The sequence below is a fragment of the Mytilus trossulus genome, chromosome 14, assembly GCF_036588685.1.
Source record: "Mytilus trossulus isolate FHL-02 chromosome 14, PNRI_Mtr1.1.1.hap1, whole genome shotgun sequence".
Classification (NCBI taxonomy): Eukaryota; Metazoa; Mollusca; class Bivalvia; order Mytilida; family Mytilidae; genus Mytilus; species Mytilus trossulus.
Genome location: NC_086386.1, coordinates 65,742,368 through 65,814,456, shown reverse-complemented (window position 1 = coordinate 65,814,456; position 72,089 = coordinate 65,742,368).

Sequence of the window (72,089 nt, the reverse complement as noted above, 5' to 3'; positions counted from 1 at the left end):
TTACAGGTATATCCTATATATCCTAAGAAAGGTAATAGAAGGAGTAACAAACCCTATATAGTTAATATGTGGCACAGATGCGATTTAATGGGTTACAAGTGACCGAAAACGGCCGAACCTAAGAAAAAATACACCACAAATTACGTTACGATCGAGTTTTGAACCCCCGTATCCCCTAATTACAGGTATATCCTATATATCCTTAGAAAGGTAATAGAAGGGGTAACAAAACCTATATAGTGAATATGTGGCACAGATGCGATTTAAGGGGTAACAAGTGACCGAAAAGCGAAATTGGCCGAACCTAAGAAAAAATACACCACAAATTACGTTACGATCGAGTTTTGACCCCTCGTATCACCTAATTACAGGTATATTCTATATATCCTAAGAAAGGTAATAGAAGGAGTAACAAACCCTATATAGTTTATATGTGGCACAGATGCGATTTAAGGGGTTACAAGTGACCGAAAACGGCCGAACCTAAGAAAAAATACACCACAAATTACGTTACGATCGAGTTTTAAACCCTCGTATCCCCTAATTAAAGGTATATCCTATATATCCTAAGACAGGTTATAGAAGGGGAAACAAAACGTATATAGTGAATATGTGGCACAGATTCGATTTAAGGGGTTACAAGTGACCGAAAACCGAAAACGCCCGAACCTAAGAAAAAATACACCACAGATTGCGTAACGATCGAGTTTTGACCCCTCGTATACCCTTATCAAAGGTATATCCTATATATCATAAGACAGGTTATATAAGGGGGAACAAAACCTATATAGTGAATATGTGGCACAGATGCAATTTAAGGGGTAACAAGTGACCGAAAAGCGAAATCGGCCGAACCTAAGAAAAAAAACAACACAAATTACGTTACGATCGAGTTTTGACCCCTCGTATCCCTTAATTACAGGTATATCCTATATATCCTAAGAAAGGTAATAGAAGGAGTAACAAACCCTATATAGTTAATATGTGGCACAGATGCGATTTAAGGGTTTACAAGTGACCGAAAACGGCCGAACCTAAGAAAAAATACACCACAAATTACGTTACGATCGAGTTTTGAACCCCCGTATCCCCTAATTACAGGTATATCCTATATATCCTAAGAAAGGTAATAGAAGGGGGAACAAAACCTATATAGTGAATATGTGGCACAGATGCGATTTAAGGGGTAACAAGTGACCGAAAAGCGAAATCGGCCGAACCTAAGAAAAAATACACCACAAATTACGTTACGATCGAGTTTTGACCCCTCGTATCCCCTAATTACAGGTATATCCTATATATCCTAAGAAAGGTAATAGAAGGAGTAACAAACCCTATATAGTAAATATGTGGCACAGATGCGATTTAAGGGGTTACAAGTGACCGAAAACGGCCGAACCTAAGAAAAAATACACCACAAATTACGTTACGATCGAGTTTTAAACCCCCGTATCCCCTAATTAAAGGTATATCCTATATAGCCTAAGACAGGTTATAGAAGGGGGAACAAAACGTATATAGTGAATATGTGGCACAGATTCGATTTAAGGGGTTACAAGTGACCGAAAACCGAAAACGCCCGAACCTAAGAAAAAATACACCACAGATTGCGTAACGATCGAGTTTTGAGCCCTCGTATTCCCTAATCACAGGTATATCCTATATATCATAAGACAGGTATAGAAGGGAACCTATATAGTGAATATGTGGCACAGATGCAATTTAAGGGGTAACAAGTGACCGAAAAGCGAAATCGGCCGAACCTAAGAAAAAATACACCACAAATTACGTTACGATCGAGTTTTGACCCCTCGTATCCCCTAATTACAGGTATATCCTATATATCCTAAGAAAGGTAATAGAAGGAGTAACAAACCCTATATAGTTAATATGTGGCACAGATGCGATTTAAGGGGTTACAAGTGACCGAAAACGGCCGAACCTAAGAAAAAATACACCACAAATTACGTTACGATCGAGTTTTGAACCCCCGTATTTCCTAATTACAGGTATATCCTATATATCCTAAGAAAGGTAATAGAAGGGGGAACAAAACGTATATAGTGAATATGTGGCACAGATTCGATTTAAGGGGTAACAAGTGACCGAAAAGCGAAATCGGCCGAACCTAAGAAAAAATACACCACAAATTACGTTACGATCGAGTTTTGACCCCTCGTATCCCCTAATTACAGGTATATCCTATATATCCTAAGAAAGGTAATAGAAGGAGTAACAAACCCTATATAGTTAATATGTGGCACAGATGCGATTTAAGGGGTTACAAGTGACCGAAAACGGCCGAACCTAAGAAAAAATACACCACAAATTACGTTACGATCGAGTTTTGAACCCCCGTATCCCCTAATTACAGGTATATCCTATCTATCCTAAGAAAGGTAATAGAAGGGGGAACAAAACCTATATAGTGAATATGTGGCACAGATGCGATTTAAGGGGTAACAAGTGACCGAAAAGCGAAATCGGCCGAACCTAAGAAAAAATACACCACAAATTACGTTACGATCGAGTTTTGACCCCTCGTATCACCTAATTACAGGTATATTCTATATATCCTAAGAAAGGTAATAGAAGGAGTAACAAACCCTATATAGTTAATATGTGGCACAGATGCGATTTAAGGGGTTACAAGTGACCGAAAACGGCCGAACCTAAGAAAAAATACACCACAAATTACGTTACAATCGAGTTTTAAACCCTCGTATCCCCTAATTAAAGGTATATCCTATATATCCGAAGACAGGTTATAGAAGAGGAAACAAAACGTATACAGTGAATATGTGGCACAGATTCGATTTAAGGGGTTACAAGTGACCGAAAACCGAAAACGCCCGAACCTAAGAAAAAATACACCACAGATTGCGTAACGATCGAGTTTTGACCCCTCGTATTCCCTAATCACAGGTATATCCTATATATCATAAGACAGTTTATAGAAGGGGGAACAAAACCTATATAGTGAATATGTGGCACAGATGCAATTTAAGGGGTAACAAGTGACCGAAAAGCGAAATCGGCCGAACCAAAGAAAAAATACACCACAAATTACGTTACGATCGAGTTTTGACCCCTCGTATCCCCTAATTACAGGTATATCCTATATATCCTAAGAAAGGTAATAGAAGGAGTAACAAACTCTATATAGTGAATATGTGGCACAGATGCGATTTAAGGGGTTACAAGTGACCGAAAACGGCCGAACCTAAGAAAAAATACACCACAAATTACATTACGATCGAGTTTTGAACCCCCGTATCTCCTAATTACAGGTATATCCTATATATCCTAAGAAAGGTAATAGAAGGGGGAACAAAACCTATATAGTGAATATGTGGCACAGATGCGATTTAAGGGGTAACAAGTGACCGAAAAGCGAAATCGGCCGAACCTAAGAAAAAATACACCACAAATTACGTTACGATCGAGTTTTGACCCCTCGTATCACCTAATTACAGGTATATTCTATATATCCTAAGAAAGGTAATAGAAGGAGTAACAAACCCTATATAGTTAATATGTGGCACAGATGCGATTTAAGGGGTTACAAGTGACCGAAAACGGCCGAACCTAAGAAAAAATACACCACAAATTACGTTACAATCGAGTTTTAAACCCTCGTATCCCCTAATTAAAGGTATATCCTATATATCCTAAGACAGGTTATAGAAGGGGAAACAAAACGTATACAGTGAATATGTGGCACAGATTCGATTTAAGGGGTTACAAGTGACCGAAAACCGAAAACGCCCGAACCTAAGAAAAAATACACCACAGATTGCGTAACGATCGAGTTTTGACCCCTCGTATTCCCTAATCACAGGTATATCCTATATATCATAAGACAGGTATAGAAGGGAACCTATATAGTGAATATGTGGCACAGATGCAATTTAAGGGGTAACAAGTGACCGAAAAGCGAAATCGGCCGAACCTAAGAAAAAATACACCACAAATTACGTTACGATCGAGTTTTGACCCCTCGTATCCCCTAATTACAGGTATATCCTATATATCCTAAGAAAGGTAATAGAAGGAGTAACAAACCCTATATAGTTAATATGTGGCACAGATGCGATTTAAGGGGTTACAAGTGACCGAAAACGGCCGAACCTAAGAAAAAATACACCACAAATTACGTTACGATCGAGTTTTGAACCCCGTATCCCCTAATTACAGGTATATCCTATATATCCTAAGAAAGGTAATAGAAGGGGGAACAAAACGTATATAGTGAATATGTGGCACAGATTCGATTTAAGGGGTAACAAGTGACCGAAAAGCGAAATCGGCCGAACCTAAGAAAAAATACACCACAAATTACGTTACGATCGAGTTTTGACCCCTCGTATCCCCTAATTACAGGTATATCCTATATATCCTAAGAAAGGTAATAGAAGGAGTAACAAACCCTATATAGTTAATATGTGGCACAGATGCGATTTAAGGGGTTACAAGTGACCGAAAACGGCCGAACCTAAGAAAAAATACACCACAAATTACGTTACGATCGAGTTTTGAACCCCCGTATCCCCTAATTACAGGTATATCCTATATATCCTAAGAAAGGTAATAGAACGGGGAACAAAACCTATATAGTGAATATGTGGCACAGATGCGATTTAAGGGGTAACAAGTGACCGAAAAGCGAAATCGGCCGAACCTAAGAAAAAATACACCACAAATTACGTTACGATCGAGTTTTGACCCCTCGTATCACCTAATTACAGGTATATTCTATATATCCTAAGAAAGGTAATAGAAGGAGTAACAAACCCTATATAGTTAATATGTGGCACAGATGCGATTTAAGGGGTTACAAGAGACCGAAAACGGCCGAACCTAAGAAAAAATACACCACAAATTACGTTACAATCGAGTTTTAAACCCTCGTATCCCCTAATTAAAGGTATATCCTATATATCCGAAGACAGGTTATAGAAGAGGAAACAAAACGTATACAGTGAATATGTGGCACAGATTCGATTTAAGGGGTTACAAGTGACCGAAAACCGAAAACGCCCGAACCTAAGAAAAAATACACCACAGATTGCGTAACGATCGAGTTTTGACCCCTCGTATTCCCTAATCACAGGTATATCCTATATATCATAAGACAGTTTATAGAAGGGGGAACAAAACCTATATAGTGAATATGTGGCACAGATGCAATTTAAGGGGTAACAAGTGACCGAAAAGCGAAATCGGCCGAACCTAAGAAAAATACACCACAAATTACGTTACGATCGAGTTTTGACCCCTCGTATCCCCTAATTACAGGTATATCCTATATATCCTAAGAAAGGTAATAGAAGGAGTAACAAACCCTATATAGTGAATATGTGGCACAGATGCGATTTAAGGGGTTACAAGTGACCGAAAACGGCCGAACCTAAGAAAAAATACACCACAAATTACGTTACGATCGAGTTTTGAACCCCCGTATCCCCTAATTACAGGTATATCCTATATATCCTAAGAAAGGTAATAGAAGGGGGAACAAAACCTATATAGTGAATATGTGGCACAGATGCGATTTAAGGGGTAACAAGTGACCGAAAAGCGAAATCGGCCGAACCTAAGAAAAAATACACCACAAATTACGTTACGATCGAGTTTTGACCCCTCGTATCACCTAATTACAGGTATATTCTATATATCCTAAGAAAGGTAATAGAAGGAGTAACAAACCCTATATAGTTAATATGTGGCACAGATGCGATTTAAGGGGTTACAAGTGACCGAAAACGGCCGAACCTAAGAAAAAATACACCACAAATTACGTTACAATCGAGTTTTAAACCCTCGTATCCCCTAATTAAAGGTATATCCTATATATCCTAAGACAGGTTATAGAAGGGGAAACAAAACGTATACAGTGAATATGTGGCACAGATTCGATTTAAGGGGTTACAAGTGACCGAAAACCGAAAACGCCCGAACCTAAGAAAAAATACACCACAGATTGCGTAACGATCGAGTTTTGACCCCTCGTATTCCCTAATCACAGGTATATCCTATATATCATAAGACAGGTTATAGAAGGGGGAACAAAACCTATATAGTGAATATGTGGCACAGATGCAATTTAAGGGGTAACAAGTGACCGAAAAGCGAAATCGGCCGAACCTAAGAAAAAATACACCACAAATTACGTTACGATCGAGTTTTGACCCCTCGTATCCCCTAATTACAGGTATATCCTATATATCCTAAGAAAGGTAATAGAAGGAGTAACAAACCCTATATAGTTAATATGTGGCACAGTTGCTATTTAAGGGGTTACAAGTGACCGAAAACGGCCGAACCTAAGAAAAAATACACCACAAATTACGTTACGATCGAGTTTTGAACCCCCGTATCCCCTAATTACAGGTATATCCTATATATCCTAAGAAAGGTAATAGAAGGGGGAACAAAACGTATATAGTGAATATGTGGCACAGATGCGATTTAAGGGGTAACAAGTGACCGAAAAGCGAAATCGGCCGAACCTAAGAAAAAATACACCACAAATTACGTTACGATCGAGTTTTGACCCCTCGTATCCCCTAATTACAGGTATATCCTATATATTCTTAGAAAGGTAATAGAAGGAGTAACAAACCCTTTATAGTTAATATGTGGCACAGATGCGATTTAAGGGGTAACAAGTGACCGAAAACGGCCGAACCTAAGAAAAAATACACCACAAATTACGTTACGATCGAGTTTTGACCCCTCGTATCCCCTAATTACAGGTATATCCTATATATCCTAAGAAAGGTAATAGAAGGAGTAACAAACCCTATATAGTTAATATGTGGCACAGATGCGATTTAAGGGGTTACAAGTGACCGAAAACGGCCGAACCTAAGAAAAAATACACCACAAATTACGTTACGATCGAGTTTTGAACCCCCGTATCCCCTAATTACAGGTATATCCTATATATCCTAAGAAAGGTAATAGAAGGGGGAACAAAACCTATATAGTGAATATGTGGCACAGATGCGATTTAAGGGGTAACAAGTGACCGAAAAGCGAAATCGGCCGAACCTAAGAAAAAATACACCACAAATTACGTTACGATCGAGTTTTGACCCCTCGTATCACCTAATTACAGGTATATTCTATATATCCTAAGAAAGGTAATAGAAGGAGTAACAAACCCTATATAGTTAATATGTGGCACAGAAGCGATTTAAGGGGTTACAAGTGACCGAAAACGGCCGAACCTAAGAAAAAATACACCACAAATTACGTTACAATCGAGTTTTAAACCCTCGTATCCCCTAATTAAAGGTATATCCTATATATCCGAAGACAGGTTATAGAAGAGGAAACAAAACGTATACAGTGAATATGTGGCACAGATTCGATTTAAGGGGTTACAAGTGACCGAAAACCGAAAACGCCCGAACCTAAGAAAAAATACACCACAGATTGCGTAACGATCGAGTTTTGACCCCTCGTATTCCCTAATCGCAGGTATATCCTATATATCATAAGACAGTTTATAGAAGGGGGAACAAAACCTATATAGTGAATATGTGGCACAGATGCAATTTAAGGGGTAACAAGTGACCGAAAAGCGAAATCGGCCGAACCTAAGAAAAAATACACCACAAATTACGTTACGATCGAGTTTTGACCCCTCGTATCCCCTAATTACAGGTATATCCTATATATCCTAAGAAAGGTAATAGAAGGAGTAACAAACCCTATATAGTTAATATGTGGCACAGATGCGATTTAAGGGGTTACAAGTGACCGAAAACGGCCGAACCTAAGAAAAAATACACCACAAATTACGTTACGATCGAGTTTTGAACCCCCGTATCCCCTAATTACAGGTATATCCTAAGAAAGGTAATAGAAGGGGTAACAAAACCTATATAATGAATATGTGGCACAGATGCGATTTAAGGGGTAACAAGTGACCGAAAAGCGAAATTGGCCGAACCTAAGAAAAAATACACCACAAATTACGTTACGATCGAGTTTTGACCCCTCGTATCACCTAATTACAGGTATATTCTATATATCCTAAGAAAGGTAATAGAAGGAGTAACAAACCCTATATAGTTAATATGTGGCACAGATGCGATTTAAGGGGTTACAAGTGACAGAAAACGGCCGAACCTAAGAAAAAATACACAACAAATTACGTTACGATCGAGTTTTAAACCCTCGTATCCCCTAATTAAAGGTATATCCTATATATCCTAAGACAGGTTATAGAAGGGGAAACAAAACGTATATAGTGAATATGTGGCACAGATTCGATTTAAGGGGTTACAAGTGACCGAAAACCGAAAACGCCCGAACCTAAGAAAAAATACACCACAGATTGCGTAACGATCGAGTTTTGACCCCTCGTATTCCCTAATCACAGGTATATCCTATATATCATAAGACAGGTTATAGAAGGGGGAACAAAACATCTATAGTGAATATGTGGCACAGATGCAATTTAAGGGGTAACAAGTGACCGAAAAGCGAAATCGGCCGAACCTAAGAAAAAATACACCACAAATTACGTTACGATCGAGTTTTGACCCCTCGTATCCCCTAATTACAGGTATATCCTATATATCCTAAGAAAGGTAATAGAAGGAGTAACAAACCCTATATAGTTAATATGTGGCACAGATGCGATTTAAGGGGTTACAAGTGACCGAAAACGGCCGAACCTAAGAAAAAATACACCACAAATTACGTTACGATCGAGTTTTAAACCCTCGTATCCCCTAATTAAAGGTATATCCTATATATCCTAAGACAGGTTATAGAAGGGGGAACAAAACGTATATAGTGAATATGTGGCACAGATTCGAATTAAGGGGTTACAAGTGACCGAAAACCGAAAACGCCCGAACCTAAGAAAAAATACACCACAGATTGCGTAACGATCGAGTTTTGACCCCTCGTATTCCCTAATCACAGGTATATCCTATATATCATAAGACAGGTTATAGAAGGGGGAACAAAACGTATATAGTGAATATGTGGCACAGATTCGATTTAAGGGGTTACAAGTGACCGAAAACCGAAAACGCCCGAACCTATTAAGAAAAAATACACCACAGATTGCGTAACGATCGAGTTTTGACCCCTCGTATTCCCTAATCACAGGTATATCATATATATCATAAGACAGGTTATAGAAGGGGGAACAAAACCTATAAAGTGAATATGTGGCACAGATGCAATTTAAGGGGTAACAAGATACCGAAAAGTGAAATCGGCCGAACCTAAGAAAAAATACACCACAAATTACGTTACGATCGAGTTTTGAACCCCCGTATCCCCTAATTACAGGTATATCCTAAAGATCCTAAGAAAGGTAATAGAAGGGGGAACAAAACCTATAAAAGCGAAATCGGCCGAACCTAAGAAAAAATACACCACAAATTACGTTACGATCGAGTTTTGACCCCTCGTATCCCCTAATTACAGGTATATCCTATATATCCTAAGAAAGGTAATAGAAGGAGTAACAAACCTTATATAGTTAATATGTGGCACAGATGCGATTTAAGGGGTTACAAGTGACCGAAAACGGCCGAACCTAAGAAAAAATACACCACAAATTACGTTACGATCGAGTTTTAAACCCTCGTATCCCCTAATTACAGGTATATCCTATATATCCTAAGAAAGGTAATAGAAGGAGTAACAAACCCTATATGGTTAATATGTGGCACAGATGCGATTTAAGGGGTTACAAGTGATCGAAAACGGCCGAACCTAAGAAAAAATACACCACAAATTACGTTACGATCGAGTTTTGAACCCCCGTATCCCCTAATTACAAGTATATCCTATATATCCTAAGAAAGGTAATAGAAGGGGGAACAAAACTTATATAGTGAATATGTGGCACAGATGCGATTTAAGGGGTAACAAGTGACCGAAAAGCGAAATCGGCCGAACCTAAGAAAAAATACACCACAAATTACGTTACGATCGAGTTTTGACCCCTCGTATCCCCTAATTACAGGTATATCCTATATATCCTAAGAAAGGTAATAGAAGGAGTAACAAACCCTATATAGTTAATATGTGGCACAGATGCGATTTAAGGGGTTACAAGTGACCGAAAACGGCCGAACCTAAGAAAAAATACACCACAAATTACGTTACGATCGAGTTTTAAACCCTCGTATCCCCTAATTAAAGGTATATCCTATATATCCTAAGACAGGTTATAGAAGGGGGAACAAAACGTATATAGTGAATATGTGGCACAGATTCGATTTAAGGGGTTACAAGTGACCGAAAACCGAAAACGCCCGAACCTAGTAAGAAAAAATACACCACAGATTGCGTAACGATCGAGTTTTGACCCCTCGTATTCCCTAATCACAGGTATATCCTATATATCATAAGACAGGTTATAGAAGGGGGAACAAAATCTATATAGTGAATATGTGGCACAGATGCAATTTAAGGGGTAACAAGTGACCGAAAAGCAAAATCGGCCGAACCTAAGAAAAAATACACCACAAATTACGTTACAATCGAGTTTTGAACCCCCGTATCCCCTAATTACAGGTATATCCTATATATCCTAAGAAAGGTAATAGAAGGGGGAACAAAACCTATATAGTTAATATGTGGCAAAGATGCGATTTAAGGGGTTACAAGTGACCGAAAACGGCCGAACCTAAGAAAAAATACACCACAAATTACGTTACGATCGAGTTTTGACCCCTCGTATCCCCTAATTACAGGTATATCCTATATATCCTAAGAAAGGTAATAGAAGGAGTAACAAATCCTATATAGTTAATATGTGGCACAGATGCGATTTAAGGGGTTACAAGTGACCGAAAACGGCCGAACCTAAGAAGAAATACACCACAAATTACGTTACGATCGAGTTTTGACCCCTCGTATCCCCTAATTACAGGTATATCCCATATATCCTAAGAAAGGTAATAGAAGGAGTAACAAACCCTATATAGTTAATATGTGGCACAGATGCGATTTAAGGGGTTACAAGTGACTATAAACGGCCGAACCTAAGAAAAAATACACCACAAATTACGTTACGATCGAGTTTTGACCCCTCGTATCCCCTAATAAAAGGTATATCCTATATATCCTAAGAAAGGTAATAGAAGGAGTAACAAACCCTATATAGTTAATATGTGGCACAGATGCGATTTAAGGGGTAACAAGTGACCGAAAACGGCCGAACCTAAGAAAAAATACACCACAAATCGAGTTTTAAACCCTCGTATCCCCTAATTTAAGGTATATCCTATATATCCTAAGACAGGTTATAGAAGGGGGAACAAAACGTATATAGTGAATATGTGGCACAGATTCGATTTAAGGGGTTACAAGTGACCGAAAACCGAAAACGCCCGAACCTAAGAAAAAATACACCACAGATTGCGTAACGATCGAGTTTTGACCCCTCGTATTCCCTAATCACAGGTATATCCTATATATCATAAGACAGGTTATAGAAGGGGGAACAAAACCTATATAGTGAATATGTGGCAAAGATGCAATTTAAGGGGTAACAAGTGACCGAAAAGCGAAATCGGCCGAACCTAAGAAAAAATACACCACAAATTACGTTACGATCGAGTTTTGCACCCCCGTATCCCCTAATTACAGGTATATCCTATATATCCTAAGAAAGGTAATAGAAGGAGTAACAAACCCTATATAGTGAATATGTGGCACAGATGCGATTTAAGGGGTTACAAGTGACTATAAACGGCCGAACCTAAGAAAAAATACACCACAAATTACGTTACGATCGAGTTTTAAACCCTCGTATCCCCTAATTTAAGGTATATCCTATATATCCTAAGACAGGTTATAGAAGGGGGAACAAAACGTATATAATGAATATGTGGCACAGATTCGATTTAAGGGGTTACAAGTGACCGAAAACCGAAAACGCCCGAACCTAAGAAAAAATACACCACAGATTGCGTAACGATCGAGTTTTGACCCCTCGTATTCCCTAATCACAGGTATATCCTATACATCATAAGACAGGTTATAGAAGGGGGAACAAAACCTATATAGTGAATATGTGGCAAAGATGCAATTTAAGGGGTAACAATAGACCGAAAAGCGAAATCGGCCGAACCTAAGAAAAAATACTGTAAATTCAGAAATTATTGCGAGGTTTTTATTATTGCGAATAATGCGACTGAGTTGTAAACGCAATAATTAAAACTCGCATTTTGTAATATTTTTACTGAATTGAGCACGACTTTTGTCAAAATCGTAAAAATTAAAATCGCATTCAAGTGTAAAATGACAAAATCGCAATAATAAATGCACGCAGTAATTTCTGAATTTACAGTACACCACAAATTACGTTACGATCGAGTTTTGAACCCCCGTATCCCCTAATTACAGGTATATCCTATATATCCTAAGAAAGGTTATAGAAGGGGGAACAAAACCTATATAGTGAATATGTGGCACAGATGCGATTTAAGGGGTAACAAGTGACTGAAAAGCGAAATCGGCCGAACCTAAGAAAAAATACACCACAAATTACGTTACGATCGAGTTTTGACCCCTCGTATCCCCTAATTACAGGTATATCCTATATATCCTAAGAAAGGTAATAAAAGGAGTAACAAACCCTATATAGTTAATATGTGGCACAGATGCGATTTAAGGGGTTACAAGTGACTATAAACGGCCGAACCTAAGAAAAAATACACCACAAATTACGTTACGATCGAGTTTTAAACCCTTGTATCCCCTAATTTAAGGTATATCCTATATATCCTAAGACAGGTTATAGAAGGGGGAACAAAACGTATATAGTGAATATGTGGCACAGATTCGATTTAAGGGGTTACAAGTGACCGAAAACCGAAAACGCCCGAACCTAAGAAAAAATACACCACAGATTGCGTAACGATCGAGTTTTGACCCCTCGTATTCCCTAATCACAGGTATATCCTATACATCATAAGACAGGTTATAGAAGGGGGAACAAAACCTATATAGTGAATATGTGGCAAAGATGCAATTTAAGGGGTAACAATAGACCGAAAAGCGAAATCGGCCGAACCTAAGAAAAAATACTGTAAATTCAGAAATTATTGCGAGGTTTTTATTATTGCGAATAATGCGACTGAGTTGTAAACGCAATAATTAAAACTCGCATTTTGTAATATTTTTACTGAATTAAGCACGACTTTTGTCAAAATCGTAAAAATTAAAATCGCATTCAAGTGTAAAATGACAAAATCGCAATTATAATAAATGCACGCAGTAATTTCTGAATTTACAGTACACCACAAATTACGTTACGATCGAGTTTTGAACCCCCGTATCCCCTAATTACAGGTATATCCTATATATCATAAGAAAGGTTATAGAAGGGGGAACAAAACCTATATAGTGAATATGTGGCACAGATGCGATTTAAGGGGTAACAAGTGACTGAAAAGCGAAATCGGCCGAACCTAAGAAAAAATACACCACAAATTACGTTACGATCGAGTTTTTACCCCTCGTATCCCCTAATTACAGGTATATCCTATATATCCCAAGAAAGGTAATAGAAGGAGTAACAAACCCTATATAGTTAATATGTGGCACAGATGCGATTTAAGGGGTTACAAGTGACTATAAACGGCCGAACCTAAGAAAAAATACACCACAAATTACGTTACGATCGAGTTTTAAACCCTCGTATCCCCTAATTAAAGGTATATCCTATATATCCTAAGACAGGTTATAGAAGGGGGAACAAAACGTATATAGTGAATATGTGGCACAGATTCGATTTAAGGGGTTACAAGTGACCGAAAACCGAAAACGCCCGAACCTAAGAAAAAATACACCACAGATTGCGTAACGATCGAGTTTTGACCCCTCGTATTCCCTAATCACAGGTATATCCTATATATCATAAGACAGGTTATTGAAGGGGGAACAAAACCTATATAGTGAATATGTGGCACAGATGCAATTTAAGGGGTAACAAGTGACCGAAAAGCGAAATCGGCCGAACCTAAGAAAAAATACACCACAAATTAGGTTACGATCGAGTTTTGAACCCCCGTATCCCCTAATTACAGGTATATCCTATATATCCTAAGAAAGGTAATAGAAGGGGGAACAAAACCTATATAGTGAATACGTGGCACAGATGCGATTTAAGGGGTAACAAGTGACCGAAAAGCGAAATCGGCCGAACCTAAGAAAAAATACACCACAAATTACGTTACGATCGAGTTTTGACCCCTCGTATCCCCTAATTACAGGTATATCCTATATATCCTAAGAAAGGTAATAGAAGGAGTAAAAAACCCTATATAGTTAATATGTGGCACAGATACGATTTAAGGGGTTACAAGTGACCGAAAACGGCAGAACCTAAGAAAAAATACACCACAGATTACGTTACGATCGAGTTTTAAACTCTCGTATCCCCTAATTAAAGGTATATCCTATATATCCTAAGACAGGTTATAGAAGGGGAAAAAAAACGTATATAGTGAATATGTGGCACAGATTCGATTTAAGGGGTTACAAGTGACCGAAAACCGAAAACGCCCGAACCTAAGAAAAAATACACCACAGGTTGCGTAACGATCGAGTTTTGACCCCTCGTATTCCCTAATCACAGGTATATCCTATATATCCTAAGACAGGTTATAGAAGGGGAAACAAAACCTATATAGTGAACATGTGGCACAGATGCAATTTAAGGGGGTAACAAGTGACCGAAAAGCGAAATCGGCCGAACCTAAGAAAAAATACACCACAAATTACGTTACGATTCAGTTTTGAACCCCCGTATCCCCTAATTACAGGTATATCCTATATATCCTAAGAAAGGTAATAGAAGGGGGAACAAAACCTATATAGTAAATATGTGGCACAGATGCGATTTAAGGGGTAACAAGTGACCGAAAAGCGAAATCGGCCGAACCTAAGAAAAAATACACCACAAATTACGTTACGATCGAGTTTTGACCCCTCGTATCCCCTAATTACAGGTATATCCTATATATCCTAAGAAAGGTAATAGAATGAGTAACAAACCCTATATAGTTAATATGTGGCACAGATGCGATTTAAGCGGTTACAAGTGACTATAAATGGCCGAACCTAAGAAAAAATACACCACAAATTACGTTACGATCGAGTTTTAAACCCTCGTATCCCCTAATTAAAGATATATCCTATATATCCTAAGACAGGTTATAGAAGGGGAAACAAAACGTATATAGTGAATATGTGGCACAGATTCGATTTGAGGGGTTAAAAGTGACCGAAAACCGAAAACGCCCGAACCTAAGAAAAAATACATTACAGATTGCGTAACGATCGAGTTTTGACCCGTCGTATTCCCTTATCACAGGTATATCCTATATATCATAAGACAGGTTATAGAAGGGGGAACAAAACCTATATAGTGAATATGTGGCACAGATGCGATTTAAGGGGTAACAAGTGACCGAAAAGCGAAATCGGCCGAACCTAAGAAAAAATACACCACAAATTACGTCACGATCGAGTTTTGACCCCTCGTATCCACTAATTACAGGTATATCCTATATATCCTAAGAAAGGTAATAGAAAGAGTAACAAACTCTATATAGTTAATATGAGGCACAGATGCGATTTAAGGGGTTACAAGTGACCGAAAACGGCCGAACCTAAGAAAAAATACACCACAAATTACGTTACGATCGAGTTTTAAACCCTCGTTTCCCCTAATTAAAGGTATATCCTATATATCCTAAGAAAGGTTATAGAAGGGGAAAAAAACGTATATAGTGAATATGTGGCACAGATTCGATTTAAGGGGTTACAAGTGACCGAAAACCGAAAACTCCCGAACCTAAGAAAAAATACACCACAGATTGCGTAACGATCGAGTTTTGACCCCTCGTATCCCCTAATTACAGGTATATCCTATATATCCTAAGAAAAGTAATAGAAGGAGTAACAAACCCTATATTGTTAATATGTGGCACATATGCGATTTAAGGGGTTACAAGTGACCGAAAACGGCCGAACCTAAGAAAAAATACACCACTAATTACGTTACGATCGAGTTTTAAACCCTCGTATCCTCTAATTAAAGATATATCCTATATATCCTAAGACAGGTTATAGAAGGGGGAACAAAACGTATATAGTGAATATGTGGCACAGGTGCGATTTAAGGGGTAACAAGTGACCGAAAAGCGAAATCGGCCGAACCTAAGAAAAAATACACCACAAATTACGTTACGATCGAGTTTTGACCCCTCGTATCCCCTAATTAGAGGTATATCCTATATATCCTAAGAAAGGTAATAGAAGGAGTAACAAACCCTATATAGTTAATATGTGGCACAGATGCGATTTAAGGGGTTACAAGTGACCGAAAACGGCCGAACCTAAGAAAAAATACACCACAAATTACGTTACGATCGAGTTTTAAACACTCATATCCCCTAATTAAAGGTATATCCTATATATCCTAAGACAGGTTATAGAAGGGGGAACAAAACGTATATAGTGAATATGTGGCACAGATTCGATTTAAGGGGTTACAAGTGACCGAAAACCGAAAACGCCCGAACCTAAGAAAAAATACATTACAGATTGCGTAACGATCTAGTTTTGACCCCTCGTATTCCCTTATCACAGGTATATCCTATATATCATAAGACAGGTTATAGAAGGGGGAACAAAACCTATATAGTGAATATGTGGCACAGATGCAATTTAAGGGGTAACAAGTGACCGAAAAGCGAAATCGGCCGAACCTAAGAAAAAATACACCACAAATTACGTTACGATCGAGTTTTGACCCCTCGTATCCCCTAATTACAGGTATATCCTATATATCCTAAGAAAGGTAATAGAAGGAGTAAGAAACCCTATATAGTTATTATGTGGCACAGATGCGATTTAAGGGGTTACAAGTGACCGAAAACGGCCGAACCTAAGAAAAAATACACCACAAATTACGTTACGATCGAGTTTTGAACCCCCGTATCCCCTAATTACAGGTATATCCTATATATCCTAAGAAAGGTAATAGAAGGGGGAACAAAACCTATATAGTGAATATGTGGCACAGATGCGATTTAAGGGGTAACAAATGACCGAAAAGCGAAATCGGCCGAACCTAAGAAAAAATACACCACAAATTACGTTACGATCGAGTTTTGACCCCTCGTATCCCCTAATTACAGGTATATCCTATGTATCCTAAGAAAGGTAATAGAAGGAGTAACAAACCCTATATAGTTAATATGTGGCACAGATGCGATTTAAGGGGTTACAAGTGACCGAAAACGGCCGAACCTAAGAAAAATTACACCACAAATTACGTTACGATCGAGTTTTAAACCCTCGTATCCCCTAATTAAAGGTATATCCTATATATCCTAAGACAGGTTATAGACAGGGGAAAAAAACGTAAATAGTGAATATGTGGCACAGATTCGATTTAAGGGGTTACAAGTGACCGAATACCGAAAACGCCCGAACGTAAGAAAAAATACACCACAGATTGCGTAACGATCGAGTTTTGACCCCTCGTATTCCCCAATCACAGGTATATCCTATATATCATAAGACAGGTTATAGAAGGGGGAACTAAACCTATATAGTGAATATGTGGCACAGATGCAATTTAAGGGGTAACAAGTGGCCGAAAAGCGAAATCGGCCGAACCTAAGAAAAAATACACCACAAATTACGTTACGATCGAGTTTTGAACCCCCGTATCCCCTAATTACAGGTATATCCTATATATCCTAAGAAAGGTAATAGAAGGGGGAACAAAACTTATATAGTGAATATGTGGCACAGATGCGATTTAAGGGGTAACAAGTGACCGAAAAGCGAAATCGGCCGAACCTAAGAAAAAATACACCACAAATTACGTTACGATCGAGTTTTGACCCCTCGTATCCCCTAATTACAGGTATATCCTATATATCCTAAGAAAGGTAATAGAAGGAGTAACAAACCCTATATAGTTAATATTTGGCACAGATGCGATTTAAGGGGTTACAAGTGACCGAAAACGGCCGAATCTAAGAAAAAATACACCACAAATTACGTTACGATCGAGTTTTAAACCCTCGTATCCCCTAATTAAAGGTATATCCTATATATCCTAAGACAGGTTATAGAAGGGGGAACAAAACGTATATAGTGAATATGTGGCACAGATTCGATTTAAGGGGTTACAAGTGACCGAAAACCGAAAACGCCCGAACCTAAGAAAAAATACACCACAGATTGCGTAACGATCGAGTTTTGACCCCTCGTATTCCCTAATCACAGGTATATCCTATATATCATAAGACAGGTTATAGAAGGGGGAACAAAACCTATATAGTGAATATGTGGCACAGATGCAATTTAAGGGGTAACAAGTGACCGAAAAGCGAAATCGGCCGAACCTAAGAAAAAATACACCACAAATTACGTTACGATCGAGTTTTGAACCCCCGTATCCCCTAATTACAGGTATATCCTATATATCCTAAGAAAGGTAAAAGAAGGGGGAACAAAACCTATATAGTGAATATGTGGCACAGATGCGATTTAAGGGGTAACAAGTGACCGAAAAGCGAAATCGGCCGAACCTAAGAAAAAATACACCACACATTACGTTACGATCGAGTTTTGACCCCTCGTATCCACTAATTACAGGTATATCCTATATATCCTAAGAAAGGTAATAGAAGGAGTAACAAACTCTATATAGTTAATATGAGGCACAGATGCGATTTAAGGGGTTACAAGTGACCGAAAACGGCCGAACCTAAGAAAAAATACACCACAAATTACGTTACGATCGAGTTTTAAACCCTCGTATCCCTAATTAAAGGTATATCCTATATATCCTAAGACAGGTTATAGACAGGGGAAAAAAACGTAAATAGTGAATATGTGGCACAGATTCGATTTAAGGGGTTACAAGTGACCGAATACCGAAAACGCCCGAACGTAAGAAAAAATACACCACAGATTGCGTAACGATCGAGTTTTGACCCCTCGTATTCCCCAATCACAGGTATATCCTATATATCATAAGACAGGTTATAGAAGGGGGAACTAAACCTATATAGTGATTATGTGGCACAGATGCAATTTAAGGGGTAACAAGTGGCCGAAAAGCGAAATCGGCCGAACCTAAGAAAAAATACACCACAAATTACGTTACGATCGAGTTTTGAACCCCCGTATCCCCTAATTACAGGTATATCCTATATATCCTAAGAAAGGTAATAGAAGGGGGAACAAAACTTATATAGTGAATATGTGGCACAGATGCGATTTAAGGGGTAACAAGTGACCGAAAAGCGAAATCGGCCGAACCTAAGAAAAAATACACCACAAATTACGTTACGATCGAGTTTTGACCCCTCGTATCCCCTAATTACAGGTATATCCTATATATCCTAAGAAAGGTAATAGAAGGAGTAACAAACCCTATATAGTTAATATGTGGCACAGATGCGATTTAAGGGGTTACAAGTGACCGAAAACGGCCGAATCTAAGAAAAAATACACCACAAATTACGTTACGATCGAGTTTTAAACCCTCGTATCCCCTAATTAAAGGTATATCCTATATATCCTAAGACAGGTTATAGAAGGGGGAACAAAACGTATATAGTGAATATGTGGCACAGATTCGATTTAAGGGGTTACAAGTGACCGAAAACCGAAAACGCCCGAACCTAAGAAAAAATACACCACAGATTGCGTAACGATCGAGTTTTGACCCCTCGTATTCCCTAATCACAGGTATATCCTATATATCATAAGACAGGTTATAGAAGGGGGAACAAAACCTATATAGTGAATATGTGGCACAGATGCAATTTAAGGGGTAACAAGTGACCGAAAAGCGAAATCGGCCGAACCTAAGAAAAAATACACCACAAATTACGTTACGATCGAGTTTTGAACCCCCGTATCCCCTAATTACAGGTATATCCTATATATCCTAAGAAAGGTAAAAGAAGGGGGAACAAAACCTATATAGTGAATATGTGGCACAGATGCGATTTAAGGGGTAACAAGTGACCGAAAAGCGAAATCGGCCGAACCTAAGAAAAAATACACCACACATTACGTTACGATCGAGTTTTGACCCCTCGTATCCACTAATTACAGGTATATCCTATATATCCTAAGAAAGGTAATAGAAGGAGTAACAAACTCTATATAGTTAATATGAGGCACAGATGCGATTTAAGGGGTTACAAGTGACCGAAAACGGCCGAACCTAAGAAAAAATACACCACAAATTACGTTACGATCGAGTTTTGACCCCTCGTATCCCCTAATTACAGGTATATCCTATACATCAAAAGAAAGGTAATAGAAGGAGTAAGAAACCCTATATAGTTATTATGTGGCACAGATGCGATTTAAGGGGTTACAAGTGACCGAAAACGGCCGAACCTAAGAAAAAATACACCACAAATTACGTTACGATCGAGTTTTAAACCCTCGTATCCCCTAATTAAAGGTATATCCTATATATCCTAAGACAGGTTATAGAAGGGGGAACAAAACGTATATAGTGAATATGTGGCACAGATTCGATTTAAGGGGTTACAAGTGACCGAAAACCGAAAACGCCCGAACCTAAGAAAAAATACACCACAGATTGCGTAACGATCGAGTTTTGACCCCTCGTATTCCCTAATCACAGGTATATCCTATATATCATTAGACAGGTTATAGAAGGGGGAACAAAACCTATATAGTGAATATGTGGCAAAGATGCAATTTAAGGGGTAAAAAGTGACCGAAAAGCGAAATCGGCCGAACCTAAGAAAAAATACACCACAAATTACGTTACGATCGAGTTTTGACCCCTCGTATTCCCTAATCACAGGTAAATCCTATATATCATAAGACAGGTTATAGAAGGGGGAACAAAACCTATATAGTGAATATGTGGCACAGATGCAATTTAAGGGGTAACAAGTGACCGAAAAGCGAAATAGGCCGAACCTAAGAAAAAATACACCACAGATTACGTTACGATCGAGTTTTGAACCCCCGTATTCCCTATTTACAGGTATATCCTATATATCCTAAGAAAGGTAATAGAAGGGGGAACAAAACCTATATAGTGAATATGTGGCACAGATGCGATTTAAGGGGTAACAAATGACCCAAAAGCGAAATCGGCCGAACCTAAGAAAAAATACACCACAAATTACGTTACGATCGAGTTTTGACCCCTCGTATCCCCTAATTACAGGTATATCCTATATATCCTAAGAAAGGTAATAGAAGGAGTAACAAACCCTATATAGTTAATATGTGGCACAGATGCGATTTAAGGGGTTACAAGTGACCGAAAAGCGAAATCGGCCGAACCTAAGAAAAAATACACCACAAATTACGTTACGATCGAGTTTTGACCCCTCGTATCCCCTAATTACAGGTATATCCTATATATCCTAAGAAAGGTAATAGAAGGAGTAACAAACCCTATATAGTTATTATGTGGCACAGATGCGATTTAAGTGGTTACAAGTGACCGAAAACGGCCGAACCTAAGAAAAAATACACCACAAATTACGTTACGATCGAGTTTTTAACCCTCGTATCCCTAATTAAAGGTATATCCTATATATATCCTAAGACAGGTTATAGAAGGGGGAACAAAACGTATATAGTGAATATGTGGCACAGATTCGATTTAAGGGGTTACAAGTGACCGAAAACCGAAAACGCCCGAACCTAAGAAAAAATACACCACAGATTGCGTAACGATCGAGTTTTGACCCCTCGTATTCCCTAATCACAGGTATATCCTATATATCATTAGACAGGTTATAGAAGGGGGAACAAAACTTATATAGTGAATATGTGGCACAGATGCAATTTAAGGGGTAAAAAGTGACCGAAAAGCGAAATCGGCCGAACCTAAGAAAAAATACACCACAAATTACGTAACGATCGAGTTTTGACCCCTCGTATTCCCTAATCACAGGTATATCCTATATATATCATAAGACAGGTTATAGAAGGGGGAACAAAACCTATATAGTGAATATGTGGCACAGATGCAATTTAAGGGGTAACAAGTGACCGAAAAGTGAAATAGGCCGAACCTAAGAAAAAATACACCACAGATTACGTTACGATCGAGTTTTGAACCCCCGTATCCCCTAATTACAGGTATATCCTATATATCCTAAGAAAGGTAATAGAAGGGGGAACAAAACCTATATAGTGAATATGTGGCACAGATGCGATTTAAGGGGTAACAAATGACCGAAAAGCGAAATCGGCCGAACCTAAGAAAAAATACACCACAAATTACGTTACGATCGAGTTTTGACCCCTCGTATCCCCTAATTACAGGTATATCCTATATATCCTAAGAAAGGTAATAGAAGGAGTAACAAACCCTATATAGTTAATATGTGGCACAGATGCGATTTAAGGGGTTACAAGTGACCGAAAACGGCCGAACCTAAGAAAAATTACACCACAAATTACGTTACGATCGAGTTTTAAACCCTCGTATCCCCTAATTAAAGGTATATCCTATATATCCTAAGACAGGTTATAGACAGGGGAACAAAACGTAAATAGTGAATATGTGGCACAAATTCGATTTAAGGGGTTACAAGTGACCGAAAACCGAAAACGCCCGAACGTAAGAAAAAATACACCACAGATTGCGTAACGATCGAGATTTGACCCCTCGTATTCCCTAATCACAGGTATATCCTATATATCATTAGACAGGTTATAGAAGGGGGAACTAAACCTATATAGTGAATATGTGGCACAGATGCAATTTAAGGGGTAACAAGTGGCCGAAAAGCGAAATCGGCCGAACCGAAGAAAAAATACACCACAAATAACGTTACGATCGAGTTTTGAACCCCCGTATCCCCTAATTACAGGTATATCCTATATATCCTAAGAAAGGTAATAGAAGGGGGAACAAAACTTATATAGTGAATATGTGGCACAGATGCGATTTAAGGGGAAACAAGTGACCGAAAAGCGAAATCGGCCGAACCTAAGAAAAAATACACCACAAATTACGTTACGATCGAGTTTTGACCCCTTGTATCCCCTAATTACAGGTATATCCTATATATCCTAAGAAAGGTAATAGAAGGAGTAACAAACCCTATATAGTTAATATGTGGCACAGATGCGATTTAAGGGGTTACAAGTGACCGAAAACGGCCGAACCTAAGAAAAAATACACCACAAATTACGTTACGATCGAGTTTTAAACCCTCGTATCCCCTAATTACAGGTATATCCTATATATCCTAAGAAAGGTAATAGAAGGGGGAACAAAACTTATATAGTGAATATGTGGCACAGATTCGATTTCAGGGGTTACAAGTGACCGAAAACCGAAAACGCCCGAACCTAAGAAAAAATACACCACAGATTGCGTAACGATCGAGTTTTGACCCCTTGTATTCCCTAATCACAGGTATATCCTATATATCATAAGACAGGTTATAGAAGGGGGAACAAAACCTATATAGTGAATATGTGGCACAGATGCAATTTAAGGGGTAACAAGTGGCCGAAAAGCGAAATCGGCCGAACCGAAGAAAAAATACACCACAAATAACGTTACGATCGAGTTTTGAACCCCCGTATCCCCTAATTACAGGTATATCCTATATATCCTAAGAAAGGTAATAGAAGGGGGAACAAAACTTATATAGTGAATATGTGGCACAGATTCGATTTAAGGGGTTACAAGTGACCGAAAACCGAAAACGCCCGAACCTAAGAAAAAATACACCACAGATTGCGTAACGATCGAGTTTTGACCCCTTGTATTCCCTAATCACAGGTATATCCTATATATCATAAGACAGGTTATAGAAGGGGGAACAAAACCTTTATAGTGAATATGTGGCACAGATGCAATTTAAGGGGTAACAAGTGACCGAAAAGCGAAATCGGCCGAACCTAAGAAAAAATACACCACAAATTACGTTACGATCGAGTTTTGAACCCCCGTATCCCCTAATTACAGGTATATCCTATATATCATAAGAAAGGTAATAGAAGGGGGAACAAAACCTATATGGTGAATATGTGGTGCAGATGCGATTTAAGGGGTAAAAAGTGACCGAAAAGCGAAATCGGCCGAACCTAAGAAAAAATACACCACAAATTACGTTACGATCGAGTTTTGACCCCTCGTATCCCCTAATTACAGGTATATCCTATGTATCCTAAGAAAGGTAATAGAAGGAGTAACAAACCCTGTATAGTTAATATGTGGCACAGATGCGATTTAAGGGGTTACAAGTGACCGAAAACGGCCGAACCTAAGAAAAAATACACCACAAATTACGTTACGATCGAGTTTTAAACCCTCGTATCCCCTAATTAAAGGTATATCCTATATATCCTAAGACAGGTTATAGACAGGGGAACAAAACGTAAATAGTGAATATGTGGCACAGATTCGATTTAAGGGGTTACAAGTGACCGAATACCGAAAACGCCCGAACGTAAGAAAAAATACACCACAGATTGCGTAACGATCGAGTTTTGACCCCTCGTATTCCCCAATCACAGGTATATCCTATATATCATAAGACAGGTTATAGAAGGGGGAACTAAACCTATATAGTGAATATGTGGCACAGATGCAATTTAAGGGGTAACAAGTGGCCGAAAAGCGAAATCGGCCGAACCTAAGAAAAAATACACCACAAATTACGTTACGATCGAGTTTTGAACCCCCGTATCCCCTAATTACAGGTATATCCTATATATCCTAAGAAAGGTAATAGAAGGGGGAACAAAACTTATATAGTGAATATGTGGCACAGATGCGATTTAAGGGGTAACAAGTGACCGAAAAGCGAAATCGGCCGAACCTAAGAAAAAATACACCACAAATTACGTTACGATCGAGTTTTGACCCCTCGTATCCCCTAATTACAGGTATATCCTATATATCCTAAGAAAGGTAATAGAAGGAGTAACAAACCCTATATAGTTAATATGTGGCACAGATGCGATTTAAGGGGTTACAAGTGACCGAAAACGGCCGAATCTAAGAAAAAATACACCACAAATTACGTTACGATCGAGTTTTAAACCCTCGTATCCCCTAATTAAAGGTATATCCTATATATCCTAAGACAGGTTATAGAAGGGGGAACAAAACGTATATAGTGAATATGTGGCACAGATTCGATTTAAGGGGTTACAAGTGACCGAAAACCGAAAACGCCCGAACCTAAGAAAAAATACACCACAGATTGCGTAACGATCGAGTTTTGACCCCTCGTATTCCCTAATCACAGGTATATCCTATATATCATAAGACAGGTTATAGAAGGGGGAACAAAACCTATATAGTGAATATGTGGCACAGATGCAATTTAAGGGGTAACAAGTGACCGAAAAGCGAAATCGGCCGAACCTAAGAAAAAATACACCACAAATTACGTTACGATCGAGTTTTGAACCCCCGTATCCCCTAATTACAGGTATATCCTATATATCCTAAGAAAGGTAAAAGAAGGGGGAACAAAACCTATATAGTGAATATGTGGCACAGATGCGATTTAAGGGGTAACAAGTGACCGAAAAGCGAAATCGGCCGAACCTAAGAAAAAATACACCACACATTACGTTACGATCGAGTTTTGACCCCTCGTATCCACTAATTACAGGTATATCCTATATATCCTAAGAAAGGTAATAGAAGGAGTAACAAACTCTATATAGTTAATATGAGGCACAGATGCGATTTAAGGGGTTACAAGTGACCGAAAACGGCCGAACCTAAGAAAAAATACACCACAAATTACGTTACGATCGAGTTTTGACCCCTCGTATCCCCTAATTACAGGTATATCCTATACATCCAAAGAAAGGTAATAGAAGGAGTAAGAAACCCTATATAGTTATTATGTGGCACAGATGCGATTTAAGGGGTTACAAGTGACCGAAAACGGCCGAACCTAAGAAAAAATACACCACAAATTACGTTACGATCGAGTTTTAAACCCTCGTATCCCCTAATTAAAGGTATATCCTATATATCCTAAGACAGGTTATAGAAGGGGGAACAAAACGTATATAGTGAATATGTGGCACAGATTCGATTTAAGGGGTTACAAGTGACCGAAAACCGAAAACGCCCGAACCTAAGAAAAAATACACCACAGATTGCGTAACGATCGAGTTTTGACCCCTCGTATTCCCTAATCACAGGTATATCCTATATATCATTAGACAGGTTATAGAAGGGGGAACAAAACCTATATAGTGAATATGTGGCACAGATGCAATTTAAGGGGTAACAAGTGACCGAAAAGCGAAATCGGCCGAACCTAAGAAAAAATACACCACAAATTACGTTACGATCGAGTTTTGACCCCTCGTATTCCCTAATCACAGGTATATCCTATATATCATAAGACAGGTTATAGAAGGGGGAACAAAACCTATATAGTGAATATGTGGCACAGATGCAATTTAAGGGGTAACAAGTGACCGAAAAGCGAAATAGGCCGAACCTAAGAAAAAATACCCCACAGATTACGTTACGATCGAGTTTTGAACCCCCGTATCCCCTAATTACAGGTATATCCTATATATCCTAAGAAAGGTAATAGAAGGGGGAACAAAACCTATATAGTGAATATGTGGCACAGATGCGATTTAAGGGGTAACAAATGACCGAAAAGCGAAATCGGCCGAACCTAAGAAAAAATACACCACAAATTACGTTACGATCGAGTTTTGACCCCTCGTATCCCCTAATTACAGGTATATCCTATATATCCTAAGAAAGGTAATAGAAGGAGTAAGAAACCCTATATAGTTATTATGTGGCACAGATGCGATTTAAGGGGTTACAAGTGACCGAAAACGGCCGAACCTAAGAAAAAATACACCACAAATTACGTTACGATCGAGTTTTAAACCCTCGTATCCCCTAATTAAAGGTATATCCTATATATCCTAAGACAGGTTATAGAAGGGGGAACAAAACGTATATAGTGAATATGTGGCACAGATTCGATTTAAGGGGTTACAAGTGACCGAAAACCGAAAACGCCCGAACCTAAGAAAAAATACACCACAGATTGCGTAACGATCGAGTTTTTACCTCTCGTATTCCCTAATCACAGGTATATCCTATATATCATTAGACAGGTTATAGAAGGGGGAACAAAACCTATATAGTGAATATGTGGCAAAGATGCAATTTAAGGGGTAAAAAGTGACCGAAAAGCGAAATCGGCCGAACCTAAGAAAAAATACACCACAAATTACGTTACGATCGAGTTTTGACCCCTCGTATTCCCTAATCACAGGTAAATCCTATATATCATAAGACAGGTTATAGAAGGGGGAACAAAACCTATATAGTGAATATGTGGCACAGATGCAATTTAAGGGGTAACAAGTGACCGAAAAGCGAAATAGGCCGAACCTAAGAAAAAATACACCACAGATTACGTTACGATCGAGTTTTGAACCCCCGTATTCCCTATTTACAGGTATATCCTATATATCCTAAGAAAGGTAATAGAAGGGGGAACAAAACCTATATAGTGAATATGTGGCACAGATGCGATTTAAGGGGTAACAAATGACCCAAAAGCGAAATCGGCCGAACCTAAGAAAAAATACACCACAAATTACGTTACGATCGAGTTTTGACCCCTCGTATCCCCTAATTACAGGTATATCCTATATATCCTAAGAAAGGTAATAGAAGGAGTAACAAACCCTATATAGTTAATATGTGGCACAGATGCGATTTAAGGGGTTACAAGTGACCGAAAAGCGAAATCGGCCGAACCTAAGAAAAAATACACCACAAATTACGTTACGATCGAGTTTTGACCCCTCGTATCCCCTAATTACAGGTATATCCTATATATCCTAAGAAAGGTAATAGAAGGAGTAACAAACCCTATATAGTTATTATGTGGCACAGATGCGATTTAAGTGGTTACAAGTGACCGAAAACGGCCGAACCTAAGAAAAAATACACCACAAATTACGTTACGATCGAGTTTTTAACCCTCGTATCCCTAATTAAAGGTATATCCTATATATCCTAAGACAGGTTATAGAAGGGGGAACAAAACGTATATAGTGAATATGTGGCACAGATTCGATTTAAGGGGTTACAAGTGACCGAAAACCGAAAACGCCCGAACCTAAGAAAAAATACACCACAGATTGCGTAACGATCGAGTTTTGACCCCTCGTATTTCCTAATCACAGGTATATCCTATATATCATTAGACAGGTTATAGAAGGGGGAACAAAACTTATATAGTGAATATGTGGCACAGATGCAATTTAAGGGTTAAAAGTGACCGAAAAGCGAAATCGGCCGAACCTAAGAAAAAATACACCACAAATTACGTTACGATCGAGTTTTGACCCCTCGTATTCCCTAATCACAGGTATATCCTATATATATCATAAGACAGGTTATAGAAGGGGGAACAAAACCTATATAGTGAATATGTGGCACAGATGCAATTTAAGGGGTAACAAGTGACCGAAAAGTGAAATAGGCCGAACCTAAGAAAAAATACACAACAGATTACGTTACGATCGAGTTTTGAACCCCCGTATCCCCTAATTACAGGTATATCCTATATATCCTAAGAAAGGTAATAGAAGGGGGAACAAAACCTATATAGTGAATATGTGGCACAGATGCGATTTAAGGGGTAACAAATGACCGAAAAGCGAAATCGGCCGAACCTAAGAAAAAATACACCACAAATTACGTTACGATCGAGTTTTGACCCCTCGTATCCCCTAATTACAGGTATATCCTATATATCCTAAGAAAGGTAATAGAAGGAGTAACAAACCCTATATAGTTAATATGTGGCACAGATGCGATTTAAGGGGTTACAAGTGACCGAAAACGGCCGAACCTAAGAAAAATTACACCACAAATTACGTTACGATCGAGTTTTAAACCCTCGTATCCCCTAATTAAAGGTATATCCTATATATCCTAAGACAGGTTATAGACAGGGGAACAAAACGTAAATAGTGAATATGTGGCACAAATTCGATTTAAGGGGTTACAAGTGACCGAAAACCGAAAACGCCCGAACGTAAGAAAAAATACACCACAGATTGCGTAACGATCGAGATTTGACCCCTCGTATTCCCTAATCACAGGTATATCCTATATATCATTAGACAGGTTATAGAAGGGGGAACTAAACCTATATAGTGAATATGTGGCACAGATGCAATTTAAGGGGTAACAAGTGGCCGAAAAGCGAAATCGGCCGAACCGAAGAAAAAATACACCACAAATTACGTTACGATCGAGTTTTGAACCCCCGTATCCCCTAATTACAGGTATATCCTATATATCCTAAGAAAGGTAATAGAAGGGGGAACAAAACTTATATAGTGAATATGTGGCACAGATGCGATTTAAGGGGTAACAAGTGACCGAAAAGCGAAATCGGCCGAACCTAAGAAAAAATACACCACAAATTACGTTACGATCGAGTTTTGACCCCTCGTATCCCCTAATTACAGGTATATCCTATATATCCTAAGAAAGGTAATAGAAGGAGTAACAAACCCTATATAGTTAATATGTGGCACAGATGCGATTTAAGGGGTTACAAGTGACCGAAAACGGCCGAACCTAAGAAAAAATACACCACAAATTACGTTACGATCGAGTTTTAAACCCTCGTATCCCCTAATTAAAGGTATATCCTATATATCCTAAGACAGGTTATAGAAGGGGGAACAAAACGTATATAGTGAATATGTGGCACAGATTCGATTTAAGGGGTTACAAGTGACCGAAAACCGAAAACGCCCGAACCTAAGAAAAAATACACCACAGATTGCGTAACGATCGAGTTTTGACCCCTTGTATTCCCTAATCACAGGTATATCCTATATATCATAAGACAGGTTATAGAAGGGGGAACAAAACCTATATAGTGAATATGTGGCACAGATGCAATTTAAGGGGTAACAAGTGACCGAAAAGCGAAATCGGCCGAACCTAAGAAAAAATACACCACAAATTACGTTACGATCGAGTTTTGAACCCCCGTATCTACTAATTACAGGTATATCCTATATATCATAAGAAAGGTAATAGAAGGGGGAACAAAACCTATATGGTGAATATGTGGTGCAGATGCGATTTAAGGGGTAAAAAGTGACCGAAAAGCGAAATCGGCCGAACCTAAGAAAAAATACACCACAAATTACGTTACGATCGAGTTTTGACCCCTCGTATCCCCTAATTACAGGTATATCCTATATATCCGAAGAAAGGTAATAGAAGGAGTAACAAACCCTATATAGTTAATATGTGGCACAGATGCGATTTAAGGGGTTACAAGTGACCGAAAACGGCCGAACCTAAGAAAAAATACACCACAAATTACGTTACGATCGAGTTTTAAACCCTCGTATCCCCTAATTAAAGGTATATCCTATATATCCTAAGACAGGTTATAGAAGGGGGAACAAAACGTATATAGTGAATATGTGGCACAGATTCGATTTAAGGGGTAACAAGTGACCGAAAAGCGAAATCGGCCGAACCTAAGAAAAAATACACCACAAATTACGTTACGATCGAGTTTTGACCCCTCGTATCCCCTAATTACAGGTATATCCTATATATCCTAAGAAAGGTAATAGAAGGAGTAACAAACCCTATTTAGTTAATATGTGGCACAGATGCGATTTAAGGGGTTACAAGTGACCGAAAACCGAAAACGCCCGAACCTAAGAAAAAATACACCACAGATTGCGTAACGATCGAGTTTTGACCCCTCGTATTCCCTAATCACAGGTATATCCTATATATTATAAGACAGGTTATACATGTAGAAGGGGGAACAAAACCTATATAGTGAATATGTGGCACAGATGCAATTTAAGGGGTAACAAGTGACCGAAAAGCGAAATCGGCCGAACATAAGAAAAAATACACCACAAATTACGTTACGATCGAGTTTTGAACCCCCGTATCCCCTAATTACAGGTATATCCTATATATCCTAAGAAAGATAATAGAAGGGGGAACAAAACCTATATAGTGAATATGTCGCACAGATGCGATTTAAGGGGTAACCAGTGACCGAAAAGCGAAATCGGCCGAACCTAAGAAAAAATACACCACAAAGTACGTTACGATCGAGTTTTCACCCCTCGTATCCCCTAATTACAGGTATATCCTATATATCCTAAGAAAGGTAATAGAAAGAGTAACAAACCCTATATAGTTAATATGTGGCACAGATGCGATTTAAGGGGTTACAAGTGACCGAAAACGGCCGAACCTAAGAAAAAATACACCACAAATTACGTTACGATCGAGTTTTAAACCCTCGTATCCCCTAATTAAAGGTATATCCTATATATCCTAAGGCAGGTTATAGAAGGGGGAACAAAACGTATATAGTGAATATGTGGCACAGATTCGATTTAAGGGATTACAAGTGACCGAAAACCGAAAACGCCCGAACCTAAGAAAAAATACACCACAGATTGCGTAACGATCGAGTTTTGACCCCTCGTATTCCCTAATCACAGGTATATCCTATATATCATAAGACAGGTTATAGAAGGGGGGAACAAAACCTATATAGTGAATATGTGGCACAGATGCAATTTAAGGGGTAACAAGTGACCAAAAAGCGAAATCGGCCGAACCTAAGAAAAAATACACCACAAATTACGTTACGATCGAGTTTTGAACCCCCGTATCCCCTAATTACAGGTATATCCTATATATCCTAAGAAAGGTAATAGAAGGGGGAACAAAACCTATATAGTGAATATGTGGCACAGATGCGATTTAAGGGGTAACAAGTGACCGAAAAGCGAAATCGGCCGAACCTAAGAAAAAATACACCACAAATTACGTTACGATCGAGTTTTGATCCCTCGTATCCCCTAATTACAGGTATATCCTATATATCCTAAGAAAGGTAATAGAAGGAGTAACAAACCCTATATAGTTAATATGTGGCACAGATGCGATTTAAGGGGTTACAAGTGACCGAAAACGGCCGAACCTCAGAAAAAATACACCACAAATTACGTTACGATCGAGTTTTAAACCCTCGTATCCCCTAATTAAAGGTATATCCTATATATCCTAAGACAGGTTATAGAAGGGGGAACAAAACGTATATAGTGAATATGTGGCACAGATTCGATTTAAGGGGTTACAAGTGACCGAAAAACGAAAACGCCCGAACCTAAGAAAAAATACACCACAGATTGCGTAACGATCGAGTTTTGACCCCTCGTATTCCCTAATCACAGGTATATCCTATATATCATAAGACAGGTTATAGAAGGGGGGAACAAAGCGTATATAGTGAATATGTGGCACAGATTCGATTTAAGGGGTTACAAGTGACCGAAAACCGAAAACGCCCGAACCTAAGAAAAAATACACCACAAATTACGTTACGATCGAGTTTTGACCCCTCGTATCCCCTAATTACAGGTATATCCTATACATCCTAAGAAAGGTAATAGAAGGAGTAACAAACCCTATATAGTTAATATGTGGCACAGATGCGATTTAAGGGGTTACAAGTGACCGAAAACGGCCAAACCTAAGAAAAAATACAGCACAAATTACGTTACGATCGAGTTTTAAACCCTCGTATCCCCTAATTAAAGGTATATCCCATATATCATAAGACAGGTTATAGAAGGGGGAACAAAACCTATATAGTGAATATGTGGCACAGATGCAATTTAAGGGGAAACAAGTGACTGAAAAGCGAAATCGGCCGAACCTAAGAAAAAATTCACCACAAATTACGTTACGATCGAGTTTTGAACCCCCGTATCCCCTAATTACAGGTATATCCTATATATCCTAAGACAGGTTATAGAAGGGGAAACAAAACCTATATAGTGAATATGTGGCACAGATGCAATTTAAGGGGTAACAAGTGACCGAAAAGCGAAATCTGCCGAACCTAAGAAAAAATACACCACAAATTACGTTACGATCGAGTTTTGAACCCCCGTATCCCCTAATTACAGGTATATCCTATATATCTTAAGAAAGGTAATAGAAGGGGGAACAAAACTTATATAGTGAATATGTGGCACAGATGCGATTTAAGGGGTAACAAGTGACCGAAAAGCGAAATCGGCCGAACCTAAGAAAACATACACCACAAATTACGTTACGATCGAGTTTTGACCCCTCGTATCCCCTAATTACAGGTATATCCTGTATATCCTAAGAAAGGTAATATAAGGAGTAACAAACCCTATATAGTTAATATGTGACACAGATGCGATTTAAGGGGTTACAAGTGACCGAAAACGGCCGAACCTAAGAAAAAATACACCACAAATAACGTTACGATCGAGTTTTAAACCCTCGTATCCCCTAATTAAAGTATATCCTATATATCCTAAGACAGGTTATAGAAGGGGGAACAAAACGTATATAGTGAATATGTGGCACATATTCGATTTAAGGGGTTACAATTGACCGAAAACCGAAAACGCCCGAACCTAAGAAAAAATACACCACAGATTGCGTAACGATCGAGTTTTGACCCCTCGTATTCCCTAATCACAGGTATATCCTATATATCATAAGACAGGTTGTAGAAGGGGGAACAAAACCTATATAGTGAATATGTGGCACAGATGCAATTTAAGGGGTAACAAGTGACCGAAAAGCGAAATCGGCCGAACCTAAGAAAAAATACACCACAAATTACGTTACGATCGAGTTTTGAACCCCCGTATCCCCTAATTACAGGTATATCCTATATATCCTAAGAAAGGTAATAGAAGGGGGAACAAAACTTATATAGTGAATATGTGGCACAGATGCGATTTAACGGGTAACAAGTGACCGAAAAGCGAAATCGGCCGAACCTAAGAAAAAATACACCACAAATTACGTTAGGGTCGAGTTTTGACCCCTCGTATCCCCTAATTACAGGTATATCCTATATATCCTAAGAAAGGTAATAGAAGGAGTAACAAACCCTATATAGTTAATATGTGGCACAGATGCGATTTAAGGGGTTACAAGTGACCGAAAACGGCCGAACCTAAGAAAAAATACCCCACAAATTACGTTACGATCGAGTTTTAAACCCTCGTATCCCCTAATTAAAGGAATATCCTATATATCCTAAGACAGGTTATAGAAGGGGGAACAAAACGTATATAGTGAATATGTGGCACAGATTCGATTGAAGGGGTTACAAGTGACCGAAAACCGAAAACGCCCGAACCCAAGAAAAAATACACCACAGATTGCGTAACGATCGAGTTTTGACCCCTCGTATTCCCTAATCACAGGTATATCCTATATATCATAAGACAGGTTATAGAAGGGGGAACAAAACCTATATAGTGAATATGTGGCACAGATGCAATTTAAGGGGTAACAAGTGACCGAAAAGCGAAATCGGCCGAACCTAAGAAAAAATACACCACAAATTACGTTACGATCGAGTTTTGAACCCCCGTATCCCCTAATTACAGGTATATCTTATATATCCTAAGAAAGGTAATAGAAGGGGGAACAAAACCTATATAGTGAATATGTGGCACAGATGCAATTTAAGGGGTAACAAGTCACCGAAAAGCGAAATCGGCCGGACCTAAGAAAAAATACACCACAAATTACGTTACGATCGAGTTTTGACCCCTCGTATCCCCTAATTACAGGTATATCCTATATATCCTAAGAAAGGTAATAGAAGGAGTAACAAACCCTATATAATTAATATGTGGCACAGATGCGATTTAAGGGGTAACAAGTGACCGAAAAGCGAAATCGGCCGAACCTAAGAAAAAATACACCACAAATTACGTTACGATCGAGTTTTGACCCCTCGTATCCCCTAATTACAGGTATATCCTATATATCCTAAGAAAGGTAATAGAAGGAGTAACAAACCCTATATAGTTAATATGTGGCACAGATGCGATTTAAGGGGTTACAAGTGACCGAAAACGGCCGAACCTAAGAAAAAATACACCACAAATTACGTTACGATCGAGTTTTAAACCCTCGTATCCCCTAATTAAAGGTATATCCTATATATCCTAAGACATGTTATAGACGCGGGAACAAAACGTATATAGTGAATATGTGGCACAGATTCGATTTAAGGGGTTACAAGTGACCGAAAACCGAAAACGTCCGAACCTAAGAAAAAATACACCACAGATTGCGTAACGATCGAGTTTTGACCCCTCGTATTCCCTAATCACAGATATATCCTATATATCATAAGACAGGTTATAGAAGGGGGAACAAAACCTATATAGTGAATATGTGGCACAGATGCAATTTAAGGGGTAACAAGTGACCGAAAAGCGAAATCGGCCGAACCTAAGAAAAAATACACCACAAATTACGTTACAATCGAGTTTTGAACCCCCGTATCCCCTAATTACAGGTATATCCTATATATCCTAAGAAAGGTAATAGAAGGGGGAACAAAACCTATATAGTGAATATGTGGCACAGATGCGATTTAAGGGGTAACAAGTGACCGAAAAGCGAAATCGGCCGAACCTAAGAAAAAATACACCACAAATTACGTTACGATCGAGTTTTGACCCCTCGTATCCCCTAATTACAGGTATATCCTATATATCATAAGAAAGGTAATAGAAGGAGTAACAAACCCTATATAGTTAATATGTGGCACAGATGCGATTTAAGGGGTTACAAGTGACCGAAAACGGCCGAACCTAAGAAAAAATACACCACAAATTACGTTACGATCGAGTTTTGAACCCCCGTATCCCCTAATTACAGGTATATCCTATATATCCTAAGAAAGGTAATAGAAGGGGGAACAAAACCTATATAATTAATATGTGGCACAGATGCAATTTAAGGGGTAACAAGTGACCAAAAAGCGAAATCGGCCGAACCTAAGAAAAAATACACCACAAATTACGTTACGATCGAGTTTTGAACCCATCGTATTCCCTAATTACAGGTATATCCTATATATCCTAAGAAAGGTAATAGAAGGGGGGACAAAACCTATAAAGTGAATATGTGGCATAGATGCGATTTAAGGGGTAACATGTGACCGAAAAGCGAAATCGGCCGAACCTAAGAAAAAATACAACACAAATTACGTTACGATCGAGTTTTGACCCCTCGTATCCCCTAATTACAGGTATATCCTATATATCCTAAGAAAGGTAATAGAAGGAGTAACAAACCCTATATAGTTAATATGTGGCACAGATGCGATTTAAGGGGTTACAAGTGACCGAAAACGGCCGAACCTAAGAAAAAATACACCACAAATTACGTTACGATCGAGTTTTAAACCCTTGTATCCCCTAATTAAAGGTATATCCTATAGATCCTAAGACAGGTTATAGAAGGGGGAACAAAACGTATATAGTGAATATGTGGCACAGATTCGATTTAAGGGGTTACAAGTGACCGAAAACCGAAAACGCCCGAACCTAAAAAAAAATACACCACAGATTGCGTAACGATCGAGATTTGACCCCTCGTATTCCCTAATCACAGGTATATCCTATATATCATAAGACAGGTTATAGAAGGGGGAACAAGACCTATATAGTGAATATGTGGCACAGATGCAATTTAAGGGGTAACAAGTGACCGAAAAGCAAAATCGGCCGAACCTAAGAAAAAATACACCACAAATTACGTTACGATCGAGTTTTGAATCCCCGTATCCCCTAATTACAGGTATATCCTATATATCCTAAGAAAGGTAATAGAAGGGGGAACAAAACCTATATAGTGAATATGTGGCACAGATGCGATTTAAGGGGTAACAAGTGACCGAAAAGCGAAATCGGCCGAACCTAAGAAAAAATACACCACAAATTACGTTACGATTGAGTTTTGACCCCTCGTATCCCCTAACTACAGGTATATCCTATATATCCTAAGAAAGGTTATAGAAGGAGTAACAAACCCTATATAGTTAATATGTGGCACAGATGCGATTTAAGGGGTTACAAGTGACCGAAAACGGCCGAACCTAAGAAAAAATACACCACAAATTACGTTACAATCGAGTTTTAAACCCTCGTATCCCCTAATTAAAGGTATATCCTATATATCCTAATTACAGGTATATCCTATATATCCTCAGAAAGGTAATAGAAGGAGTAACAAACCATATTTAGTGAATATGTGGCACAGATGCGATTTAAGGGGTTACAAGTGACCGAAAACGGCCGAACCTAAGAAAAAATACACCACAAATTACGTTACGATCGAGTTTTAAACCCTCGTATCCCCTAATTAAAGATATATCCTAAGACAGGTTATAGAAGGGGGAACAAAACGTATATAGTGAATATGTGGCACAGATTCGATTTAAGGGGTTACAAGTGACCGAAAACCGAAAACGCCCGAACCTAAGAAAAAATACACCACAGATTGCGTAACGATCGCGTTTTGACCCCTCGTATTCTCTAATCACAGGTATATCCTATATATCATAAGACAGGTTATAGAAGGGGGAAAAAAACCTATATAGTGAATATGTGGCACAGATGCAATTTAAGGGGTAACAAGTGACCGAAAAGCGAAATCGGCCGAACCTAAGAAAAAATACACCACAAATTACGTTACGATCGAGTTTTGCACCCCCGTATCCCCTAATTACAGGTATATCCTATATATCCTAAGAAAGGTAATAGAAGGAGTAACAAACACTATATAGTGAATATGTGGCACAGATGCGATTTAAGGGGTTACAAGTGACCGAAAACGGCCGAACCTAAGAAAAAATACACCACAAATTACGTTACGATCGAGTTTTAAACCCTCGTATCCCCTAATTAAAGATATATCCTAAGACAGGTTATAGAAGGGGGAACAAAACGTATATAGTGAATATGTGGCACAGATTCGATTTAAGGGGTTACAAGTGACCGAAAACCGAAAACGCCCGAACCTAAGAAAAAATACACCACAGATTGCGTAACGATCGAGTTTTGACCCCTCGTATTCCCTAATCACAGGTATATCCTATATATCATAAGAAAGGTTATAGAAGGGGGAACAAAACCTACATAGTGAATATGTGGCACAGATGCAATTTAAGGGGTAACAAGTGACCGAAAAGCGAAATCGGCCGAACCTAAGAAAAAATACACCACAAATTACGTTACGATCGAGTTTTGCACCCCCGTATCCCCTAATTACAGGTATATCCTATATATCCTAAGAAAGGTAATAGAAGGAGTAACAAACCCTATATAGTGAATATGTGGCACAGATGCGATTTAAGGGGTTACAAGTGACCGAAAACGGCCGAACCTAAGAAAAAATACACCACAAATTACGTTACGATCGAGTTTTAAACCCTCGTATCCCCTAATTAAAGATACATCCTAAGACAGGTTATAGAAGGGGGAACAAAACGTATATAGTGAATATGTGGCACAGATTCGATTTAAGGGGTTACAAGTGACCGAAAACCGAAAACGCCCGAACCTAAGAAAAAATACACCACAGATTGCGTAACGATCGCGTTTTGACCCCTCGTATTCTCTAATCACAGGTATATCCTATATATCATAAGACAGGTTATAGAAGGGGGAAAAAAACCTATATAATGAATATGTGGCACAGATGCAATTTAAGGGGTAACAAGTGACCGAAAAGCGAAATCGGCCGAACCTAAGAAAAAATACACCACAAATTACGTTACGATCGAGTTTTGCACCCCCGTATCCCCTAATTACAGGTATATCCTATATATCCTAAGAAAGGTAATAGAAGGAGTAACAAACCCTATATAGTGAATATGTGGCACAGATGCGATTTAAGGGGTTACAAGTGACCGAAAACGGCCGAACCTAAGAAAAAATACACCACAAATTACGTTACGATCGAGTTTTAAACCCTCGTATCCCCTAATTAAAGATATATCCTAAGACAGGTTATAGAAGGGGGAACAAAACGTATATAGTGAATATGTGGCACAGATTCGATTTAAGGGGTTACAAGTGACCGAAAACCGAAAACGTCCGAACCTAAGAAAAAATACACCACAGATTGCGTAACGATCGAGTTTTGACCCCTCGTATTCCCTAATCACAGGTATATCCTATATATCATAAGAAAGGTTATAGAAGGGGGAACAAAACCTATATAGTGAATATGTGGCACAGATGCAATTTAAGGGGTAACAAGTGACCGAAAAGCGAAATCGGCCGAACCTAAGAAAAAATACACCACAAATTACGTTACAATCGAGTTTTGAACCCCCGTATCCCCTAATTACAGGTATATCCTATATATCCTAAGAAAGGTAATAGAAGGGGGAACAAAACCTATATAGTGAATATGTGGCACAGATGCGATTTAAGGGGTAACAAGTGACCGAAAAGCGAAATCGGCCGAACCTAAGAAAAAATACACCACAAATTACGTTACGATCGAGTTTTGACCCCTCGTATCCCCTAAATACAGGTATATCCTATATATCATAAGAAAGGTAATAGAAGGAGTAACAAACCCTATATAGTTAATATGTGGCACAGATGCGATTTAAGGGGTTACAAGTGACCGAAAACGGCCGAACCTAAAAAAAAATACACCACAAATTACGTTACGATCGAGTTTTGAACCCCCGTATCCCCTAATTACAGGTATATCCTATATATCTTAAGAAAGGTTATAGAAGGGGGAACAAAACCTAAATAGTGAATATGTGGCACAGATGCGATTTAAGGGGTAACAAGTGACCGAAAAGCGAAATCGGCCGAACCTAAGAAAAAATACACCACAAATAACGTTACGATCGAGTTTTGACCCCTCGTATCCCCTAATTACAGGTATATCCTATATATCCTAAGAAAGGTAATAGAAGGAGTAACAAACCCTATATAGTTAATATGTGGCACAGATGCGATTTAAGGGGTTACAAGTGACCGAAAACGGCCGAACCTAAGAAAAAATACACCACAAATTACGTTACGATCGAGTTTTGAACCCCCGTATCCCCTAATTACAGGTATATCCTATATATCCTAATAAAGGTAATAGAAGGGGGAACAAAACCTATATAGTGAATATGTGGCACAGATTCGATTTAAGGGGTTACAAGTGACCGAAAACGGCCGAACCTAAGAAAAAATACACCACAAATTACGTTACGATCGAGTTTTAAACCCTCGTATCCCCTAATTAAAGATATATCCTAAGACAGGTTATAGAAGGGGGAACAAAACGTATATAGTGAATATGTGGCACAGATTTGATCTAAAGGGTTACAAGTGACCGAAAACCGAAAACGCCCGAACCTAAGAAAAAATACACCACAGATTGCGTAATGATCGAGTTTTGACCCATCGTATTCCCTAATCACAGGTATATCCTATACATCATAAGACAGGTTATAGAAGGGGGAACAAAACCTATATAGTGAATATGTGGCACAGATGCAATTTAAAGGGAAACTTCGCAAAAAAAATAAAAATTGATATTATGTCCATTCTGTATAAAAATGCTCAAATTTATAGATATTAAAGTTTTATTCCGCTAAGTAAGAGATCACCATCGATTTTAAATTTTGAGTATCAGTTCTCGGCGATCCGCCATTTTGTCCAATTCTCCGATGAAAAATCCCGATATGTCTATAAACCACAAAGGAACAAAACTACAGTAAACGATGTAGTCGTAATTGCGTGTCGATATCTTGTCAATCGTACGGTTGTTTTATCTGACTGACTAACTTGATACGGAAAATGGTCTTATTTTTTTAAATAACCATATAGTCTGTTATTTTTAAACTGATAATATTGGAATGAGTTAAAAAGTCAAAGTTCAAATCATAAATAAGTGTTCCGTGGATATTGTTTTCGAAAATCTAATTCGTTCATAATTCTTTAAAGTAATAAACTTTATTTAAATAAATTCGGATCTTCCCTCATCTGATCACCAGCATGGCTAAAGGTATTGGAAGGGGTGTAAGGTGACACGTCCAGGTATTCAATCGATTTCCTGTCCGGCGGGCTTGCAAGTTCATGCATCGTTTCACTTCTGTAGGTATTGATCAGTGTACACGACCGTAACTTATAACTTTCCATTTTGAACTATCAGGTGCATGTATAATAAATTATATATTTTTGTCTTGCGTGTCCGAAAGTAGTCATTACTTAACTCATACGCTTGTTAATAAATAACATTTCTGGTGTAAAGAATATTATTTATAAAAAAAAAAAAAATGCAAAAAAAAAAAATTTGAAGAAATACACATCTATTTTTATATTTTTCCAAGGGTTAATTTGGGAAAATGTAATTAATACTCGTTGTCAATAGTTTGGGACAGATTGGAACATACCAGAATTATTGATTTAAAAAAATGTGCGCACTTGTCGACGATTCGTGTATACAAACGCCTGGATAGAAAGTTACGGAACTATAGCGCAATTTAAAATATCTATACATGTATACATTGAACATAAGAAAGAAACATACATTTTGTGTAAATTGTGGTAAAAGTTTTGTAAATAGACTAGTCCACGTATGCCAACAGTATGTAATCAACGAATTCGATAGACTATTGTATACCAAAAGAAGAAGAATAAAAAAAGAAACAATTTGATTTAAATACAGGTCAATTTATGACTTGCTTTGGTTCATCGAAGTTAAGAACATAGTAAACTCACAGATTTATATATCAATTAGATTGTTCTCGAATAAAGGACGAAATTCAGCATCATCACAATTGTTCCGACATTCATGTAAAATATATGCAACTGGACGTACACTAATAATCCCCAAGGGATGTGAATATTTTCGAGGAAAACTATTGAGTATCAATTTCGGGATTTATTTTCTTTCTTGATATTCAATGACAGCAATTTACAGAATAAACTGCTTGTCGGATATTTGTCCGCTTTAGGGGTATTCTTGCAAGTTGAACAGACTTATAATAACATTCAAAAATAATTAAATTTGTTGTCTTTTGATTTTAAACATCGTTGGTCAAATAGATATTTAAGTATATTTATACGTTGGGAGACGACGACTATTATAGTAGTCTCAGATTTAAATAAGGACGTTCCCGATTATGAATTTTGGTTGACGTTTTTCACACTTGAAAAGAATATCTATTCGTAATGTTTCGATTCCATTCCATGAAGATCCTTAAATTTCCTGTCAACTTTTTAAACCTCTTAAGTACAAAAGTTTTGTTTCTTTATTCGTACATATTATATTCCGCTTCGGTAGAGTTATCTTCAGATAGTTTCAGATATTAATTAATACATGGCTTTCAAAAGTCTAAATGTAAGTGTTCTCGTACATTTTTTCGCCTAATAAAGACAAATAAAAATGCTTTAGTAGAGCTATTTCTAATTTCTAAGTCCCCCTTTTTTATGAGACACAAATAAAGGACAAGACTTGTATATCATTTCATTCTGACATATGAATTAAGTCTTTAACCGAAAATTGTGTATTTCTCAGTAAATTAACTTATTTGAATTCAAATAAATAATAGCACCAAATATAATTAAATAATTCCACGGCGATCAATTTTTATTTGTCACCTACTTGAATATGTATTTTAATGTGTGTATTAAATGCTCCCACTGATCCGAATAGACAGTCACACCTGGCAAGGTGTGCCCTAGAGGCGTGGTTAAATACCTAAGTGCAAATAACAATTTACCTTCCAACAAGCCATCTACGAGTATTATGCCACAGAACCGTGAATACACTGACACATCGTATAAACCTAGTCATAGCAGAGATAGTAAAAGGTCAATAAGAGTACACCAACATATTGTTTTTACATATTATTGTACTTTAATTTGATCACCTTATCAGTCCGAAAATGCATTTATTAAAAATAAATTTATAATTTTTTGTGTTGTCTAAAAAATTAATTCGACTATATATATATACGTTTAACATAGATAATTTATCTCGCGACATATCCAACTATAGCAGTCATCACGTGACTTTTGTGACGTCACACATCACCCGTATCAAGCCCAAGTAAATTGTATAGAAATGCATAGGGGCTTTCTGGAATCGATGAAATACATTACTTTAAGTTCATGATACTAAAAGTGTGGGTCTTTGTAGTAATTCCTCATATATTTAGAAATATAAATATTCCTTTTGGAATAGTTTAAATATTGATCTTCTCCCTTCCAAATGCTTTTGAAAATTTGTCTTGTTGCCTCGATAGTTCACACTGTTAAATCATACAACTACGATAAATATTGGATTTTCTGTCGTTTTTAACCTTTAATTGCGATTTAAACAAAACAGATGGAATAATTGTGGGTCTTTGTGCTTATTATTATATTCATAAATATTTGAAATATCGTATATAGAATAGTTTAATTTTCTAGTATGTCCCTTCCAAATTGATTTGAAAATAAGCTATTTTCAGAAAATCTGCTATTATTTTTCAAGATGGCGACCAGATTGACAGCGTGGGGCGACATGGTAAAATTATAATTTGTACGATTTTTACAATGAAAATTAAATAACTGTTGGATGCTCGCGTTTTCAGTCATTGTCTTACCTTAAAGCAGCATGTAATCGAACATTGGTTCCTTTTTATCAAGCTTAAACATGCTGTTGTTATTTTTATAAAATTTTGAAAAATGGCGAACAAATAATTTTCAAACGTAGAGGATGTTCGACACTTATTTTGTTAATGCACATAATTCAATTTATTTTCACTGTTTATATTGCAATTAAATATGACACGTTATTGTAACTATAAGAATAGCCTTAGACATAGCTAGATTAAGGAGATATTAATTAAGTCATAACATCAACGTGATCAAAGAAAACAAACATGGCACCTAATCACGATGTAAGTTTTGACAATACCCATGTAGATGCATGTTTTGACAATACCTATGACGGTTAGTGTTGTCCGATTATCAATGAAATTCTTTGCACTTTTATTTTATATTCATAAAAGGAGACATTGAATGGATATAAACCGAGGTGAACTAAATATAATTTCCAATTTTCTTTAAATAATTCATCAGGTAACCAGTAAAAAAAATCCTAATTGAACCAGTCACATGCAGAGTTATCGAACGTTATTATGACTGTAATAGCTGCATATGATGAGAACAATTGAACGTCTGTGCGTTTTATCTTCTTATTATCGGATGGTTATAAGTTAAAGCATAAGTCATTGGCGCGCTTACGATTACGTTAAAATATGATTAAAAAACAAGACTTTTAATGATTGTATTTTAAATCCCGGCATGCAAAAATCCGGAGAAAACGTCACGACCTACAGGAAGTAGTTGATATTTTTTCATTAATTATTGAATTTCTCCTTTATTACTGCACATATAGCGATAAAACTTTGTGAATATATATATTATGTCATAATGAACATAATATTTAAACCATAAGTAAAAAATCGTGAATTTTACCTTTAAATCGCATCTGTGCCACATATTCACTATATAGGTTTTGTTCCCCCTTCTATTACCTTTCTTAGGATATATAGGATATACCTGTAATTAGGGGATACGGGGGTTCAAAACTCGATTGTAACGTAATTTGTGGTGTATTTTTTCTTAGGTTCGGCCGATTTCGCTTTTCGGTCACTTGTTACCCCTTAAATTGCATCTGTGCCACATATTCACTATATAAGTTTTGTTCCCCCTTCTATAACCTGTCTTAGGATATATAGGATATACCTGTAATTAGGGGATAAGGGGGTTCAAAACTCGATCGTAACGTAATTTGTGGTGTATTTTTTCTTAGGTTCGGGCGTTTTCGGTTTTCGGTCACTTGTAACCCCTTAAATCGAATCTGTGCCACATATTCACTATATACGTTTTGTTCCCCCTTCTATAACCTGTCTTAGGATATATCTTTAATTAGGGGATACGAGGGTTTAAAACTCGATCGTAACGTAATTTGTGGTGTATTTTTTCTTAGGTTCGGCCGTTTTCGGTCACTTGTAACCCCTTAAATCGCATCTGTGCCACATATTCACTAAATAGGGTTTGTTACTCCTCCTATAACCTGTCTTATGATATATAGGATATACCTGTAGTTAGGGGATACGAGGGGTCAAAACTCAATCGTAACGTAATTTGTGGTGTATTTTTTCTTAGGTTCGGCCGATTTCGCTTTTCGGTCACTTGTTACCCCTTAAATTGCATCTGTGCCACATATTCACTACATAAGTTTTGTTCCCCCTTCTATAACCTGTCTTATGATATATAGGATATACCTGTAATTAGGGGATACGGGGGTTCAAAACTCGATCGTAACGTAATTTGTGGTGTATTTTTTGTTAGGTTCGGCCGATTTCGCTTTTCGGTCACTTGTTACCCCTTAAATTGCATCTGTGCCACATATTCACTACATAAGTTTTGTTCCCCCTTCTATAACCTGTCTTATGATATATAGGATATACCTGTGATTAGGGAATACGAGGGGTCAAAACTCGATCGTTACGCAATCTGTGGTGTATTTTTTCTTAGGTTCGGGCGTTTTCGGTTTTCGGTCACTTGTAACCCCTTAAATCGAATCTGTGCCACATATTCACTATATACGTTTTGTTCCCCCTTCTATAATCTGTCTTAGGATATATCTTTAATTAGGGGATACGAGGGTTTAAAACTCGATCGTAACGTAATTTGTGGTGTATTTTTTCTTAGGTTCGGCCGTTTTCGGTCACTTGTAACCCCTTAAATCGCATCTGTGCCACATATTCACTATATAGGGTTTGTTACTCCTTCTATTACCTTTCTTAGGATATATAGGATATACCTGTAATTAGGGGATACGGGGGTGCAAAACTCGATCGTAACGTAATTTATGGTGTATTTTTTCTTAGGTTCGGCCGATTTCGCTTTTCGGTCACTTGTTACCCCTTAAATTGCATCTGTGCCACATATTCACTATATAGGTTTTGTTCCCCCTTCTATAACCTGTCTTATGATATATAGGATATACCTGTGATTAGGGAATACGAGGGGTCAAAACGCGATCGTTACGCAATCTGTGGTGTATTTTTTCTTAGGTTCGGGCGTTTTCGGTTTTCGGTCACTTGTAACCCCTTAAATCGAATCTGTGCCACATATTCACTATATACGTTTTGTTCCCCCTTCTATAAACTGTCTTAGGATATATCTTTAATTAGGGGATACGAGGGTTTAAAACTCGATCGTAACGTAATTTGTGGTGTATTTTTTCTTAGGTTCGGCCGTTTTCGGTCACTTGTAACCCCTTAAATCGCATCTGTGCCACATATTCACTATATAGGGTTTGTTACTCCTTCTATTACCTTTCTTAGGATATATAGGATATACCTGTAATTAGGGGATACGGGGGTGCAAAACTCGATCGTAACGTAATTTGTGGTGTATTTTTTCTTAGGTTCGGCCGTTTTCGGTCACTTGTAACCCCTTAATTCGCATCTGTGCCACATATTAACTATATAGGGTTTGTTACTCCTTCTATTACCTTTCTTAGGATATATAGGATATACCTGTAATTAGGGGATACGGGGGTTCAAAACTCGATCGTAACGTAATTTGTGGGGTATTTTTCTTAGGTTCGGCCGATTTCGCTTTTCGGTCACTTGTTACCCCTTAAATTGCATCTGTGCCACATATTCACTATATACGTTTTGTTCCCCCTTCTATAACCTGTCTTATGATTTATAGGATATACCTGTGATTAGGGAATACGAGGGGTCAAAACTCGATCGTTACGCAATCTGTGGTGTATTTTTTCTTAGGTTCGGGCGTTTTCGGTTTTCGGTCACTTGTAACCCCTTAAATCGAATCTGTGCCACATATTCACTATATACGTTTTGTTCCCCCTTCTATAACCTGTCTTAGGATCTATAGGATATACCTTTAATTAGGGGATACAAGGGTTTAAAACTCGATCGTAACGTAATTTGTGGTGTATTTTTTCTTAGGTTCGGCCGTTTTCGGTCACTTGTAACCCCTTAAATCGCATCTGTGCCACATATTAACTATATAGGGTTTGTTACTCCTTCTATTACCTTTCTGAGGATATATAGGATATACCTGTAGTTAGGGGATACGAGGGGTCAAAACTCGATCGTAACGTAATTTGTGGTGTATTTTTTCATAGGTTCGGCCGATTTCGCTTTTCGGTCACTTGTAACCCCTTAAATCGCATCTGTGCCACATATTCACTATATAGGTTTTGTTCCCCCTTCTATAACCTGTCTTATGATATATAGGATATACCTGTGATTAGGGAATACGAGGGGTCAAAACTCGATCGTTACGCAATCTGTGGTGTATTTTTTCTTAGGTTCGGGCGTTTTCGGTTTTCGGTCACTTGTAACCCCTTAAATCGAATCTGTGCCACATATTCACTATATACGTTTTGTTCCCCCTTCTATGACCTGTCTTAGGATATATAGGATATACCTTTAATTAGGGGATACGAGGGTTAAAAACTCGATCGTAACGTAATTTGTGGTGTATTTTTATCTTAGGTTCGGCCGTTTTCGGTCACTTGTAACCCCTTAAATCGCATCTGTGCCACATATTAACTATATAGGGTTTGTTACTCCTTCTATTACCTTTCTTAGGATATATAGGATATACCTGTAATTAGGGGATACGAGGGGTCAAAACTCGATCGTAACGTAATTTGTGGTGTATTTTTATCTTAGGTTCGGCCGTTTTCGGTCACTTGTAACCCCTTAAATCGCATCTGTGCCACATATTAACTATATAGGGTTTGTTACTCCTTCTATTACCTTTCTTAGGATATATAGGATATACCTGTAATTAGGGGATACGAGGGGTCAAAACTCGATCGTAACGTAATTTGTGGTGTATTTTTTCTTAGGTTCGGCCGATTTCGCTTTTCGGTCACTTGTAACCCCTTAAATCGCATCTGTGCCACATATTCACTATATAGGTTTTGTTCCCCATTCTATAACCTGTCTGAGGATATATAGGATATACCTGTAATTAGGGGATACGGGGGTTCAAAACTCGATCGTATCATAATTTGTGGTGTATTTTTTCTTAGGTTCGGCCGATTTCGCTTTTCGGTCACTTGTTACCCCTTAAATTGCATCTGTGCCACATATTCCCTATATAGGTTTTGTTCCCCCTTCTATAACCTGTCTTATGATTTTTGGATATACCTGTGATTAGGGAATACGAGGGGTCAAAACTCGATCGTTACGCAATCTGTGGTGTATTTTTTCTTAGGTTCGGGCGTTTTCGGTTTTCGGTCACTTGTAACCCCTTAAATCGAATCTGTGCCACATATTCACTATATACGTTTTGTTCCCCCTTCTATGACCTGTCTTAGCATATATAGGATATACCTTTAATTAGGGGATACGAGGGTTTAAAACTCGATCGTAACGTAATTTGTGGTGTATTTTTTCTTAGGTTCGGCCGTTTTCGGTCACTTGTAACCCCTTAAATCGTATCTGTGCCACATATTAACTATATAGGGTTTGTTACTCCTTCTATTACCTTTCTTAGGATATATAGGATATACCTGTAATTAGGGGATACGAGGGGTCAAAACTCGATCGTAACGTAATTTGTGGTGTATTTTTTCTTAGGTTCGGCCGATTTCGCTTTTCGGTCACTTGTTACCCCTTAAATCGCATCTGTGCCACATATTCACTTGATAGGTTTTGTTCCCCCTTCTATTACCTTTCTTAGGATATATAGGATATACCTGTAATTAGGGGATACGGGGGTTCAAAACACGATCGTAACGTAATTTGTGGTGTATTTTTTCTTAGGTTCGGCCGATTTCGCTTTTCGGTCACTTGTTACCCCTTAAATTGCATCTGTGCCACATATTCACTATATAGGTTTTGTTTCCCCCTTCTATAACCTGTCTTATGATATATAGGATATACCTGTGATTAGGGAATACGAGGGGTCAAAACTCGATCGTTACGCAATCTGTAGTGTATTTTTTCTTAGGTTCGGGCGTTTTCGGTTTTCGGTCACTTGTAACCCCTTAAATCGAATCTGTGCCACATATTCACTATATACGTTTTGTTCCCCCTTCTATAACCTGTCTTAGGATATATAGGATATACCTTTAATTAGGGGATACGAGGGTTTAAAACTCGATCGTAACGTAATTTGTGGTGTATTTTTTCTTAGGTTCGGCCGTTTTCGGTCACTTGTAACCCCTTAAATCGCATCTGTGCCACATATTAACTATATAGGGTGTGTTACTCCTTCTATTACCTTTCTTAGGATGTATAAGATATACCTGTAATTAGGGGATACGAGGGGTCAAAGCTTGATCGTAACGTAATTTGTGGTGTATTTTTTCTTAGGTTCGGCCGATTTCGCTTTTCGGTCACTTGTTACCCCTTAAATCGCATCTGTGCCACATATTTACTATATAGGTTTTGTTCCCCCTTCTATTACCTTTCTTTATAGGATATATAGGATATACCTTTAATTAGGGGATACGAGGGTTTAAAACTCGATCGTAACGTAATTTGTGGTGTATTTTTTCTTAGGTTCGGCCGTTTTCGGTCACTTGTAACCTTTTAAATCGAATATGTGCCACATATTCACTATATACGTTTTGTTCCCCCTTCTATAACCTGTCTTGGGATATATAGGATATACCTTTAATTAGGGGATACGAGGGTTTAAAACTCGATCGTAACGTAATTTGTGGTGTATTTTTTCTGAGGTTCGGCCGTTTTCGGTCACTTGTAACCCCTTAAATCGCATCTGTGCCACATATTAACTATATAGGGTTTGTTACTCCTTCTATTACCTTTCTTAGGATATATAGGATATACCTGTAATTAGGGGATACGAGGGGTCAAAACTCGATCGTAACGTAATTTGTGGTGTATTTTTTCTTAGGTTCGGCCGATTTCGCTTTTCGGTCACTTGTTACCCCTTAAATCGCATCTGTGCCACATATTCACTATATAAGTTTTGTTCCCCCTTCTATTACCTTTCTTAGGATATATAGGATATACCTGTAATTAGGGGATACGGGGGTTCAAAACTCGATCGTAACGTAATTTGTGGTGTATTTTTTCTTAGGTTCGGCCGATTTCGCTTTTCGGTCACTTGTTACCCCTTAAATTGCATCTGTGCCACATATTCACTATATAGGTTTTATTCCCCCTTCTATAACCTGTCTTATGATATATAGGATATACCTGTGATTAAGGAATACGAGGGGTCAAAACTCGATCGTTACGCAATCTGTGGTGTATTTTTTCTTAGGTTCGGGCGTTTTCGGTTTTCGGTCACTTTTTACCCCTTAAATCGAATCTGTGCCACATATTCACTATACACGTTTTGTTCCCCCTTCTATAACCTGTCTTAGGATATATAGGATATACCTTTAATTAGGGGATACGAGGGTTTAAAACTCGATCGTAACGTAATTTGTGGTGTATTTTTTCTTAGGTTCGGCCGTTTTCGGTCAATTGTAACCCCTTAAATCGCATCTGTGCCACATATTAACTATATAGGGTTTGTTACTCCTTCTATTACCTTTCTTAGGATATATAGGATATACCTGTAATTAGGGGATACGAGGGGCAAAACTCGATCGTAACGTAATTTGTGGTGTATTTTTTCTTAGGTTCGGCAGATTTCGCTTTTCGGTCACTTGTTACCCCTTAAATCGCATCTGTGCCACATATTCACTATATAGGTTTTGTTCCCCCTTCTATTACCTTTCTTGGGATATATAGGATATACCTGTAATTAGGGGATACGGGGGTTCAAAACTCGATCGTATCGTAATTTGTGGTGTATTTTTTCTTAGGTTCGGCCGATTTCGCTTTTCGGTCACTTGTTACCCCTTAAATTGCATCTGTGCCACATATTCACTATATAGGTTTTGTTTCCCCTTCTATAACCTGTCTTATGATATATAGGATATACCTGTGATTAGGGAATACGAGGGGTCAAAACTCGATCGTTACGCAATCTGTGGTGTATTTTTTCTTCGGTTCGGGCGTTTTCGGTTTTCGGTCACTTGTAACCCCTTAAATCGAATCTGTGCCACATATTCACTATATACGTTTTGTTCCCCCTTCTATAACCTGTCTTAGGATATATAGGATATACCTTTAATTAGGGGATACGAGGGTTTAAAACTCGATCGTAACGTAATTTGTGGTGTGTTTTTTCTTAGGTTCGGCCGTTTTCGGTCACTTGTAACCCCTTAAATCGCATCTGTGCTACATATTAACTATATAGGGTTTGTTACTCCTTCTATTACCTTTCTTAGGATATATATGATATACCTGTAATTAGGGGATACGAGGGGTCAAAACTCGATCGTAACGTAATTTGTGGTGTATTTTTTCTTAGGTTCGGCCGATTTCGCTTTTCGGTCACTTGTTACCCCTTAAATCGCATCTGTGCCACATATTCACCATATAGGTTTTGTTCCCCCTTCTATTACCTTTCTTAGGATATATAGGATATACCTGTAATTAGGGGATACGGGGGTTCAAAACTCGATCGTAACGTAATTTGTGGTGTATTTTTTCTTAGGTTCGGCCGATTTCGCTTTTCGGTCACTTGTTACCCCTTAAATTGCATCTGTGCCACATATTCACTATATAGATTTTGTTCCCCCTTCTTTAACTTGTCTTATGATATACCTGTGATATGGGAATACGAGGGGTCAAAACTCAATCGTTACGCAATCTGTGGTGTATTTTTTCTTAGGTTCGGGCGTTTTCGGTTTTCGGTCACTTGTAACCCCTTAAATCGAATCTGTGCCACATATTCACTATATACGTTTTGTTCCCCCTTCTATATCCTGTCTTAGGATATATAGGATATACCTTTAATTAGGGGATACGAGGGTTTAAAACTCGATCGTAACGTAATTTGTGGTGCATTTTTTCTTAGGTTCGGCCGTTTTCGGTCACTTGTAACCCCTTTAATTGCATCTGTGCCACATATTAACTATATAGGATAGTTACTCCTTCTATTACCTTTCTGAGGATATATAGGATATACCTGTAATTAGGGGATACGAGGGGTCAAAACTCGATCGTAACGTAATTTGTGGTGTATTTTTTCTTAGGTTCGGCCGATTTCGCTTTTCGGTCACTTGTTACCCCTTAAATTGCATCTGTGCCACATATTCACTATATAGGTTTTGTTCGCCCTTCTATAACCTGTCTTATGATATATAGGATATACCTGTGATTAGGGAATACGAGGGGTCAAAACTCGATCGTTACGCAATCTGTGGTGTATTTTTTCTTAGGTTCGGGCGTTTTCGGTTTTCGGTCACTTGTAACCCCTTTAATTGAATCTGTGCCACATATTAACTATATAGGGTTTGTTACTTCTTCTATTACCTTTCTTAGGATATATAGGATATACCTGTAATTAGGGGATACGAGGGGTCAAAACTCGATCGTAACGTAATTTGTGGTGTATTTTTTCTTAGGTTCGGCCGATTTCGCTTTTCGGTCACTTGTTACCCCTTAAATCGCATCTCTGCCACATATTCACTATATAGGTTTTGTTCCCCCTTCTATTACCTTTCTTAGGATATATAGGATATACCTGTAATTAGGGGATACGGGGGTTCAAAAATCGATCGTAACGTAATTTGTGGTGTATTATTCTTAGGTTCGGCCGATTTCGCTTTTCGGTCACTTGTTTCCCCTTAAATTGCATCTGTGCCACATATTCACTATATAGGTTTTGTTCCCCCTTCTATAACCTGTCTTATGATATATAGGATATACCTGTGATTAGGGAATACGAGGGGTCAAAACTCGATCGTTACGCAATCTGTGGTGTATTTTTTCTTAGGTTCGGGCGTTTTCGGTTTTCGGTCACTTGTAACCCCTTAAATCGAATCTGTGCCACATATTCACTATATACGTTTTGTTCCCCCTTCTATAACCTGTCTTAGTATATATAGGATATACCTTTAATTAGGGGATACGAGGGTTTAAAACTCGATCGTAACGTAATTTGTGGTGTATTTTTTCTTAGGTTCGGCCGTTTTCGGTCACTTGTAACCCCTTAAATCGCATCTGTGCCACATATTAACTATATAGGGTTTGTTACTCCTTCTATTACCTTTCTAGGATATATAGGATACACCTGTAATTAGGGGATACGAGGGGTCAAAACTCGACCGTAACGTAATTTGTGGTGTATTTTTTCTTAGGTTCGGCCGTTTTCGGTCACTTGTAACCCCTTAAATCGCATCTGTGCCACATATTAACTATATAGTGCTTGTTACTCCTTCTATTACCTTTCTTAGGATATATAGGATATACCTGTAATTAGGGGATACGAGGGGTCAAAACTCGATCGTAACGTAATTTGTGGTGTATTTTTTCTTAGGTTCGGCCGATTTCGCTTTTCGGTCACTTGTTACCCCTTAAATCGCATCTGTGCCACATATTCACTATATAGGTTTTGTTCCCCCTTCTAATACCTTTCTTAGGATATATAGGATATACCTGTAATTAGGGGATACGGGGGTTCAAAACTCGATCGTAACGTAATTTGTGGTGTATTTTTTCTTAGGTTCGGCCGATTTCGCTTTTCGGTCACTTGTTAGGGTCTTAAATCACATCTGTGCCACATATTCACTATATAGGTTTTGTTCCCCCTTCTATAACCTGTCTTATGATATATAGGATATACCTGTGATTAGGGGATACGAGGGGTCAAAACTCGATCGTAACGTAATTTGTGGTGTATTTTTTCTTAGGTTCGGCCGATTTCGCTTTTCGGTCACTTGTTACCCCTTAAATCGCATCTGTGCCACATATTCACTATATAGGTTTTGTTCCCCCTTCTATTACCTTTCTTAAGATATATAGGATATACCTGTAATTAGGGGATACGGGGATTCAAAACTCGATCGTAACGTAATTTGTGGTGTATTTTTTCTTAGGTTTGGCCGTTTTCGGTCACTTGTAACCCCTTAAATCGCATCTGTGCCACATATTAACTATATAGGGTTTGTTACTCCTTCTATTACCTTTCTTAGGATATATAGGATATACCTGTAATTAGGGGATACGAGGGGTCAAAACTCGATCGTAACATAATTTGTGGTGTATTTTTTCTTAGGTTCGGCCGATTTCGCTTTTCGGTCACTTGTTACCCCTTAAATCGCATCTGTGCCACATATTCACATAATTTGTGGTGTATTTTTTCTTAGGTTCGGGCGTTTTCGGTTTTCGGTCACTTGTAACCCCTTTAATCGAATCTGTGCCACATATTCACTATATATGTTTTGTTCCCCCTTCTATAACCTGTCTTAATATATATAGGATATACCTTTAATTAGGGGATACGAGGGTTTAAAACTCGATCGTAACGTAATTTGTGGTGTATTTTTTCTTAGGTTCGGCCGTTTTCGGTCACTTGTAACCCCTTAAATCGCATATGTGCCACATATTAACTATATATGGTTTGTTACTTCTTCTATTACCTTTCTTAGGATATATAGGATATACCTGTAATTAGGGGATACGAGGGGTCAAAACTCGATCGTAACGTAATTTGTGGTGTATTTTTTCTTAAGTTCGGCCGATTTCGCTTTTCGGTCACTTGTTACCCCTTAAATCGCATCTGTGCCACATATTCACTATATAGGTTTTGTTCCCCCTTCTATAACCTTTCTTAGGATATATAGGATATACCTGTAATTAGGGGATACGGGGGTTCAAAAATCGATCGTAACGTAATTTGTGGTGTATTTTTCTTAGGTTCGGCCGATTTCGCTTTTCGGTCACTTGTTTCCCCTTAAATTGCATCTGTGCCACATATTAACTATATAGGGTTTGTTACTTCTTCTATTACCTTTCTTAGAATATATAGGATATACCTGTAATTAGGGGATACGAGGGGTCAAAACTCGATCGTAACGTAATTTGTGGTGTATTTTTTCTTAGGTTCGGCCGATTTCGCTTTTCGGTCACTTGTTACCCCTTAAATCGCATCTCTGCCACATATTCACTATATAGGTTTTGTTCCCCCTTCTATTACCTTTCTTAGGATATATAGGATATACCTGTAATTAGGGGATACGGGGGTTCAAAAATCGATCGTAACGTAATTTGTGGTGTATTATTCTTAGGTTCGGCCGATTTCGCTTTTCGGTCACTTGTTTCCCCTTAAATTGCATCTGTGCCACATATTCACTATATAGGTTTTGTTCCCCCTTCTATAACCTGTCTTATGATATATAGGATATACCTGTGATTAGGGAATACGAGGGGTCAAAACTCGATCGTTACGCAATCTGTGGTGTATTTTTTCTTAGGTTCGGGCGTTTTCGGTTTTCGGTCACTTGTAACCCCTTAAATCGAATCTGTGCCACATATTCACTATATACGTTTTGTTCCCCCTTCTATAACCTGTCTTAGTATATATAGGATATACCTTTAATTAGGGGATACGAGGGTTTAAAACTCGATCGTAACGTAATTTGTGGTGTATTTTTTCTTAGGTTCGGCCGTTTTCGGTCACTTGTAACCCCTTAAATCGCATCTGTGCCACATATTAACTATATAGGGTTTGTTACTCCTTCTATTACCTTTCTAGGATATATAGGATACACCTGTAATTAGGGGATACGAGGGGTCAAAACTCGACCGTAACGTAATTTGTGGTGTATTTTTTCTTAGGTTCGGCCGTTTTCGGTCACTTGTAACCCCTTAAATCGCATCTGTGCCACATATTAACTATATAGTGCTTGTTACTCCTTCTATTACCTTTCTTAGGATATATAGGATATACCTGTAATTAGGGGATACGAGGGGTCAAAACTCGATCGTAACGTAATTTGTGGTGTATTTTTTCTTAGGTTCGGCCGATTTCGCTTTTCGGTCACTTGTTACCCCTTAAATCGCATCTGTGCCACATATTCACTATATAGGTTTTGTTCCCCCTTCTAATACCTTTCTTAGGATATATAGGATATACCTGTAATTAGGGGATACGGGGGTTCAAAACTCGATCGTAACGTAATTTGTGGTGTATTTTTTCTTAGGTTCGGCCGATTTCGCTTTTCGGTCACTTGTTAGGGTCTTAAATCACATCTGTGCCACATATTCACTATATAGGTTTTGTTCCCCCTTCTATAACCTGTCTTATGATATATAGGATATACCTGTGATTAGGGGATACGAGGGGTCAAAACTCGATCGTAACGTAATTTGTGGTGTATTTTTTCTTAGGTTCGGCCGATTTCGCTTTTCGGTCACTTGTTACCCCTTAAATCGCATCTGTGCCACATATTCACTATATAGGTTTTGTTCCCCCTTCTATTAACTTTCTTAAGATATATAGGATATACCTGTAATTAGGGGATACGGGGATTCAAAACTCGATCGTAACGTAATTTGTGGTGTATTTTTTCTTAGGTTTGGCCGTTTTCGGTCACTTGTAACCCCTTAAATCGCATCTGTGCCACATATTAACTATATAGGGTTTGTTACTCCTTCTATTACCTTTCTTAGGATATATAGGATATACCTGTAATTAGGGGATACGAGGGGTCAAAACTCGATCGTAACATAATTTGTGGTGTATTTTTTCTTAGGTTCGGCCGATTTCGCTTTTCGGTCACTTGTTACCCCTAAAATCGCATCTGTGCCACATATTCACATAATTTGTGGTGTATTTTTTCTTAGGTTCGGGCGTTTTCGGTTTTCGGTCACTTGTAACCCCTTTAATCGAATCTGTGCCACATATTCACTATATATGTTTTGTTCCCCCTTCTATAACCTGTCTTAATATATATAGGATATACCTTTAATTAGGGGATACGAGGGTTTAAAACTCGATCGTAACGTAATTTGTGGTGTATTTTTTCTTAGGTTCGGCCGTTTTCGGTCACTTGTAACCCCTTAAATCGCATATGTGCCACATATTAACTATATATGGTTTGTTACTTCTTCTATTACCTTTCTTAGGATATATAGGATATACCTGTAATTAGGGGATACGAGGGGTCAAAACTCGATCGTAACGTAATTTGTGGTGTATTTTTTCTTAAGTTCGGCCGATTTCGCTTTTCGGTCACTTGTTACCCCTTAAATCGCATCTGTGCCACATATTCACTATATAGGTTTTGTTCCCCCTTCTATAACCTTTCTTAGGATATATAGGATATACCTGTAATTAGGGGATACGGGGGTTCAAAAATCGATCGTAACGTAATTTGTGGTGTATTTTTCTTAGGTTCGGCCGATTTCGCTTTTCGGTCACTTGTTTCCCCTTAAATTGCATCTGTGCCACATATTCACTATATAGGTTTTGTTCCCCCTTCTATAACCTGTCTTATGATATATAGGATATACCTGTGATTAGGGAAGACGAGGGGTCAAAACTCGATCGTTACGCAATCTGTGGTGTATTTTTTCTTAGGTTCGGGCGTTTTCGGTTTTCGGTCACTTGTAACCCCTTAAATCGAATCTGTGCCACATATTCACTATATACGTTTTGTTCCCCCTTCTATAACCTGTCTTAGGATATATAGGATATACCTTTAATTAGGGGATACGAGGGTTTAAAACTCGATCGTAACGTAATTTGTGGTGTATTTTTTCTTAGGTTCGGCCGTTTTCGGTCACTTGTAACCCCTTAAATCGCATCTGTGCCACATATTAACTATATAGGGTTTGTTACTCCTTCTATTACCTTTCTTAGGATATATATCATATACACCTGTAATTAGGAGATACGAGGGGTCATAACTCGATCGTAACGTAATTTGTGGTGTATTTTTTCTTAGGTTCGGCCGTTTTCGGTCACTTGTAACCCCTTAAATCGCATCTGTGCCACATATTAACTATATAGTGCTTGTTACTCCTTCTATTACCTTTCTTAGGATATATAGGATATACCTGTAATTAGGGGATACGAGGGGTCAAAACTCGATCGTAACGTAATTTGTGGTGTATTTTTTCTTAAGTTCGGCCGATTTCGCTTTTCGGTCACTTGTTATCCCTTAAATCGCATCTGTGCCACATATTCACTATATAGGTTTTGTTCCCCCTTCTATTACCTTTCTTAGGATATATAGGATATACCTGTAATTAGGGGATACGGGGGTTCAAAACTCGATCGTAACGTAATTTGTGGTGTATTTTTTCTTAGGTTCGGCCGTTTTCGGTCACTTGTAACCCCTTAAATCGCATCTGTGCCACATATTAACTATATAGGGTTTGTTACTCCTTCTATTACCTTTCTTAGGATATATAGGATATACCTGTAATTAGGGGATACGAGGGGTCAAAACTCGATCGTAACGTAATTTGTGGTGTATTTTTTCTTAATTTCGGCCGATTTCGCTTTTCGGTCACTTGTTACCCCTTAAATCGCATCTGTGCCACATATTCACTATATAGGTTTTGTTCCCCCTTCTAATACCTTTCTTAGGATATATAGGATATACCTGTAATTAGGGGATACGGGGGTTCAAAACTCGATCGTAACGTAATTTGTGGTGTATTTTTTCTTAGGTTCGGCCGATTTCGCTTTTCGGTCACTTGTTACCCCTTAAATCGCATCTGTGCCACATATTCACTATATAGGTTTTGTTCCCCCTTCTATTACCTTTCTTAAGATATATAGGATATACCTGTAATTAGGGGATACGGGGATTCAAAACTCGATCGTAACGTAATTTGTGGTGTATTTTTTCTTAGGTTTGGCCGTTTTCGGTCACTTGTAACCCCTTAAATCGCATCTGTGCCACATATTAACTATATAGGGTTTGTTACTCCTTCTATTACCTTTCTTAGGATATATAGGATATACCTGTAATTAGGGGATACGAGGGGTCAAAACTCGATCGTAACATAATTTGTGGTGTATTTTTTCTTAGGTTCGGCCGATTTCGCTTTTCGGTCACTTGTTACCCCTTAAATCGCATCTGTGCCACATATTCACATAATTTGTGGTGTATTTTTTCTTAGGTTCGGGAGTTTTCGGTTTTCGGTCACTTGTAACCCCTTTAATCGAATCTGTGCCACATATTCACTATATATGTTTTGTTCCCCCTTCTATAACCTGTCTTAATATATATAGGATATACCTTTAATTAGGGGATACGAGGGTTTAAAACTCGATCGTAACGTAATTTGTGGTGTATTTTTTCTTAGGTTCGGCCGTTTTCGGTCACTTGTAACCCCTTAAATCGCATCTGTGCCACATATTAACTATATATGGTTTGTTACTTCTTCTATTACCTTTCTTAGGATATATAGGATATACCTGTAATTAGGGGATACGAGGGGTCAAAACTCGATCGTAACGTAATTTGTGGTGTATTTTTTCTTAAGTTCGGCCGATTTCGCTTTTCGGTCACTTGTTACCCCTTAAATCGCATCTGTGCCACATATTCACTATATAGGTTTTGTTCCCCCTTCTATAACCTGTCTTAATATATATAGGATATACCTGTAATTAGGGGATACGAGGGTTTAAAACTCGATCGTAACGTAATTTGTGGTGTATTTTTTCTTAGGTTCGGCCGTTTTCGGTCACTTGTAACCCCTTAAATCGCATCTGTGCCACATATTAACTATATAGGGTTTGTTACTCCTTCTATTACCTTTCTTAGGATATATATCATATACACCTGTAATTAGGAGATACGAGGGGTCAAAACTCGATCGTAACGTAATTTGTGGTGTATTTTTTCTTAGGTTCGGCCGTTTTCGGTCACTTGTAACCCCTTAAATCGCATCTGTGCCACATATTAACTATATAGTGCTTGTTACTCCTTCTATTACCTTTCTTAGGATATATAGGATATACCTGTAATTAGGGGACAAAACTCGATCGCATCTGTGCCACATATTAACTATATATGGTTTGTTACTTCTTCTATTACCTTTCTTAGGATATATAGGATATACCTGTAATTAGGGGATACGAGGGGTCAAAACTCGATCGTAACGTAATTTGTGGTGTATTTTTTCTTAAGTTCGGCCGATTTCGCTTTTCGGTCACTTGTTACCCCTTAAATCGCATCTGTGCCACATATTCACTATATAGGTTTTGTTCCCCCTTCTATAACCTGTCTTAATATATATAGGATATACCTGTAATTAGGGGATACGAGGGGTCAAAACTTGATCGTAACGTAATTTGTGGTGTATTTTTTCTTAAGTTCGGCCGATTTCGCTTTTCGGTCACTTGTTACCCCTTAAATCGCATCTGTGCCACATATTCACTATATAGGTTTTGTTCCCCCTTCTAATACCTTTCTTAGGATATATAGGATATACCTGTAATTAGGGGATACGGGGGTTCAAAACTCGATCGTAACGTAATTTGTGGTGTATTTTTTCTTAGGTTCGGCCGATTTCGCTTTTCGGTCACTTGTTACCCCTTAAATCGCATCTGTGCCACATATTCACTATATAGGTTTTGTTCCCCCTTCTATTACCTTTCTTAGGATATATAGGATATACCTGTAATTAGGGGATACGGGGGTTCAAAACTCGATCGTAACGTAATTTGTGGTGTATTTTTTCTTAGGTTCGGCCGTTTTCGGTCACTTGTAACCCCTTAAATCGCATCTGTGCCACATATTAACTATATAGGGTTTGTTACTCCTTCTATTACCTTTCTTAGGATATATAGGATATACCTGTAATTAGGGGATACGGGGGTTCAAAACTCGATCGTAACGTAATTTGTGGTGTATTTTTTCTTAGGTTCGGCCGTTTTCGGTCACTTGTAACCCCTTAAATCGCATCTGTGCCACATATTAACTATATAGGGTTTGTTACTCCTTCTATTACCTTTCTTAGGATATATAGGATATACCTGTAATTAGGGGATACGGGGGTTCAAAACTCGATCGTAACGTAATTTGTGGTGTATTTTTTCTTAGGTTCGGCCGTTTTCGGTCACTTGTAACCCCTTAAATCGCATCTGTGCCACATATTAACTATATAGGGTTTGTTACTCCTTCTATTACCTTTCTTAGGATAATTTGTGGTGTATTTTTTCTTAAGTTCGGCCGATTTCGCTTTTCGGTCACTTGTTACCCCTTAAATCGCATCTGTGCCACATATTCACTATATAGGTTTTGTTCCCCCTTCTAATACCTTTCTTAGGATATATAGGATATACCTGTAATTAGGGGATACGGGGGTTCAAAACTCGATCGTAACGTAATTTGTGGTGTATTTTTTCTTAGGTTCGGCCGATTTCGCTTTTCGGTCACTTGTTACCCCTTAAATCGCATCTGTGCCACATATTCACTATATAGGTTTTGTTCCCCCTTCTATTACCTTTCTTAGGATATATAGGATATACCTGTAATTAGGGGATACGGGGGTTCAAAACTCGATCGTAACGTAATTTGTGGTGTATTTTTTCTTAGGTTCGGCCGTTTTCGGTCACTTGTAACCCCTTAAATCGCATCTGTGCCACATATTAACTATATAGGGTTTGTTACTCCTTCTATTACCTTTCTTAGGATATATAGGATATACCTGTAATTAGGGGATACGGGGGTTCAAAACTCGATCGTAACGTAATTTGTGGTGTATTTTTTCTTAGGTTCGGCCGTTTTCGGTCACTTGTAACCCCTTAAATCGCATCTGTGCCACATATTAACTATATAGGGTTTGTTACTCCTTCTATTACCTTTCTTAGGATATATAGGATATACCTGTAATTAGGGGATACGAGGGGTCAAAACTCGATCGTAACATAATTTGTGGTGTATTTTTTCTTAGGTTCGGCCGATTTCGCTTTTCGGTCACTTGTTTCCCCTTAAATCGCATCTGTGCCACATATTCACTATATAGGTTTTGTTCCCCCTTCTATTACCTTTCTTAGGATATATAGGATATACCTGTAATTAGGGAACACGGGGGTTCAAAACTCGATCGTAACCTAATTTGTGTAGTATTTTTTCTTAGGTTCGGCCGTTTTCGGTCACTTGTAACCCCATAAACCGCATCTGTGCCACATATTAACTATATAGGGTTTGTTACTCCTGCTATTACCTTTCTTAGGATATATAGGATATACCTGTAATTAGGGGATACGAGGGGTCAAAACTCGATCGTAACGTAATTTGTGGTGTATTTTTTCTTAGGTTCGGCCGATTTCGCTTTTCGGTCACTTGTTACCCCTTAAATCGCATCTCTGCCACATATTCACTATATAGGTTTTGTTCCCCCTTCTATTACCTTTCTTAGGATATATAGGATATACCTGTAATTAGGGGATACGGGGGTTCAAAACTCGATTGTAACGTAATTAGTGGTGTATTTTTTCTTAGGTTCGGCCGATTTCGCTTTTCGGTCACTTGTTACCCCTTAAATTGCATCTGTGCCACATATTCACTATATAGGTTTTGTTCCCCCTTCTATAACCTGTCTTAGGATATATAGGATATACCTTTAATTAGGGGATACGAGGGTTTAAAACTCATTCGTAACGTAATTTGTGGTGTATTTTTTCTTAGGTTCGGCCGTTTTTGGTCACTTGTAACCCCTTAAATCGCATCTGTGCCACATATTAACTATATAGGGTTTGTTACTCCTTCTATTACCTTTCTTAGGATATATAGGATATACCTGTAATTAGGGGATACGAGGGAACAAAACTCGATCGTAACGTAATTTGTGGAGTATTTTTTCTTAGGTTCGGCCGATTTCGCTTTTCGGTCACTTTTTACCCCTTAAATCGCATCTGTACCACATATTCACTATATAGGTTTTGTTCCTCCTTCTATTACCTTTCTTAGGATATATAGGATATACCTGTAATTAGGGGATACGGGGGTTCAAAACTCGATCGTAACGTAATTTGTGGTGTAATTTTTCTTAGGTTCGGCCGTTTTCGGTCACTTGTAACCCCTTAAATCGCATCTGTGCCACATATTAACTATATAGGGTTTGTTACTCCTTCTAGGATATACCTGTAATTAGGGGATACGGGGGTCAAAACTCGATCGGAACGTAATTTGTGGTGTATTTTTTCTTAGGTTCGGCCGATTTCGCTTTTCGGTCACTTGTTACCCCTTAAATTGCATCTGTGCCACATATTCACTATATAGGTTTTGTTCCCCCTTCTATAACTATCTTATGATATATAGGATATACCTGTGATTAGGGAATACGAGGGGTCAAAACTCGATCGTTACGCAATCTGTGGTATATTTTTTCTTAGGTTCGGGCGTTTTCGGTTTTCGGTCACTTGTAACCCCTTAAATCGAATCTGTGCCACATATTCACTATATACGTTTTGTTCCCCCTTCTACTACCTTTCTTAGGATATATAGGATATACCTGTAATTAGGGGATACGGGGGTTCAAAACTCGATTGTAACGTAATTTGTGGTGTATTTTTTCTTAGGTTCGGCCGATTTCGCTTTTTGGTCACTTGTTACCCCTTAAATTGCATCTGTGCCACATATTCACTATATACGTTTTGTTCCCCCTTCTAAACCTGTCTTAGGATATATAGGATATACCTTTAATTAGGGGATACGAGGGTTTAAAACTCGATCGTAACGTAATTTGTGTAGTATTTTTTCTTAGGTTCGGCCGTTTTCGGTCACTTGTAACCCCATAAATCGCATCTGTGCCATATATTAACTATATAGGGTTTGTTACTCCTTCTATTACCTTTCTTAGGATATATAGGATATACCTGTAATTAGGGGATACGAGGGGTCAAAACTCGATCGTAACGTAATTTGTGGTGTATATTTTCTTAGGTTCGGCCGATTTCGCTTTTCGGTCACTTGTTACCCCTTAAATCGCATCTGTGCCACATATTCACTATATAGGTTTTGTTCCCCCTTCTATTACCTTTCTTAGGATATATAGGATATACCTGTAATTAGGGGATACGGGGGTTCAAAACTCGATTGTAACGTAATGTGTGGTGTATTTTTTCTTAGGTTCGGCCGATTTCGCTTTTCGGTCACTTGTTACCCCTTAAATTGCATCTGTGCCACATATTCACTATATAGGTTTTGTTCCCCCTTCTATAACCTGTCTTAGGATATATAGGATATACCTTTAATTAGGGGATACGAGGGTTTAAAACTCATTCGTAACGTAATTTGTGGTGTATTTTTTCTTAGGTTCGGCCGTTTTCGGTCACTTGTAACCCCTTAAATCGCATCTGTGCCACATATTAACTATATAGGGTTTGTTACTCCTTCTATTACCTTTCTTAGGATATATAGGATATACCTGTAATTAGGGGATACGAGGGAACAAAACTCGATCGTAACGTAATTTGTGGAGTATTTTTTCTTAGGTTCGGCCGATTTCGCTTTTCGGTCACTTGTTACCCCTTAAATCGCATCTGTGCCACATATTCACTATATAGGTTTTGTTCCCCCTTCTATTACCTTTCTTAGGATATATAGGATATACCTGTAATTAGGGGATACGGGGGTTCAAAACTCGATCGTAACGTAATTTGTGGTGTATTTTTTCTTAGGTTCGGCCGTTTTCGGTCACTTGTAACCCCTTAAATCGCATCTGTGCCACATATTAACTATATAGGGTTTGTTACTCCTTCTATTACCTTTCTTAGGATATATAGGATATACCTGTAATTAGGGGATACGGGGGTCAAAACTCGATCGTAACGTAATTTGTGGTATATTTTTTCTTAGGTTCGGCCGATTTCGCTTTTCGGTCACTTGTTACCCCTTAAATTGCATCTGTGCCACATATTCACTATATAGGTTTTGTTCCCCCTTCTATAACCTGTCTTATGATATATAGGATATACCTGTGATTAGGGAATACGAGGGGTCAAAACTCGATCGTTACGCAATCTGTGGTATATTTTTTCTTAGGTTCGGGCCTTTTCGGTTTTCGGTCACTTGTAACCCCTTAAATCGAATCTGTGCCACATATTCACTATATAGGTTTTGTTCCCCCTTCTATTACCTTTCTTAGGATATATAGGATATACCTGTAATTAGGGGATACGGGAGTTCAAAACTCGATTGTAACGTAATTTGTGGTGTATTTTTTCTTAGGTTCGACCGATTTCGCTTTTTGGTCACTTGTTACCCCTTAAATTGCATCTGTGCCACATATTCACTATATACGTTTTGTTCCCCCTTCTAAACCTGTCTTAGGATATATAGGATATACCTTTAATTAGGGGATACGAGGGTTTAAAACTCGATCGTAACGTAATTTGTGGTGTATTTTTTCTTAGGTTCGGCCGTTTTCGGTCACTTGTAACCCCTTAAATCGCATCTGTGCCACATATTAACTATATAGGGTTTGTTACTCCTTCTATTACCTTTCTTAGGATATATAGGATATACCTGTAATTAGGGGATACGGGGGTTCAAAACTCGATTGTAACGTAATGTGTGGTGTATTTTTTCTTAGGTTCGGCCGATTTCGCTTTTCGGTCACTTGTTACCCCTTAAATTGCATCTGTGTCACATATTCACTATATAAGTTTTGTTCCCCCTTCTATAACCTGTCTTAGGATATATAGGATATACCTTAAATTAGGGGATACGAGGGTTTAAAACTCATTCGTAACGTAATTTGTGGTGTATTTTTTCTTAGGTTCGGCCGTTTTCGGTCACTTGTAACCCCTTAAATCGCATCTGTGCCACATATTAACTATATAGGGTTTGTTACTCCTTCTATTACCTTTCTTAGGATATATAGGATATACCTGTGATTAGGGAATACGAGGGGTCAAAACTCGATCGTTACGCAATCTGTGGTATATTTTTTCTTAGGTTCGGGCGTTTTCGGTTTTCGGTCACTTGTAACCCCTTAAATCGAATCTGTACCACATATTCACTATATAGGTTTTGTTCCCCCTTCTATTACCTTTCTTAGGATATATAGGATATACCTGTAATTAGGGGATACGGGGGTTCAAAACTCGATTGTAACGTAATTTGTGGTGTATTTTTTCTTAGGTTCGGCCGATTTCGCTTTTCGGTCACTTGTTACCCCTTAAATCGCATCTGTGCCACATATTCACTATATAGGTTTTGTTCCCCCTTCTATTACCTTTCTTAGGATATATAGGATATACCTGTAATTAGGGGATACGGGGGTTCAAAACTCGATTGTAACGTAATTTGTGGTGTATTTTTTCTTAGGTTCGGCCGATTTCGCTTTTCGATCACTTGTTACCCCTTAAATTGCATCTGTGCCACATATTCACTATATAGGTTTTGTTCCCCCTTCTATAACCTGTCGTAGGATATATAGGATATACCTTTAATTAGGGGATACGAGGGTTTAAAACTCATTCGTAACGTAATTTGTGGTGTATTTTTTCTTAGGTTCGGCCGTTTTCGGTCACTTGTAACCCCTTAAATCGCATCTGTGCCACATATTAACTATATAGGGTTTGTTACTCCTTCTATTACCTTTCTTAGGATATATAGGATATACCTGTAATTAGGGGATACGAGGGAACAAAACTCGATCGTAACGTAATTTGTGGAGTATTTTTTCTTAGGTTCGGCCGATTTCGCTTTTCGGTCACTTGTTACCCCTTAAATCGCATCTGTGCCACATATTCACTATATAGGTTTTGTTCCCCCTTCTATTACCTTTCTTAGGATATATAGGATATACCTGTAATTAGGGGATACGGGGGTTCAAAACTCGATCGTAACGTAATTTGTGGTGTATTTTTTCTTAGGTTCGGCCGTTTTCGGTCACTTGTAACCCCTTAAATCGCATCTGTGCCACATATTAACTATATAGGGTTTGTTACTCCTTCTATTACCTTTCTTAGGATATATAGGATATACCTGTAATTAGGGGATACGGGGGTCAAAACTCGATCGTAACGTAATTTGTGGTATATTTTTTCTTAGGTTCGGCCGATTTCGCTTTTCGGTCACTTGTTACCCCTTAAATTGCATCTGTGCCACATATTCACTATATAGGTTTTGTTCCCCCTTCTATAACCTGTCTTATGATATATAGGATATACCTGTGATTAGGGAATACGAGGGGTCAAAACTCGATCGTTACGCAATCTGTGGTATATTTTTTCTTAGGTTCGGGCCTTTTCGGTTTTCGGTCACTTGTAACCCCTTAAATCGAATCTGTGCCACATATTCACTATATAGGTTTTGTTCCCCCTTCTATTACCTTTCTTAGGATATATAGGATATACCTGTAATTAGGGGATACGGGAGTTCAAAACTCGATTGTAACGTAATTTGTGGTGTATTTTTTCTTAGGTTCGGCCGATTTCGCTTTTTGGTCACTTGTTACCCCTTAAATTGCATCTGTGCCACATATTCACTATATACGTTTTGTTCCCCCTTCTAAACCTGTCTTAGGATATATAGGATATACCTTTAATTAGGGGATACGAGGGTTTAAAACTCGATCGTAACGTAATTTGTGGTGTATTTTTTCTTAGGTTCGGCCGTTTTCGGTCACTTGTAATCCCTTAAATCGCATCTGTGCCACATATTAACTTTATAGGGTTTGTTACTCCTTCTATTACCTTTCTTAGGATATATAGGATATACCTGTAATTAGGGGATACGGGGGTTCAAAACTCGATTGTAACGTAATGTGTGGTGTATTTTTTCTTAGGTTCGGCCGATTTCGCTTTTCGGTCACTTGTTACCCCTTAAATCGCATCTGTGCCACATATTAACTATATAGGGTTTGTTACTCCTTCTATTACCTTTCTTAGGATATATAGGATATACCTGTAATTAGGGGATACGGGGGTCAAAACTCGATCGTAACGTAATTTGTGGTGTATTTTTTCTTAGGTTCGGCCGATTTCGCTTTTCGGTCACTTGTTACCCCTTAAATTGCATCTGTGCCACATATTCACTATATAGGTTTTGTTCCCCCTTCTATAACCTGTCTTATGATATATAGGATATACCTGTGATTAGGGAATACGAGGGGTCAAAACTCGATCGTTACGCAATCTGTGGTATATTTTTTCTTAGGTTCGGGCGTTTTCGGTTTTCGGTCACTTGTAACCCCTTAAATCGAATCTGTACCACATATTCACTATATAGGTTTTGTTCCCCCTTCTATTACCTTTCTTAGGATATATAGGATATACCTGTAATTAGGGGATACGGGGGTTCAAAACTCGATTGTAACGTAATTTGTGGTGTATTTTTTCTTAGGTTCGGCCGATTTCGCTTTTCGGTCACTTGTTACCCCTTAAATCGCATCTGTGCCACATATTCACTATATAGGTTTTGTTCCCCCTTCTATAACCTGTCTTAGGATATATAGGATATACCTTTAATTAGGGGATACGAGGGTTTAAAACTCATTCGTAACGTAATTTGTGGTGTATTTTTTCTTAGGTTCGGCCGTTTTCGGTCACTTGTAACCCCTTAAATCGCATCTGTGCCATATATTAACTATATAGGGTTTGTTAATCCTTCTATTACCTTTCTTAGGATATATAGGATATACCTGTAATTAGGGGATACGAGGGAACAAAACTCGATCGTAACGTAATTTGTGGAGTATTTTTTCTTAGGTTCGGCCGATTTCGCTTTTCGGTCACTTGTTACCCCTTAAATCGCATCTGTGCCACATATTCACTATATAGGTTTTGTTCCCCCTTCTATTACCTTTCTTAGGATATATAGGATATACCTGTAATTAGGGGATACGGGGGTTCAAAACTCGATCGTAACGTAATTTGTGGTGTATTTTTTCTTAGGTTCGGCCGTTTTCGATCACTTGTAACCCCTTAAATCGCATCTGTGCCACATATTAACTATATAGGGTTTGTTACTCCTTCTATTACCTTTCTTAGGATATATAGGATATACCTGTAAGTGGGGGATACGAGGGGTCAAAACTCGATCGTAACATAATTTGTGGTGTATTTTTTCTTAGGTTCGGCCGATTTCGCTTTTCGGTCACTTGTTACCCCTTAAATCGCATCTGTGCCACATATTCACTATATACGTTTTGTTCCCCCTTCTATTACCTTTCTTAGGATATATAGGATATACCTGTAATTAGGGGATACGGGGGTTCAAAACTCGATCGTAACGTAATTTGTGTAGTATTTTTTCTTAGGTTCGGCCGTTTTCGGTCACTTGTAACCCCATAAATCGCATCTGTGCCACATATTAACTATATAGGGTTTGTTACTCCTTCTATTACCTTTCTTAGGATATATAGGATATACCTGTAATTAGGGGATACGAGGGGTCAAAACTCGATCGTAACGTAATTTGTGGTGTATTTTTTCTTAGGTTCGGCCGATTTCGCTTTTCGGTCACTTGTAACCCCTTAAATCGCATCTGTGCCACATATTCACTATATAGGTTTTGTTCCCCCTTCTATTACCTTTCTTAGGATATATAGGATATACCTGTAATTAGGGGATACGGGGGTCAAAACTCGATCGTAACGTAATTTGTGGTGTATTTTTTCTTAGGTTCGGCCGATTTCGCTTTTCGGTCACTTGTTACCCCTTAAATTGCATCTGTGCCACATATTCACTATATAGGTTTTGTTCCCCCTTCTATAACCTGTCTTATGATATATAGGATATACCTGTGATTAGGGAATACGAGGGGTCAAAACTCGATCGTTACGCAATCTGTGGTATATTTTTTCTTAGGTTCGGGCGTTTTCGGTTTTCGGTCACTTGTAACCCCTTAAATCGAATCTGTACCACATATTCACTATATAGGTTTTGTTACCCCTTCTATTACCTTTCTTAGGATATATAGGATATACCTGTAATTAGGGGATACGGGGGTTCAAAACTCGATTGTAACGTAACTTGTGGTGTATTTTTTCTTAGGTTCGGCCGATTTCGCTTTTTGGTCACTTGTTACCCCTTAAATTGCATCTGTGCCACATATTCACTATATACGTTTTGTTCCCCCTTCTAAACATGTCTTAGGATATATAGGATATACCTTTAATTAGGGGATACGAGGGTTTAAAACTCGATCGTAACGTAATTTGTGGTGTATTTTTTCTTAGGTTCGGCCGTTTTCGGTCACTTGTAACCCCTTAAATCGCATCTGTGCCATATATTAACTATATAGAGTTTGTTACTCCTTCTATTACCATTCTTATGATATATAGGATATACCTGTAATTAGGGGATACGAGGTGTCAAAACTCGATCGTAACGTAATTTGTGGTGTATTTTTTCTTAGGTTCGGCCGATTTCACTTTTCGGTTACTTGTTACCCCTTAAATCGCATCTGTGCCACATATTCACTATATAGGTTTTGTTCCCCCTTCTATAACCTGTCTTATGATATATAGGATATACCTGTGATTAGGGAATACGAGGGGTCAAAACTCGATCGTTACGCAATCTGTGGTATATTTTTTCTTAGGTTCGGGCGTTTTCGGTTTTCGGTCACTTGTAACCCCTTAAATCGAATCTGTGCCACATATTCACTATATAGGTTTTGTTCCCCCTTCTATTACCTTTCTTAGGATATATAGGATATACCTGTAATTAGGTGATACGGGGGTTCAAAACTCGATCGTAACGTAATTTGTGGTGTATTTTTTCTTAGGTTCGGCCGTTTTCGATCACTTGTAACCCCTTAAATCGCATCTGTGCCACATATTAACTATATAGGGTTTGTTACTCCTTCTATTACCTTTCTTAGGATATATAGGATATACCTGTAAGTGGGGGATACGAGGGGTCAAAACTCGATCGTAACATAATTTGTGGTGTATTTTTTCTTAGGTTCGGCCGATTTCGCTTTTCGGTCACTTGTTACCCCTTAAATCGCATCTGTGCCACATATTCACTATATAGGTTTTGTTCCCCCTTCTATTACCTTTCTTAGGATATATAGGATATACCTGTAATTAGGGGATACGGGGGTTCAAAACTCGATCGTAACGTAATTTGTGGTGTATTTTTTCTTAGGTTCGGCCGTTTTCGGTCACTTGTAACCCCTTAAATCGCATCTGTGCCACATATTAACTATATAGGGTTTGTTACTCCTTCTATTACCTTTCTTAAATATATAGGATATACCTGTAATTAGGGGATACGAGGGAAAAAAACTCGATCGTAACGTAATTTGTGGAGTATTTTTTCTTAGGTTCGGCCGATTTCGCTTTTCGGTCACTTGTTACCCCTTAAATCGCATCTGTGCCACATATTCACTATATAGGTTTTGTTCCCCCTTCTTTTACCTTTCTTATGATATATAGGATATACCTGTAATTAGGGGATACGGGGGTTCAAAACTCGATCGTAACGTAATTTGTGGTGTATTTTTTCTTAGGTTCGGCCGTTTTCGGTCACTTGTAACCCCTTAAATCGTATCTGTGCCACATATTAACTATATAGGGTTTGTTACTCCTTGTATTACCTTTCTTAGGATATATAGGATATACCTGTAATTAGGGGATACGGGGGTCAAAACTCGATCGTAACGTAATTTGTGGTGTATTTTTTCTTAGGTTCGGCCGATTTCGCTTTTCGGTCACTTGTTACCCCTTAAATTGCATCTGTGCCACATATTCACTATATAGGTTTTGTTCCCCCTTCTATAACCTGTCTTATGATATATAGGATATACCTGTGATTAGGGAATACGAGGGGTCAAAACTCGATTGTTACGCAATCTGTGGTATATTTTTTCTTAGGTTCGGGCGTTTTCGGTTTTCGGTCACTTGTAACCCCTTAAATCGAATCTGTACCACATATTCACTATATAGGTTTTGTTACCCCTTCTATTACCTTTCTTAGGATACATAGGATATACCTGTAATTAGGGGATACGGGGGTTCAAAACTCGATTGTAACGTAATTTGTGGTGTATTTTTTCTTAGGTTCGGCCGATTTCGCTTTTTGGTCACTTGTTACCCCTTAAATTGCATCTGTGCCACATATTCACTATATACGTTTTGTTCCCCCTTCTAAACCTGTCTTAGGATATATAGGATATACCTTTAATTAGGGGATACGAGGGTTTAAAACTCGATCGTAACGTAATTTGTGGTGTATTTTTTCTTAGGTTCGGCCGTTTTCGGTCACTTGTAACCCCTTAAATCGCATCTGTGCCATATATTAACTATATAGGGTTTGTTACTCCTTCTATTACC